The 69,733-nt window shown below is 45.8% G+C and overlaps 5 protein-coding genes, 2 non-coding genes and 9 pseudogenes across 11 annotated transcripts; 3 read left to right on the plus strand and 13 right to left on the minus strand.

Annotated features, from left to right (window-relative positions):
• Positions 1-15,222: 15,222 nt before the first annotated feature.
• On the minus strand, positions 15,223-17,936 carry LOC136470813 (glycerol-3-phosphate 2-O-acyltransferase 6-like). The gene is made up of 2 exons (XM_066468548.1): positions 16,720-17,936; positions 15,223-16,290 (listed from the first exon to the last, which is right to left on the minus strand). The coding sequence occupies exons 1-2, from the start codon at positions 17,359-17,361 to the stop codon at positions 15,370-15,372; spliced, it is 1,563 nt and encodes a 520-aa protein (XP_066324645.1). The 5' UTR covers positions 17,362-17,936; the 3' UTR covers positions 15,223-15,369.
• Positions 17,937-18,768: 832 nt separating this feature from the next.
• Positions 18,769-18,840, plus strand: TRNAM-CAU (transfer RNA methionine (anticodon CAU)). The gene has a single exon. It is a non-coding gene; the product is annotated as a tRNA-Met (tRNA).
• A 132-nt stretch (positions 18,841-18,972) lies between these two features.
• On the minus strand, positions 18,973-24,035 carry LOC136470814 (F-box/kelch-repeat protein SKIP4-like). Of its 2 annotated transcripts, none has more exons than XM_066468551.1 (3): positions 23,932-24,035; positions 20,291-20,786; positions 18,973-20,055 (listed from the first exon to the last, which is right to left on the minus strand). In XM_066468551.1, exons 2-3 carry the CDS (start codon positions 20,731-20,733, stop codon positions 19,458-19,460), a joined length of 1,041 nt encoding a protein of 346 aa, XP_066324648.1. In that variant the 5' UTR covers positions 20,734-20,786; positions 23,932-24,035; the 3' UTR covers positions 18,973-19,457. The 2 variants fall into 2 exon arrangements, with proteins under 2 accessions (XP_066324648.1, XP_066324647.1); XM_066468550.1 differs by having other exon boundaries at positions 23,908-24,017.
• Positions 21,619-21,721, minus strand: LOC136478780 (small nucleolar RNA Z118/Z121/Z120; annotated as a pseudogene).
• LOC136478794 (small nucleolar RNA Z118/Z121/Z120) lies at positions 21,910-22,012 on the minus strand (annotated as a pseudogene).
• On the minus strand, positions 22,133-22,235 carry LOC136478782 (small nucleolar RNA Z118/Z121/Z120; annotated as a pseudogene).
• LOC136478788 (small nucleolar RNA Z118/Z121/Z120) lies at positions 22,420-22,522 on the minus strand (annotated as a pseudogene).
• LOC136478802 (small nucleolar RNA Z118/Z121/Z120) lies at positions 22,702-22,804 on the minus strand (annotated as a pseudogene).
• LOC136478792 (small nucleolar RNA Z118/Z121/Z120) lies at positions 23,145-23,253 on the minus strand. The gene has a single exon (XR_010764487.1). It is a non-coding gene; the product is annotated as a small nucleolar RNA Z118/Z121/Z120 (small nucleolar RNA).
• Positions 23,430-23,530, minus strand: LOC136478777 (small nucleolar RNA Z118/Z121/Z120; annotated as a pseudogene).
• Positions 23,617-23,714, minus strand: LOC136478804 (small nucleolar RNA Z118/Z121/Z120; annotated as a pseudogene).
• A 376-nt stretch (positions 24,036-24,411) lies between the features above and the next one.
• LOC136470815 (RNA-binding NOB1-like protein) lies at positions 24,412-27,650 on the plus strand (annotated as a pseudogene).
• A 508-nt stretch (positions 27,651-28,158) lies between these two features.
• LOC136470816 (transcription factor MYB8-like) lies at positions 28,159-29,495 on the minus strand. Its single transcript, XM_066468552.1, has 3 exons — positions 29,360-29,495; positions 28,947-29,076; positions 28,159-28,732 (listed from the first exon to the last, which is right to left on the minus strand). The coding sequence occupies exons 1-3, from the start codon at positions 29,493-29,495 to the stop codon at positions 28,159-28,161; spliced, it is 840 nt and encodes a 279-aa protein (XP_066324649.1).
• Positions 29,496-38,805: 9,310 nt separating this feature from the next.
• LOC136470817 (WD repeat-containing protein RUP2-like) lies at positions 38,806-41,074 on the minus strand (annotated as a pseudogene).
• A 12,162-nt stretch (positions 41,075-53,236) lies between these two features.
• On the plus strand, positions 53,237-59,244 carry LOC136470818 (uncharacterized). Of its 3 annotated transcripts, none has more exons than XM_066468553.1 (15): positions 53,237-53,601; positions 54,204-54,948; positions 55,031-55,207; positions 55,316-55,439; positions 55,975-56,086; positions 56,241-56,339; positions 56,430-56,729; positions 56,806-56,913; positions 57,215-57,286; positions 57,356-57,442; positions 57,680-57,751; positions 57,848-57,937; positions 58,420-58,527; positions 58,610-58,678; positions 58,855-59,244. In XM_066468553.1, the coding sequence occupies exons 1-15, from the start codon at positions 53,329-53,331 to the stop codon at positions 58,927-58,929; spliced, it is 2,511 nt and encodes an 836-aa protein (XP_066324650.1). In that variant the 5' UTR covers positions 53,237-53,328; the 3' UTR covers positions 58,930-59,244. The 3 variants fall into 3 exon arrangements, with proteins under 3 accessions (XP_066324650.1, XP_066324652.1, XP_066324651.1); XM_066468555.1 differs by having other exon boundaries at positions 55,031-55,099; XM_066468554.1 differs by having other exon boundaries at positions 55,100-55,207.
• Positions 59,245-64,475: 5,231 nt separating this feature from the next.
• Positions 64,476-66,661, minus strand: LOC136475467 (catalase isozyme 3). Of its 2 annotated transcripts, XM_066472941.1 has the most exons (4): positions 66,592-66,661; positions 64,963-66,369; positions 64,782-64,875; positions 64,476-64,748 (listed from the first exon to the last, which is right to left on the minus strand). In XM_066472941.1, the coding sequence occupies exons 1-3, from the start codon at positions 66,604-66,606 to the stop codon at positions 64,816-64,818; spliced, it is 1,482 nt and encodes a 493-aa protein (XP_066329038.1). In that variant the 5' UTR covers positions 66,607-66,661; the 3' UTR covers positions 64,476-64,748; positions 64,782-64,815. The 2 variants fall into 2 exon arrangements, with proteins under 2 accessions (XP_066329038.1, XP_066329037.1); XM_066472940.1 differs by having other exon boundaries at positions 64,476-64,875.
• Positions 66,662-69,733: the final 3,072 nt, after the last annotated feature.

Consider the following 69,733-nt stretch of genomic DNA (forward strand, 5'->3'; position numbering starts at 1 on the left):
TGTTTTTATGAATGAAAGTACTACAACTGTGTCATAATTTACGTATCAATAATTCATCATGCCATGATTAGATATTTATTTCCGCTGTAATTCTGATCACATGGTTCTATTCCGCTGTTCAATTAAATTATTTATAACTCTGATAATATGATTTCATTCCGCTGTTATATTAATAAATGTTATATTCTTATGTATATGTAAAGTGATGTAAGAAATTGTTAAGAAGGATGTAAGCTTTATTCTCTCATTTGTGATCCTGGTGGCAAAAATGTGGATTTTTGGGTTCTCCCCTGGGGTGTGTCCGACTGGAACCGAGTAATCTAGTGTTCTCCCCTGAGTGCTTAGTGTCTAACGGAAGACAAGCACTCCTATGAGGCATTAGATTAGGTGGTTCTACCACAAGAATGAGCCATCTTGTGGTGTGATGTGCATATACATCTCATGAGCATTGATCTTTCCCAAGATTTGTGTCGGTGTAGCAGTGGAAAGATCACCTTGATGAAGCACGATCACTATATGCCCATATTTGTCAATGGGGAGGACACTCAAGATCTTTTTTACAACATCGGATGGTTGCATTTGAGTGAGTCCAAGCCTATTGACTTCCTCTACAAGAATATTCAAGCGTGAATACATTTTATTAGCACATTCTTTAGGAAGCATCTCAAAAGAGTTGAGCTTTTTCATGACAAGATGATAGCGTTCCTCACGCTCACTCTTTGTTCCCTCATGGAGCGCACAAACATCTGACCATAGTGCATGGGCGTCTTTGTGGTTCCTTACCTGGTTAAACACATCTTTGCAAAGGCCTCTAAAGATGGTGTTCTGAGCCTTTGCATTCAATTTCTCGTAATTCACCTCATCGCCTTGTAGGTCTGTAGCATCCTGAGGTTTTGGGAAGCCATGTGAGGCGGCTCTAAGTATTCCAACATCTAGAGCTTCTTAGTACGCCTCTATGCGAATTTTTCAATATGAAAAATCATCCCCCTCAAAGATAGGAAGAGGTCCATCCCCGTGAGACATCTTTCTCTAGGCGGTTAAGCCTGAATACGTGAGCACGAGGCACTGATACCAATTGAAAGGATCAAGATGTCCAAGAGGGGGGGTGAATTGGGCTAATTCTAAATGTCTTGCAATAATTAAATCCTATTATTAGCCCAATTAACCCCTTGTGCCTAGAAAGTGTTTCTAATATTCTATCGCACAAAAAAACTTACAACCTAAGTTCCAATCCTACTCTAGCATGGCAATTCTATGAATGTAAGGACAAGTATTGAATTGCTCAAAGTAAATGCTCAAAGTAAAGAGAGAAAGAGGAACACGGAGATGTTTTGATGAGGTATCGGAGAGTCGTCACTCCCCACTAGTCCTCGTTGGAGCACCCGCAAAAGGGTGTAGCTCCCCCTTGATCCGCGCAAGGATCAAGTGCTCTCTACGGGTTGATTCTTTGACACTCCATCATGGTGAATCACCCACAACTGCTCACAACTTGAGTTGGGTCATCCACAAGCTCCGCCGGATGATCACCAAGCTTCCAATCACCACCAAGCCATCTAGGTGATGGCGATCACCAAGAGTAACAAGCACGGACTCTCACTTGACCACGACAAGCCTAATGAGAAGGGTGGATGCACACTTTGTTACTCTTGATCTCACTAATGAGGACTCTCTTTGGGATTCTCAAATCTCAATCACCTCACTAGGACATTGCTCTTCTTAGCACTCTCAAAGGTGTTTCTCACCTGTTGAAATGAGCAAAACTCCCCCACACACGAATGGAGGAAGTATTTATAACATGGGCTGAAAAACGAACTGTTATGTGCCTCTGCGGGGTGACCGAATGCTCCGGTCATGTTGACCGGACGCGTCGGTTAGTTCACCCTAAATTCCAGTGTTTAAAGTGTGACCGAACGCGTACGGTCGTGATTTCCCCTCTCTGGAACCTTACTGGAGTCGACCGGACGCTGACCCTCAGCGTCCAGTCACTTGACCTCTTAGCGTTTGGTCACTTCCAGACGACTTCACTTTGATCAAATGAACTGACTGGACTCTGCGCCAGTGTCCGGTCACACCGAAGCTAGCGTCCGGTCAGTATTTGACCCTCCATTCACTTCCAACTTTTGAACGTATGTGAATGAAGTTTGCTCCAATGGATCTAAGGGCTTTTTAGGAGCTACCTTGTGCTAGGTTTAGCAAGTGTGCACCACACCTAACCCACTAGACTCACCTAGGTCAAGCTACCCGTCCATACCCCCCTTAATAGTACGGCCAAAGGAAAAACAAAGTCCTAAACTATTCTAGGTGTCTCTTCAAATCCAATCGACACTTAGAACTAGTCCATCCTTAACCTTGTCATCCATCCTTTGAAAACTGAAATGTTTTCCATCGTAGAGGCATGACCACCATGATAACCTAATCGATCTTTATTACCATGACCTAACTTAATTGCCACTGCAAAACACACGTTAGTTATAGTAATCGCGTATTGTCATTAATCACTGAAACCCAACTAGGGGCCTAGATGCTTTCAGATTGTACTATCACCAATCTAGCACCGCCCATGCTTCTTGCCTCCTCCCACTCTCATCATAATTTCTCCATCAAGATCCTCGGTGCTCGGATCAAACTGTGGCCCATGAACCACCCTTGACATCGTTGTGTACTCAGTGACGCGACTGTTGATGCTAGGATCGCTGTACGCCTCGGGCGGGTCCTCCGGGTTGAAGTCGATGTTTGCTGCCGCCTTGCCCTTTTTGGACAAAACCCATGCCTTGAACTAGGAGCAAGGCTGGCCATAATGTGACGATGACTGGGGCAAAAATGCAAAGTGATTAGAAATTATGCAGAATTGAGCATTAGAATAAAGAAATGAATTAGCGTACCCATTTTTCCATGTATTTGTCGAGGCTTAGGTTGCCTTGATGGTGTGATGCACATGGCATCAGCAAACGCCGGTCCTAGCAAGCGTTGTGCGTCTCCACCCACCCGGGCTCCAACTACTTGTCCACCATGTATTCCCAGCACCGGGTATGCTAGGCATACTAGTATAGAGGCACCTACGTCATCAAGTGTATGACATATGAAAAAAATGAAATTAAGCGTAATTAATCTCATAAAAAGTAAGTATTAATGTTCTATATTTACCTTCAAGAATTATTCCCGGGTCAGGTTCATTGTTCTTACCTCTTCTTTTTTAACCTTCATCCCTCTGTATTAAGCATAGTAGTCTATGATGGCCTGGACGCGCGCCTCGTAGTGCATGTCCTTCACGAGCTTCTTGGCGGCTTCTTTAGAGATGGAGGCCGCCTTGGCCTCGTACCCCTCCTGGCATCTGTAGAAGTCCTGCATATAGACGCGATGTATACAGTCATTACTTCAAGAATGTCTAGTGAATGTGATGTATTGAGCAATGTAGTGCGAGGAATACTTACCCACAACTCGCCCTTCACCTGCTCTGCCTTGTTGGGGAATACCTTGCCATCACGATCAGCGACGTCGCGGGCGGCGACGTAGTGGTCCCACGTGTAGGCCGGCTACTGCTCTTCGCCAAACTACACTAAGCCAGGGAAGTGTAGCCTACACAAAAGGCTAAGGATGTCATTGACCTTGTGGTTGTGATCACCCCCACTGACCTTAATCCAACCCCTGCCCAAGTGATTAAGATAAATGATTAGTTTCCATTGTAATTTTCAACATATCAAACAAAAAATTATTGAAAACATCTAAAGTTACTTACTTTTTCCTAGAGGGTCAAATCATTGGGTGTCTCTCAAGAGGTATCGGTCGCCTTGGGAGGGTCGAGGGACCTCGCAACCAGACCTAGGAACTAACTGCCTCCTCCTCCACCTACTCCTACTCCTCCTATACCTCCTCCTCGTCACCAGAGGCGTGCGCGGAAGGTACCTCCTCGTCACCAGAGGCGTGCACGGAAGGTACCTCCTCAGACGACGACGAGGAAGCTATAGGCGGCGGGGGCCTCGCCCCTTTAACCTTCCCTCGACCCCTGCCTTGACCCCTCCCTGAAGCTGACCCTAAACCTACAGCTTTGAATTTTTTGTAAAGTGTCGCGATCTTCCTCGTACCGCCCACCATTGTTCAATCACCTATAATTAAAAAGAGTAAACCAATCAACACAGATAAACAAAACATACTTAGAAAGATATGCAAAATAAACTAAACATACTTAAAAAATAACATGGTATAACAAATAATAAATAAATTAGTATGGCTCATACATGTATTAGAAATAATCATCTTGATCGAGATTAGTTGGATCATAAGTCTCATCATCACTATCACGCGTGTTGATATAATCATCATGATTAGGAATGTCATCATCACTGTCATTGCCTAAATGTAATCGATGAAGTAATTCTAAGTCCTTCACATTCTAAACCTCGTCTCCAGCGTCCTCGTCAGCAACCCTTTCATTGTCTACTTCCATTCCGATCGCTTTGGTTAAGTCTATCTCAAAACTCCCTTCGAGCCCATCTTCTTGGAAGAACTCTTCGTCATATGTGTTGGGGTCTATGTTGTAATCTTCATTGTTTGGTATAGGTAGTTTACCGTGTGGCGATACCTTGTACACAACATCCCAACCCTTAAGACGGTCATCGGTTTGGCACGGGTATGAGAGATAATAAACTTGGGTGGCCTATTGAGTCATAATATAGACATCGTCTCCTGGTAAGACGGATGATTGTCGAATTTTGACTAGCCCAAGATTAGGGATTCGTCTCACTACTGATGGAACAAACCAATGGCATTTGAATATGACTGGATTAAGAGGTTTCCAACCATGAAACATGAGTTCGTATATTTCTTCAATTCTTTCGTAGTACTCGACCCCATCAAAGCCTAGTGTAAAAACTCCGGTATTTGTGGTTCTTCGATTGGGTCGACTCAGCTTGTGGCTTGTTGTGTGAAAGCGATATCCATTCACATCATAACCGGTAAATGACCTGACCCTATAGGCACAGCCATCGGCAACCTGTCTCAACTCGACACTCATAGACGCATCAGTTTGGCCCTGCAAGTTCAAGCAGGGTGGTTCGTTATATTATTCGCATGTACGAGCAACTTGTAATGTCAAAGTAAGTACAAGCTAAATTGGACTGTACCTTCTGTTTGAACCAAGAAATGAAATCAGGCATTCCATTTCCCGCACCCTCTCTGAGAAGGGTCTCAGCTTCCTGCAGGGTAGGTTCCCTTGATTCACGCCAGAATTGACGATGAAATTCCCTGTACCAACGATAAACATGGGAGTTGGACACAGAATAGTGACTACTTGAGAACAAGTTTGTTGAGAACTTACAGCAAGTACGGCTCCACTTCAGATAGGTTGGTCAACACATACAACATGATAGTGCGTCACTCTTCATGTTTCAAGGTCTTGTGAGTCGCACCACTTGCACTTCCGAGTTGCCCTCGGAAAATGCTAAGGCTCGATTCATCTTCACCGGCAATGTAACAAGGGGGTGGATTATGCACGCTAGGAAGGTTGTTAGCATAGTATTTTGTTGTGAAGTTTGACACCTCCTCCAGAATATATGCCTCTGTAATGGATGCTTCAATTTTGCATTTATTTTTACATTTAGTTCGAAGAACCTTTTGATATCTCTCAATTGAATAGCACCAATAGCCCTGCACAGGCCCCCCCATTCGTGCTTCATACGGGAGGTGCAAAATCATATGCTGCATCGGATTGAAGAAGCCGAGTGAAAAAATCTTCTCCAACTTATAGAGCAACATAGGCGTCGTTCTTTCCATTTCTACAACCACGGTATGAGATAACTCCTTGGCACAAAGCTAGCGGAAGAAATTACTCAACTCTGCTAGCACCTGCCAGACATGCTCAGGGACATAGCCTTGAACCATTGCCAGAAGTAGGCACTCAAGCCATATGTGGTAATCATGACTCTTGAGCCCGTTGATTCAAATAGTAGCTAAGTTCACTCTCCTCTTCAGATTCGCTGCATACCCATCAGGGAACATTAATGTTTGGAACCATTTTAGTACCTCCCTCCTTTGGGCCCTCGTCAGGACAAAATTGGCCTTAAGCTTTCTCCACGACTTGTCGGCTCTAGGAGGCGCCATGTCCAGCTTTGGTCTATCGCATAACCTCGCTTGATCCACTCTAGCCTTAACATTATCCTTTGTCTTATCAGGAATGTCCATGATTGTACCAAAAATTGCCTCAGCGATATTCTTTTCAGTGTGCATTAGATTGATGTTATGTGGAAGAAGAAGATCATCAAAATAGGGGAGGTTCCACAAGCATGACTTCTTCGTCCAGGCATGTTGCTCGCCATATCCCACAAAACCACCTTCTTATTTATTGACCTCGAGAGTGTCTAACTGAGCACGAACTATGGCTCCTGTCATTATCTACAGTGCAGGGTCTTTAACTACGACATCTTTCGTAAAATTTTTGATGTCTAGTCTAAATGGATGGTCAGGAGGGAGAAATTGTCGATGTTTGTTGAATGAAGAATACTTGCCACCCTTCGTCAACCAAATGAACTTCAGAGAAGCCTTGCATACTGGGCATGGGAACCTCTCATGAACACACCAGCAGCAGAAAATCCCATATGCCGGCAAGTCATGTAGGGAGTACTGGTACCAAACATGCATTTTTAAGTTTGTCTTTGTAGCTTGGTCGTATGTCCATACCCCTTCCTCCCAAGCACGGATCAAATCATCAATCAGAGGCTCCATGTACACACTCATATTATTCCCCGAGTGTTCTGGAATTATCAACGACAAGAATATATTCTGCCGTTTAAAGAGGACGCCAGGGGGGAGATTGAGGGGGATAACGAACATGGGCCAATAGGTGTACGGGGCAGCCGCCATTCCATAAGGATTGAACCCATCTGTTGCCAGCGCAACACGTACATTACAAGCCTCTAGAGCTTTCTCATGATGAATCACATCAAACCTTGTCCAGGCTTCACCATTGGATGGGTGTACCATCTTCTCAGGATTGTATCGACGTCTGTTTTTGTGCCATGTCATCTGTTTCATGGATTCCTCAGTCATGTAAAGTCGTTGGATCCTCGGTATGAAAGGAAGGTACCATAGGATCTTCACGGGGATTGCGAGCTGCCTATTCTAACCATCACCAGAGTCTACCTCTAGGAACCTAGACGATTCGCACTTCACACAGTACTTTTCTTCCGCATACTCTTTCCTAAATAAGATGCATCCCTTCGGACAAGCATGAATCTGCTCGTATGGCATCTTAAGTGCACGAAGGAGTTTCTATGCCTCATACATGCTCTTTAGCAAGATGTGACCATCTGGGAGCAGGCTGCCAACAACTGTCAGCATAACATCGAAGGCGTCTTGACTCAAGCTAAATTGGGACTTCACGGCCATTAGGCGTGCAGTGGCATCCAACTGAGAAACCTTGGAATGCCCGTGAAGAGGTTGTTGTGCCGCAGACAACATGTCGTAATACGCCTTTGCGGTAGCCTCTAGCTCCTCACTACGGTCTTCATCGAAGTGTGCTTTATGATAGTCATTTAACATGTCTCCTACCCTAGCATCATCATCATATTCCTTGCGTTGTCTCACGACCTCGTCTCTCCCACGATCGGCTTCATCATGGTAGATCCACCTGGTATAGTTTGCCGTAAATCCATTCTTGCAAAGATGTTTACGCATGACCACCTTGGTTTGCCGACGCATGTGTGCACATTTGCTGCAGGGACACCAAGTGACACTAGCTCCTTTAACCCTTGCAAATGCTTGTTCTAAGAAAGCATCGGTCTTGTCAATCCATTCATCGGTCAACGAAGTCTGACTAGAGCGGCCCGTGTACATCCACTCACGGTCATCCATCCTCTAGCATATCAGCGAGTAATATAAAAAATCACGTTGCATCTACACGTTCCTATACTATCTAATAGGTGAAGATAGGTCCTAATCCCATCCGAGAATGTGTAGATGGGGTTAGTTTCCATGCTCTACTCCTATCCGAGACAGAATTTCGGCAACACCTCCCCGTTGTTCTCCAAATACACATCCTGGAAGGGAGATTGTGTATCCGGAGAACAACATGGAGATGCTGCCGAAACTCTATCATGGATCGGAGTAGAGCATGGAAACTAACCGCATCTACACATCCTCGGGCTGTCCAAAAAACGTGGACAATTCGAAATAGATACGGTTATAGATATGCAAAGATCTGCATATTTCCAACCGTATCTCTTTCGAACGGGAGACGCCTAGATAGGTTACGTGATATACGAACATGATACGGAAAGAAGGGTCTTTTATGCCTCACCTTGCTGTCCTGCAAAGTGACGAGTCGAGGACGTTGCAATAGCCTCTTCTGCAATAAAAAGAACATAATAGTGTCAAATCTAAATTTTGGTAGCACCTCCCCTGCACGGGGAGGTTTCCAAAACCTACAACAAATAAAACGGCACAATGTCCGACAACCACATACACTCGGCAACAAACGGCACGATGGCCGACAACCACATACACATCTTATACCTTGCAAAACGACGGCATGTTGTGGGGCGGCGGGAGGGCAAGGCGGAACCAGGCGGCAGGGCGGGGCAGGGAGCGGCGGTAAAAACCTACAAGTTGAAGATAATAGAGAGTCAAATGCATCGAGTCAATAAGTGTATAGCGAGATCATTAAAAGAATGACAATCATTGGCATGGAAATATGCTCAAGTTAATAGTACAACATCACTATTTGCTGAAGTGATGTTGCTTGTATGTGTGTGTCTAGTTTTAAAAATTTGGACACATGGAGATTGCAAGAGCTAGCTAGCATGGTTCTTGTGCCTTATCTCCTAGGCAGCATAGGATGATGCAAACATTATTTCCATTTGAGCTTTTACAGATCCATCAAATCATAGAGACACAGGCATCAATTGTTGCACTGCAATTTTTTGCTTTCAGTGGTAGTTGCAGGCTTGCGGTCTTGCGGCTGTGGGTTAATTTTTTTGCTTAATTGTTCTCTGGATTTTGAAACAATTTTGTTTCTATAAAAAAAACGGTCTTCCCATTTTTAGCATCGCTCCCAAATCCCATACCCATATACTCTCACATGACTACAGGAGTACGTATAGAACACTAAGCTACTGATGTGTCTGGTGGTTCCATTCCTAGGTCGTGCTAGTGAATTTTTCAAAAATAAAAAATCATGCTACTCATAGACTGCTAGTTAAAGTTGTTTTTTTATTTACTACTTTTAAAAGGAGTGCTAGTTAAAGTGATGCTATCTTCTTTGCTTTCCTCACTGTTTCTATCACGCTTAACAAATTGATGCCTAAATTAGCATAGACGCAATGTTTAATGCATGTCTCATGCTGTAGAACATGATTCCTATACTAGCATAGGAACAATGTTTAATGTCACATTTGCACATTTCCATCATTGCTTCTTGCACTATTCGTGAATGCATACAACAACATGCAAGTTTCAGACAACCATTCACTGACAAGAGTCTGAAACTCTGAATAAACAGATTACAAATGTAGTCATTCAGATTCAGGGAACCTAATGTTCTGCCAGATAAAGTTTGCACATTTCCGTCATGATGAGATCAACAAGCTAACAAGAGAAAAGAAAGCACGCACGGCGCTGGGCTGCTTCTCTGTTCCTTGGTCGCCGGAGCAGAGGTGCATGGCAGCACCATGGCCATCTACGGCGCTGCTTGGGATCGAGCTAGGGACTACGACAGACGGAGACAGGAGGCGCAAAACAGAGCGAAGCTCATCGAACTCAGGCAGGCTCTCCTCGGTGCTTGGTTCAGAGCGGAGGGGGAGGCAGCCGAGATGAGGCGGACGGTGACGATGAAGTGTTCCGGCGGGCTCGCGATTTCTCCTAACACGCCGTGATCTTTGTTGGAACCGGTGGTGACCACCGAGTTCACGATCTTGGAGCTGGCTTACAGTCGGCCCGGCTCGTTACGACAAGCCTGCGCTCCCACAGGTCCCAGGTCCACCGGAGCTACAACATATAAGGCCTTGGGCCTTCCCAACCCAAAAGACTAGCCTGATAGGTGGGGGCTTCTTCTCCGCCTTATATGTTGTGCTCCCCCCACCATCGCTACACGATGTGGGACTAAACCCCAACAATCTCCCCCTTAGTCACACATCGGGGTGCCCCCGCCATATGTATGACGCTCGAGATTTTTTATTGGATTTAGCTTTTCTGACCATGGGCTCCGATACCAATTGTTGGAACCAGTGGTGACCACCGAATTCTCGATCTTGGAGCTGGCTTGTAGCCGGCCCGGCTCGTTACGAGCCTACGCTCCCACAGGTCCCAGGTCCACCGAAGCTGACAACATATAAGGCCTTTGGGCCTTCTCAACCCAAAAGACTAGCCTGATAGGTGGGGGTTCTCTCGTCTCATATGTTGTGCTCCCCCACCATCGCTACACGATGTGGGACTAAACCCCAACAATCTCCCCCTTAGTCACACATCGGGGTGTCCCCGCCATATGTAACGCTCAGGGTGTGAATCTTCGGGACGAGGAGAATCCAGTAGAGGCGAATATTGAGCAAGAGATGGACAAACCGCGGAGAATGATGACGGCGAACGGAGCTCGGCAATGGCGTCGCGGAGCTCTGCTCGGGGGAGGGCGGCGGCGGGCTAGGCGGCGGTGAGGTACCGGGGAGGCCGGCCGGGGTCCGGGCCGGCCGGGGCACAGGGCGGGGGCGGCGGGGGCAGCGTGTGTGAGTGCGTGAGTGTGGCGGGCGCGTGTGTGTGTCAGGGGGGTGCGGCTGGTGGTAACATATGAAAGGTATGCCGAGTCCTCCTGATCTGGGCACTCGACAAAGTAAAGATATGTCGAGTGTCCAGATCAGAAGCACTCGGCATTGTTTTTTTTTTCAAGCCGTCTGGTACTGCACAGTGGGGCCGGATCAACAAAGTTGCCGAGTGTCCCCTGTACGACACTCGGCAACTATTCTTTTTGTCGAGTGTCAGGTAGAGAACACTCGACAAAAAAAAATATATTTCATGCTGCACCGTCCTCCTTCATAGCGTGTTCTGCTAAATTTGTTATGGTGGACTTTGAAAGTACCTTGTCAAATTCACTTAACAATGCATATTTGATTTTTCTTTGAATATTATTTAATTATTTCTTGCAGTTACAGCTGAAATTCAATTTATATCAATTAAAATTCTATAATTGCAGTTAATAAATTAAAATTATCAAACGGATCCGAAAACTTCCAAAAAATTGGCATGGACCTATCTATGTTGTCTATTATCTATACAAAAAGTTTTGAAGTCAAACCCCAATTCGACCGTCGCTTTGACTCCAAATCTTACCGGATCATTCTCAACTCCTTGATTCTTCTTCGGAGATTCTTCGGTTTGTAAGCGTCGTACGTGACAAATTGTGCAAAACCTTCTCAATTTTTTTCCACAGTCTCCACGTATGATATCAAAAGATTTTGACAAATCTCGTCATTTTCAGACTTCGTTTGCTTTTTTTAGAATTTAAAAACCATTCGGCCACACGTTCGTGGTCGTGTTTCCTGAACAAAATGTTTGACATTTCTTTTCATTTCCCGGGTATGGCCCCAAAATGGACTCAATAACATGAATATGATTTATCCACTCAATTTATTCCATTATTTGAATCACTTGCAGTTCAAATTTGACTTTAACTAAAAAATTCCTCTAAATGCAATAAATTAATTAAATATAGCAAACAGATCGAGAAATATACCAAATTTTAACATGTAGCACCACATGTTATATGTGGAGAGTAGAAAAAGTTTGAAGGGCAGGAGAGGAAAAAAATATTATTTTGCCGAGTGCCAATAAAAAACACTCGACAACAACATTATTTTGCCGAGTGTCAATAAAAAACACTCGGCAAACCTTGTCTTTGCCGAGTGTCCATTAGAGACACTCGACAAAGTTCTAACGGTAGAGCGGCGCACCCAACGGCCGTCACACGGCCGTTGCACGCCCAGCACACGTGTCTGTACTTCGCCGTGTGTCCGTGTTTGGCGAGTGTTTCGGTGTAGTTTACCGAGTGTTTTTTATTAGGCACTCGACAAAGTTGGGTTTTGTCGAGTGCTATCTGTTTGTCGAGTGTTGAATTAAAAACACTCGATAAATAGGATATTTGCTGAGTGCCCGACGAAATACACTCAGCAAACTCTCAGGCACTCGACAATTATATTGTTTAGGGTAGTGGTTGCAGGACGCATTGAACATCACGCAGGTTTTCCTCTTTTTTCTTGAAGGCGTTTAGCATCAATATTCGTCCGTCAACCAATGTCTCCAATGGTTTAAAAAGACACCAACCCTCGGTCATCTGTATTGAGTATTCCTTGACCCATATGCTCCTCTCGGAATCGGCAAGAAACCATATGTTTTTTTGCACCTGCCCAGGTTGTTTTTGTGGACATCAGTTTGAATTAGGCATAGGGAGCACTTGAGGGCTGCTAGAGCCATCTCCCATCCCACATCCTTGTTGACCGGCGGGGCACTGATGATCGTTGGTTTCCACTCCTCACTTCCGAGGTCGAAAGAGGCTATACATATGTGGGACCTCGTTATCAACGGGCGTCCGGTGTGGGACGGAGAGCGGTGATTCATGAAGTAGAGGACGCCATCAACAACGGCCGTGCAACAGCAGGTAAGGATCTATCGGCGGCTCTGGCCTTTGTCTCCAACAAGTGGCAGTGGGTCCCATGCCAATGCCATCATCATCCCATGGCCATGCCACGGTGGCAACATGGCAGATCTGGACGAAACCGTTCTTCGCTAAACCGTCACGGAGACGTACAACCTTGTATGCACCGGACGGTGTGGCACGACCCAAGCTGTTATAGCATGACCACCTGCATGCATGGACGGTATTAATGTCGTCGCGTCGCCGGCGGCGGCGGCAGCTGTTTTTCCAATTTCCATCGTTATATAACGCTGTAGTTGCAGTTGTCGACGACCCTCCATCGAGCACCATCACCCGGCCAGTCGCCGGATCGATGACCCTTGGTCCACCAAGACGAGGCGGCCGAGGCGCGCGCCGCACATCACCTTCGTGCTCTTGACGTCCTTGACCACCCTGACGACGCTGCCGCCTTCGGCCGGGTCCAACACCCGCAGCTCGAGCGACGGCTCGGGAAGAAACCGCGGCGCACGGGCGGGGCGGAACTCTTGTCGAGCGGGCGCGGCGTCCCGAACACGCCGGCGACGAGGGGAGCGGCGGCGCGGGATGCCTGCGCGGAGGTGAAGGCCGGGGACGAGATGAGGGCGCGCCACGACTTGGACACGCACCGCAACCGGCATAGGGTCTTCACCGGCAGCCTGGCTAGCACGTCGAAGATGATGTCCTCCGGCAGCTGCTGGTGGGGGGAGCTCGAGACCGCCGCCGAGACACCACACCTTCGCCGTCGACGTCGGGATGATCGCCGCCTCCTAGTCCTAGCTTCACGTCGTTCATGGCTTCGGCTTCTTCCTTGTTGCGCTTGTGCCCGGAGAAGAAGAGACATGAACGGAGCAGCCAAAAAGCCTGGGTTTTGGGTTTGGGTTTGCTCATGCACGCATGCCTGTCCAAGATCGTGATTGTCTCTCGTCGATGAATTGCTGCTGCCGGCGGCTTGCCAACAGTACATATATATAAAGTTTTTGTTGTATTATCGGAATTGGAATCGTATGACAGGCGGCAGGACAAACACATCGATCGTATCCTAATCATACACGAATTCGTTCGAGAAAAATTTGGTCAAATTTTATACAATCTTTAATTAACCAATAATTTGGTCAAAAAATTTAAACTGTTGTAAGCAATTTAGTGTGGTTAGATTTGTAAGCAAATAACCAAATACATTATCCACTAATAATCATGCATTTATTTCATTTCAAAAAAAATCATGCATTTATAATCAAATAAGCAGTAGTATAAAACAAATGAATTATCAAAAAATACAACTTGGGAAACCATGCAGTGTTAAATTGTGGGGACGTGCTGCCGCACGTACGACAGGATAGGATTCCGTCGGATGCCCGCTTCTCGTGCGCGCCTTCATAGCTTTCCCCCCATTTGCTAATCCGCCATGCCTGCATGCACATCACGCCATCGTCGCGTCCGTACGACTCGCTCGTAATCCGCCCCGTCCATCTCGATTAGACCCGTCCCATCCGGTCGCCCTGCCCCGTAGTGCCCTCGACCGCCGGCCCCTAGCACGTAGCGTGCCACATCCATCGGCCACCGACTCGCCGCGCCCCATTCCCTATTCCCCGGCGCCCGTGCCGTGCCACCATCACTCCCCCGCGCCCCCTGACTCTCCGAACAACATGAAACATTTGAATGCAACATACTTCTAAAACATATGAAACATCTGGAACATACACTTCCAACATATGTTTGAAAACATATGCAACATCCAGATAGAACACTTACAACTTGCAACATGAAAACACTTGCTGCAACGGAAGACTGGAACATATGAAACCTTTGGAACATACTATTGCAACATATGTGTGAAACATATGCAACATTCAGATCAAAATGCTTGCAACATACATCTGGAACAGATGAAACATTTTGAACAAACTCTTGCAACATGTCTCTAAAACACTTGCAACGTACGCAATACGTGCAACATCCTCGATCTACTTTTGCAATACCCATATTGAACAACTGCAACATACATCTGAAAACATCTAAAACACTTGAAACATATATTTGCAAACATAGGGGAGGGGAGCGCCTGTGCCGGTCAATTCCGCCCATCGGGGTGGGAGCCGGCGGTGAGTGGCAGTGCGCGAGCACCACTAGCATCCAGCACCAGCACCGCACACGAGCACCACCACCACCACCGCCACTAGCACCGGGCTTGGATTGGCCGGGCGAGCGACGCGCGTGGCGGGAGGGGGCGAGAGGCGCACGCGACGGGGCGCGGATGAGCGGTGACGGATGGGGTGCTCGACAACAGCGAGGGGAGTGCGCGTCTACGTCTAGGACGGGGCAGCCACAAGGTGCTACGACAAGGGAGGAGGAAGCAGGAAGGATAAGGATGGGTGATTTTTTTAATAAACTCGCGGGCAGAGCGAGCAGCGGGGTAAAAGTGCATGCAACGAGGCGATGGGCTTACGAAAGCGTCCGACGATTTGTGCTCGCGTCGGACATAAATCACGTAGCATTACCGTAAATTGTGCCTTTAAAATTGGACTTCATTCACTCATCCATTCTTTCTATAGAACATTAAAACAACACAAATACAGAATACTCCAATACACATGGTACTATAAGCCTAACTATACCTTTTGTGCATGAATGTTTTTTTTCTTTTACGTCAGTAGTATACGTACCATATAATGCTGCTCCGATTGAGTCCAGCTAGCTTGTGCCATTATAAATATACAATCTCTTCATACAAACTTCTTGGTGGTGGCCGTGGCAGCATTATCATCGGCGGCGTCCTTTTTAGCCCTGACGGCGACCGTGCCATCGTTGCCGGCGAGCTTCATGTACTTGTCCTTCCTGGTGAGCGTGGTGCACTGGAACCCGAGCTCCTTGGCGATGACCCTCTGCACGTGGTTAGCCACGTCCACGGCGCTCCTCCCGCCGGCGCCGCACGTCTCCTCCGGCCGCAGCGGCGGCAGGAACGTGACGTCGTACCCGGGCCGCGGGTTCATGTAGAAGAAGTACGGGTCCAGCCACTTCCACCCCCTCGCCGTCGATCCGTAGTAGGTCCCCTGCCGCGCCTCCATCGCCACGGGCACGATCCGGTCCGTGAGCTCCGCGAACAGCGCCGAGAACCGCAGCAGGCAGGGCTCCCGGCACGTGGTCCCCTCGGGGCACACCACGACGTCGCCCTCCGCCAGCAGCGCCGCCATGCGCGCCGCGTCGGTGGCCCTGTCCCGCGACAGCGCCACGGCCCGGATCGGCGAGATCCCCGTCGAGAGGCGGCTCGCGCTGTACGTAACGCACGCCACGGGCCGACCCAGCGCCACGGACAGGATGATCGGGTCCAGCGCCGTGCGGTGGTTGCACACCAGCAGCGACCCCGGCGCGCCCGGCGCCGGGGGCGGCGGCGGCGTCCCGCGGACGCGGAGCCGGATCCCCGTCAGGCGGTACGTGTGGCGGACCAGGCGTAGCGGCATCATGAGGTTGAAGAAGACGCGGAACAGCGCCAGCAGGAAGCCCACCGGGAGGTAGGCCAGCGCGAACAGCGCCTGCGCCGGGTCCGGGCGCTGGACGAGGCGGCCGTCGTGGAAGACGGCGCGGGACAGCAGAGTGTCGGCGGCCGCACGCGGCGCGCGCTTGTCCGGAGGCACCATGTAAGCTTCCTGCACACCATAAGTACAGGGCGGATTATTTACAGCAATCAGTCAATTAGTATATTTTTTTTGTTTTTTTAGGAAGCAGTCAAATAAGGTCTAAAATTACCGGACCTTATTTGGGTTCATTTACTACTATACATTTAGTCAAATAAGGTTAGCTTATTCTAAAATTAGAATTTTATCTTTTTTGACCGGGTGCCAAAGATGTGACAGCTGGTGCTACAAGAACAAGTATGGCATTTGTTTGGCTTGATAAGGCAAAGAAGAACAAATCCTAGTGCTTGCTTGCTTACTAAGCCCAAAGTCATAATTTAATCATCAAGCAACAAAATTTAATTTTAATCCACCTGATTGCATCGAAAAGCTTCTCAAATTTTTGTAATAATAAGCAACCAAAAAGCCTGGATAGTTGAAGGCAATTCATTACTCCCGTACCTTGCAGATGGCCATGAAGTCGTGGTCGCTCTCGCGGTCCCCGAGCCCGACGTCGGGCATCTCCCCACCGGCGAAGAGCCTCCGCACGACCTCCGCCTTCCTCTCCCCGACGAGCACGGCCTTGATCCTCCCCGTGAACCTGGTGCTCCCCAACGCGCAGAAGGTCTCGAGCTCGGTCCCGGCGACCTCGGCGCCGAGGAACTCGCGGACGAAGTCCCCCACCATGACGGCGGGGGACGCGGTGACGACGACCCTCCGCCCCTCGCCGCAGCCGCGGAACACGGCCCAGGTGTCGGCGCGCACGCCGGCCGCGTAGTGCCGCGGCAGGACGCCCCGGGCGACGGCCTCGACGTCGCGCACGCGGAGCCCCGCGAACGTGACGAACGCCAGCAGCGCGATGGCCGCCGCCTCGGAGACCAGCGTGTAGAGCGCCAGCAGGAGCGGCGCGACGAGGAGGAGCGCCAGCGCGCGGACGCAGGAGCCGGCCTCGAGTGCTACGAGGAAGTAGTAGGGGAACGCGGAGGAGGATGCTAGCAGCGTGCCGTCCAGGTCCGCGGCGGCGGTACGGCGGACCCGCGCCGACGCGTCGTAGGACGACACCGGAGGGAACCTCGCGCTCGTGACGGGGCGCGGGGGGGCCATGGCGCGGTCCGGTTCGTGGCGCCCCGTGGCGAGGTTGAGGAGGAAGACGATGGCGTGTGGTGTGGTGTGGGCCGGAAAAGGTTGGGACTTGGCAGGCGACGATATGGTTGGTGTCGCGGTGATCGCAGTCGGAGCAGAGAAGAGAGGAGGAATCCGAGCAGGCGTGGAGTTGGGTGGGGGATCGGATTCCGAGTCGAGTTCGCGCACATGAATCAGGCGTTGGTGCCCGGATTGGGGTGGCCTCGAACGGGAACAAGAGACAGTGACAGACAGACCGACTGGCGAGCTGACGAAGAAGAAGAAGAAGAAGAGAAACAGATGGACGGGGAACAACAAATTAGGCGTCGTATCTGTGTCGTCAGACTTGGCAGTGTGCAGGGTCAATCCGGGTTGGTTAGGTTAGCGCTTCTAATTTTGCTGTTGACCAAGCCGACGTGGACTTCATTACTGGGGATTACTGTAGATTTCCCTTAATGGAATGAAGTGGCCAGTGGGTGATGTGCACAGGTACGCTGCCTGCCGACTTGGTGGGTGACCTTCACTTGGATCGATGGCGATGGATCATCTCTAGACGTCAGAGCGGATTATTTATTTTTTTGAGCAAATTGGGCAAGTGCTCTGCCTTTTCATTTAGTAGATAGATAGCAAAAGAACGATCTGTTACATGTACAGAGTTGAATGAGGAATAATATATAAAGGAAAAAAGGAGGAAGGATGACCGAATATGCCGATTCTGCTTCTACACTGACTCCTCTGTCGCCAGCCTAGTGAATGTATGCCATCCTGTGTCGCTGTAAACAAACAACTGCTGATTGTTGAGGGCTTTGTTGTCAAAAACACGCCTGCATCTTTCCTTCCAAAGGTTCCCTGCTGTGTAGACTATTATGATAACAGCTCGTTGCTTGTTGGGTGTGCTATTTGTGCTTCCCTGCACCCGGGACAAAGCTTGTATGTACACGGACTCCAAAGGATTATTTATTCATATATTATCTTTCTTACCAGAAAAGATAGGAGTTATATATCTTTTATATATATCGAAACACACAAAGAGCTGAACAATGTCCTATCCTATCTCCTCTAATGCTAGCTTACGACCACGATGAAAAATGATAAGCGTCACATCACTGTGGGCCCCTGCATGAAACCTGCCTGCCTACCGTACGTGTAGCCGTAGCTTACCAACCAGTTACCAGCCAATCCATAGCAGATTCCGATCTCTTCCCGTTGGTTATGGACGAGCTCACGATCATGAGTCCATGACATGGCAGGTCCTGGTCCGGGCTCATCTCGTTCCCAGCCGGAGACTCCAGTTCCTGGAACTATGGTACACACGTGGACAATTGAGCTGAAACAGGTTCATATGAATCATACATATAAATAAATTGTAGCTGCCACGCTGACACAAAGATCAGAGTGGCGCAGCGGAAGCGTGGTGGGCCCATAACCCACAGGTCCCAGGATCGAAACCTGGCTCTGATATATTTTTGTTATTTTACCTCCGATTTTGGTTTTTTATTTCTTTTCCTCTATACGATTTGATTCTCCGATTTCAATTTGGGTTTCCCTGCACGATTTGATTTTTCTTTTGCTTTATTACACACACCACACATCTCAACCGATATGCTCTTGCAGTCACATCACACCTCATAATCGTAACCTTAACGAACGAACGATATCACCTGCGTATACAAATCATAAGCTACTCTGCGATCGACATCGAAACCTAGTCACAATTTCAACATTACAGCGATAGCAAAACGAAACCCCCATGTGCCAAGAAAGATAAAGCGACGGTCAATGCACATCGCCGCCCACCTCTGCAGAAGTTGGAACACTGAACCAAGATCGATCTCAAATAGAGACATACTATACCAGAACAAGCATCACATTCGCAGGTATCAATCCCATCGGCTATGTTCAGATATCCATCAGGTACGTACAGTACCCAACAAACAGGCTCAAATATTTTTCTTACAGCCTTATTGAATTCACATCACAGTATATATGTGCATGAATCATCCCCACTAGCCAAATGTTCGGCCAACGAGGATAGTCAGTTACAACATACACTCGGCATCAAGCTTAGATGCACACCTTCAGATGGTGATCACCATGCACCTCTCCGGCGTCAAGTCCTCCTCAACCAATGGGCCTACAGAAGTGGTAACCAGGAACCCATCTACTCTCGCCGCTGTGTCCACATCAACTGTGACTATACTCAGCCCTCTTCCAATCACATGAATCTTCCTGCCAATGGCCACAAGCGCGCAAGGGGGTCTTGTGACTTTGTCGGAGAGCCTACCGAGCGTGGCCCACTCCTTGGTGTCCTTCTGCCACCTCATCAGCTTCGTGCCCATCGACTGCTCCAGCATGTACAGTGTTCCATCCACCACAACTGTCGGGCTGGAGCAGCAGAGAGCGATTTCGTTTTCCATGCCTCTCCAGGTGCGGTCCAGCGGGTCGTATATGCCGGCGAAGTACATTCTGTTCCACGCTGCCCGGTGAATGGTCACCAGCTCCTCGTCCAATGCCACGAATTTTACTATGTCAGGGGTGAGCATTGGGTTCTTGTGGGCGCACCACGAGTCTGTGGCCGGGTCATAGATGTCCCATGAATTTGGTGACTTGTCTGTCAAACCATATCCACCAGTTATGTACAGTTTCTCATTAAGCGACGCAGACACAAAATAGCACCTGAAAGTGAAGCAACAAAGCATAAGGAATTGGTCCCCAATTTGCAAAAGATGCTATATATGGTGTTGCTTAAGGAAGAACATGACATGCTATATATAGGTACTGTTATAGGGAAAACATGAGATGCTATATATAGGCACAGATTAAGGGAATACACATGGCATGGTATTTATAACTATATAGGTATGGCTTGAGAGTGAATAAAATATGAGAATGGACATTATCGATTAAGTACCTTGCAGTAGGCATTGGAGCTGCTGCGCTCCAGCGATTTGATGAGGCGTCATAACAATATACTTCATCCGTAGCATCATGTACGTAACTGCAACCACCCAGAAGAAATAGCCTTTTGTCTAAGGCCTCAATGGTAACACCTTTCCTCCCTGAGCATGGGGGTTCAATGATATGCATGATTCTAAAGCACCGACTTGAAGGGTCTGGAGCCAACACATAGCATTTGATGCCTGCCTCCCTACAGATTACGTAGACCCATGACTCGTCCAAGTTATTCCTCTTGCGGCACAAGTGCCATTCTTCACTGCATAACAGTGCTCTCCACCTCTTTGAGACACGCCTGAGAACATTATGATACCGCCTAGGAACTCTTGCCAAGCAAATGAGAGCGATCTCATCCGGAAGTCCATGTATAAGAGGGGTATGACCAGGAGCTGATTCCATGCCTCTATCGAACAGCTTTCCAAAATGCACTACTTTTGTGGCGGTTGATCATCCTGACAAAAGGATTAAGTGTTAAGAAATATGCAGTGCTAGCATAAAAGGTAAATTGAAAACGAAATTCCAATAAGATGACTTCAGCACGAAAGGCCACCATCACATCATTGCAGTAAAACATAGCTGAGAGAAAACCACTTCCAAATATAGTTGACAGCACAAGTTAGAATGTGTAATAACAAGAACATAGAGCTGGGAGCAATTTCTCATCAATAAGAAAGTTCAGTTTAAGCAGTAAAGCTCATGGACAAATACTGTACAAAACTACAAAGTGCAATAACCAACTACAATGGAAAATTTTAGAGAAGTCACAAGATTAGAAAACATGGTTAAAAAGTGAGCAAGCAAACCCAAATAAAGATTCAACTTATATATCAAGACTGCTAGGTATATGAAATAAACAAGGAATCTTCTTAAAGATTAATATCTGAAATAAGCAGGCAATGGTAGCCAAAACTCACGTGGAAGACAATTATTATTTTTTGAGATAAATATAACTGGATTGCACATATAGGAACACAAGGATGCTACAAATGGATAAATGAAACAAACATAGAAGAAAGTGGCAACACAGTATTTTTTTCAGAAAGCAAACAGTGACTGCCTTCCTTATTACTTACAATAAGAATTCTGTCAGCTTGGATGCAATCATAGGTACCATCCACGAGAAATCATCATAGCAAATTATATATAGAAGATGACAACTGTGATTGTAAATAGAAAACAGCAATAAATCTTATAGTAACATTGGGAAAGTTAAGCATGCATTTACATCAATCAGGTTGAACAAAAAGGGTAAACCATCAGTTGGGTTCTTTGGTGATACGTCTGGATTTGCTCAGAAACCATATTCAGTCTCGGTATAATCAGAAGAGGTACACTTAAAAGCTACCCCCTTCAGATACCGTCCTAATAATAGTCATCATGGCAAATATACAGAACAAGCATGATCCAAGAAAGGACACAGAAGAAGACAACCGGCCTAGGAAATCGAATATGGCAATCCTGATGCCATAATAGTGTCATCACTGGGAAAGTGAAGAATGCAGCTACATCAATCAGGTTGATCAAAGAGGGGGCAAATCATTGGCTGGGTAACTGAGTTCTAAAGTGGTATGGCTGGATTTGCTCAGAAACCATATTCAGTTTGGGTATAATCAGAAGGGGTGCACTTAAAAGCCATCCCCTTAAGATACCGTCCTAATAGGAAACATCACGGCAAAACGAGAACAAGCATGACAAAAAAGAGAGCATAAAATAAGAACAAAATTTGGCACACATTTAATTTATGAATCAGGTTGAACAAAAAGGGTAAACCATCAGTTGGGTTCTTTGGTGATGTCTGGATTTGCTCAGAAACCATATTCAGTCTTGGAATAATCAGAAGAGGTACACTTAAAAGCCACCCCCTTCAGATACCGTCCTAATAGTAGTCATCATGGCAAATATACAGAACAAACATGATCCAAGAAAGAACAAAGAAGAAAACTGTCCTAGGAAATTGAATAGGGCAATCCTAATGCCATAATAGTGTCGGCATTGGGAAAGTGAAGAATGTAGCTACAGTCAATCAGGTTGATCAAAGAGGGCAAATCATTGGCTGGGTAACTGAGTTCTACAGTGGCATGGCTGGATTTGCTCAGAAACCATATTCAGTTTTGGTATAATCAGAAGGGGTGCACTTAAAAGTCATCCCCTTAAGATACCGTCCTAATAGGAGTCATCATGGCAAAAAGAGAACAGGCATGACCCGAAAGAGAGCACAAAAGAAGACAAAACTGTGATAAGAAATAGATAAGACAATGACAACTCAATAAACCATGCTGTCACTGGGAAAGCAATGAATGTAATTACATCAATCAGGTTGATCAAAACAGGGTAAATCATTGGTTGGGTCCTTCGACAGTATGGTTGGATTTGCTCAGAAACCATATTCAGTTTTGGTATAATCAGATGGGATGCAATGAAAAATCACCCCCTTCAGATACCGTCCTAATAGGAGTGATCATAGCAATCATCCATAGATAAGCATTACATGTACAATAAATCCGGTGTGGAAAAACATGTACAATAAATCAAAATATTACTAAAAAGCTACAATATCTTTTAAGAGAAGGAATGATCAGACCGGCAAAATAATTTTGCTAAGAAGTCATTCAATTTTATTAGATATAAAGTAAGACAATCCTTGCACTTGCACTAGTTATCAAGGCAAACAATTGCTGTGAAAAATAGCCTCATGTTCACACATTCACAAAAACTAAAAAGATGTAATCAGTTGCAAAACATTTAACCCAAGGAGCACAAAACAAAAGGCAAGGAAAAGCTTTCACAGCACTGCATTGCTGGAATATTTAAGTTTGCTCAGATGTTCAGTCTCAATTTTGGATGTAATCATGCAAGGACCAGCCATTCGAGAGCCACCTTGTTCAGATACCGTCCTTGTACAAGTCATCACCAGCAGCTAGGGATTGCATAAAACTGACACCTAAATAATAAAATCTGAAAGCTTGTATGGTAGGGACTAGAAGGTGCCAAAAGAAACATATGGTTGACATAAAAGAAAGTATAGGATAGCATTTTGATGTAGAGCTCAACTAGGACAATCAGACGATGCTTGCTGATGAATAGAGGACAGCACCTGTTTGCTCAGAATCTCATTCGGTTGTAATCAAAGAAGGGGCACCATTTTAAGAGCCACCGTACTCAGATACCGTCCTTGTAGATGTCATCACGGCAAACAAGTGAACGGGAAAGCATGAAACTCCACGACAGCATTTTTGACCAAACATCAGGGGAACAGGATAAACTACTAGGATTGATTAAAGATACTTGCTCAGACAATTTGTCTCAGATCAGGTATAATCATGCGAGGATAATAGTTGCCTCGCTCAGATACCGTCCTTTGTAAGTCATCACAGCGATTTCCAGCGCAAAAACAAAACGCACAGTAAATCTGCACTTAACTACCTCCTAAAATCAAGGGTTTCCAGTGCAGTACGGCCACTACTTCCATACGCAAAATCAGTTCATAAACGAATACGCCTACCGTGACCAGACAATCGCGGCAATGAACCAAAGAGAATTACACCATCCACCGACAAGGATACGACACAGTACCATAAAACATGAATGAGGAATCACCCGCTGCGCCCAATCTGAAGCGAAGCAGAGAAGCAGGGGCGGGCGGTGGATGAGACAGGTTTAGGCGGGGCCGCGGCAAGAGCAAACCTCGATCTGGATTCTGGTGGCCGGGCCGCAGGTGGGGGCGGAGCCGGCGCCGGCGCTCGGGAAGGGATTAGGGTTCCGGCCGTGGGCGCAACAGAGAGCCGGGCCAGATGCGGAGCCGGAGTGCTGCTGCGAGGGCCGCTCTTCTTTATGCTTGCTGAGGAGGATGGTGATTATTCACTAATCGCCTTTCAATAGTTATATTATTCTAATCCGGTCCGATTATTGCTCTTCCCCTGCCTTGCAGTGCAAAGGTTATCGAATTAGTCGGTAATTAGGGGTACCCGAAACGCAAAGTCGTCAACATATTTATCGCGCCCATCCCGCGGGAATACTGAACTGCAAAAAAGTCCAAGGGGGGCAAACAGAAAAGTGAGCCCCAAACCCTAGACCCCAATGGAAGCGTGGCCGCCTCTCGCCCCCGCGGCGGCCGCCGCCGCCACCCCGACCCGGCTGCCTCCGACGATGCGGCGGCCCCTCCGGCCGGCGCCGGGGCGTGGGGAGCAGCGGCGACGGCGCAGCGGAAGGCCGTGGAGAAGGAGTCGGACGGCGCAGGCGGTGAGCCGCATCGTGGCGAGCTGCGCCAACTCCAGCGGCGTGGCGGTCGCCGTGGTGGACGCCAACGCCGTCATCTCCGGCGGCTCCGCTCTCTCCACCTCCGCGGGGCGCCTTGTCACCGTGCCGGAGGTGCTCGAGGAGGTCCGGGACGCGGCCGCGCGGCAGCGGCTCGGGCTCCTCCCCGTCCCCGTCGAGACCGTTGAGCCTGCACCGGAGTTCGTTAAGAAAGGTCGCTGCTCTAGTCGCACGAATGCATCATGAATCTGAGTTAAATCTCTCTCGCACTAGTGCTCGGGGTCGTTCATTTGTAGTTTTTTTGTTTGATTTGAGAAATTAGTAGTGCATTTTGATGTTGTTCGGTGTTATGGATTGTCTTTTGATTTTTAGGAGAAAAACCTGCCAAGTAAAGTGAATTAGTGCTAAGACTTCTTGATTGAATTAGTAATTTATCGTCCTACATTAATTGCCACTGATATCATTGTTGTTTGCTTTCTTAGTTACTGTGATGATCATAGTAAGAAAGTGTCAACAAGAGATCACATTTAAGCATTAGTCTTTTTATGACAAATATTGGGGGTGTTCAGCTGCAGCCGCTGCCATTCTTGGTCTGAGCACTGTGTATATATGTGAGACTTATTTTTGTATCCTTATTATTGCTTGCAGTTACCAAGTTTGCCAGGGAGACAGGAGACATCCAAACGCTTTCAGATGTTGATATCAAGATTATTGCTTTGGCTTACATGTTAGAAGCTGAGATCCATGGGACTAGCCATTTGCGGGAGCACCCTCCTCCTCTGCGTGAGGTGAATGTCAGAAAGCTATCTGAAGCTCCACTGCCTGGTTGGGGCTCTAATGTGCCTAACCTGAAAGAGTGGGAAGAGTTGGATCAGATGTCTGAAGCTGGTGGAGATATCAATTCTCGAATACTTCCTCTGAAGGATATTGAGAATCAAGATATCCCGATGAGCGAGACCAACAGTGTCTGTGAGGCACAAGAGGATACAGAGCACCAGCCTTCGGAGAAGGATGCACCTGTTGCATGGGAGGAGGATGAGAACAATGTAGGCTGGATGCCTGCTGTTAGCCGCAAGCACCCACAGAAGATATTTGCGGAGGAAGGCAAGGCGTGATGCCCTCAAGGAATCTCGGACAAAGTTTTGAGACAAGTTCTGTTGCTCCATCAATCGATGATGATAAAGTTCTCTCTGAAATAGGTGGATTGAAGCATGGTCTGACTTCATCAGATGGCCTTAATTCTGTCCCTGAGAAAATCAGTGCAAGTTCTGATGGTTTTGATGAACATCAAGCAGAGAATGCACACTGAAATTGCTGGAGAACATTTGCATTCTGACCAGCTAGCTTACGGTGATGATACTGATGCAGTGCACCAAAGAATTGGATAACCTAGATATAAAAGGTGAGGATGAGGGAGGTGATGATGCACATTCCATAGATGAGAGCAGTGAGCAGAGTTGGACCCTGAGGTCCTTATCCGAATCAACTGTAGCATGTGTTACTAGTGATTACGCCATGCAAAATGTCATCCTGCAGATTGGCCTCCGTCTCATAGCACCAGGTGGCATGCAGATACGACAGATGCATAGGTATGTGAATTAACATCTTCAGACCTGTTTGGGTAGTGGGTACAATAGTGCTCTCCAAGCCAATGTTGTATTTTTGGCCCACTAACACATGTATTATTATGCTTCTGTGACAGGTGGGTTTTGAGGTGCCATGCTTGCTATAAGGTGACCCAAGAGGTTGGCAAAATATTTTGCCCGAAGTGTGGCAATGGTGGGACCTTACGGAAGGTTTCAGTAACTGTTGGTGAAAATGGGATCACTATGGCTTCACGGCGCCCACGGGTTACACTTCGAGGCACAAAAGTGAGTGTATTTATGCTGCTTGTCTTTCTAACGGTCTAGACACGTGTTCTGCAACTTCTCTGATCTTGTGTGGTTGTAGTGGAGGGTGGTTCATTACTTGATTGGTTATTTTCTGTATTGCTCTGCTCACACCCTTTTACATGTCTTCCTCGACCGTGTGGTCTATATTTCATGCTTGTAATGTTAATGACGTCAGGAGTACAGTAGTGAGGAACAGTTTCCAAGAAAAAATGGCGAAGAATATTTGGATATTTGCTCTGATATTGGCAGTCACATACCTGGCAATATGGTCTCTTCCTAGACTGTACATTTCTTGTAGTGCGGTGTCTTTAGCAAGGACATTCATGTTTGTTTTGAGATAGCTTTAATTCCTTCATTGCAATTATCTTTGTATTGGTCCACCTGAACTTTTTTACAGAGTCGATTACTCGATTCCTGAGAATGCCAGAGATGTTGTTTGTAACTGTTTACCTGTTTGCTTGCAGTTTTCCCTCCCAATGCCCCAAGGTGGAAGAGATGCCATAACTAAGAACCCCATTCTTCGTGAGGACCAACTTCCTCAGAAGGTTCTTCATCCTAAATCGAAGAAGTCCAGCAAGGTTAGTGCTCTAGCATTTCTTTTTGTGCATATTGAAAAGTGTTATCAGAATAAGGTAATGAGGATACATGCACAACAAACTGTGGACTACTAAATGAACACAACAGAAAAAGTTTATGTTATCCTGTGATATTATATTCTATGTGGTCTATTGTCAAGTATGCATTCCCACGTTTGTTGCTGTTACAAGTTGTTCAGTACCTGTTAAGACTTGTGATGAGGTTCGTTTAGGATCAAAATCTGACTGAGTTTCACTATAGGAGGATGATTTCTTGGGCGTCGACGACATATTTTCGCACAGTGGTGATAAGAAGGCGCAACAGAAACCTCCAGTGAGGAAGGCACTCGCAATGTTCAGTGGGAAAAGAAATCCAAACGACAACCACTTTTCTCGCAAGAAGCACTAAGCTCTCACCTGTCATCTTTTTTATGCATGACTACGGTACCGCAGTCTGTAATCTCAGCATGTAATGATTGAAGCAGAGTAACTTATTTCTTGTTATTGGCGGAGAGTCATCATATAAGCATGTAAGCTATGCAGTTTTGCAGCATCTATGTATGGTTTCCGTGCTACTGTTTCTCCAATGGATTTTGAGTTTTGAGTTTGAATATATTCACATTCACATGAGTTTGGGGTGTAATCCAGCAACAATGAACTGTAGTGATTTCAATTGAGCGTGTACATCTGTGTAACGCCGAGAGCATGAGGTGCTTACACAGGGAAGTTCTGTCAGTTAAAAGCATTCACAGATTAATCCACATTTACAGATTAATCCACATTACACCTTCACAAACGGTTTGTTACGTATTTTTATTATTAAATATTGTAGAAACAAACCAAAGAATTATGTCCAGCCTAGGGTGTGTTCTCTACATCACAATTAATAATTTTCTTACAAAATACAAAAGAAGAAGAAGAGCAACAAATCCAACAAGTATACCGCTGCACTTCATGCTTACACTCATGCACAACACAACACTGATCACATTCATTACACCTCCGACATCGTCATCATCATCATCAGTTCAGAGCTCTTTCAGAAGAGCAGATCATCGTTCGTGGAGCTGAACCCACCATAGATGTCTCCCATATTGAGCAGGTCAAAGTAGCCACTTCCCTGCAATGCCAGCGGCGGCGGCGGCGCTCTGGTGGTGATCCTGGTGCGTTGGCAGCGCGCCGGCGCCGTAGGTGCCGCTCATCTGGTCCCCGAAGGCGCCCCCGCCGTGCCCGTGCGACGGCGTCACGTTGCCGGAGCTCGCCGTGGAGGCGGGCCAGTGCGTGGACACCGAGTAGCTCTCCGGCGCCGCCGGCGCCCAGTCCGAGAACACGAAGCTCCGGGCCTGGTGATCGAACGGCTGCTGGGCGAGAGGCGCCGCCGCCGGGGCCGACAGCGCGTGGCTGCTGCTGATGTTGACGTCGTGGTCGTGCGACGTCGTGGTGCTGCCGCCGCCGCCGCTGCTGTTCTTGACGTGGTGGTGCGGGTGCTGGTGCATGGACATGGACATGGACGACAGCTCGGTGGTGCTCATGGAGGTGAGCTCGGGTGGGCTCTTGGGGCTGGAGTTGGACGACACGCCCTGGGCCTGCATCACCCTCTTCTTCAGGTACGAGTTCCAGTAGTTCTTCACCTCGTTGTCGGTCCTCCCTGGCAGATGCATCGCAATCTGAGACCACCTGATGTATGCACCAATTCATCAGCAACATGAAGTCATGAATATGGTGCGAGATGTTATACTTGCTCTTCTAACAGTTCAAGATTCTTTTTTCTTCTAGCAAGTCCGTTAACTAAAACGCATTTTTCTCTGAGTTTTTCAAAGGCCATGCCCTTCTTAGAAATTAACAGCATAAATTTGCATTACAAAATCATTGGGTTGTGAGAGAATTTTACTTGTTGCCCAGCTTGGCTTGGAGGTTGATGACAACGTCTTCCTCCTCCTGAGAGAACATTCCACGCTTCAACCCGGGCCGCAAGTAGTTGATCCAACGCAGTCGGCAGCTCTTGCCATTTCTCTGGAGACCTTTGAGAAAGCAAGTCCATTCAAAAGAAGAAGAAAAATTAGTCAGACACAACAATGGTAGAATTTGGAGTTGAAAACATGGTGTGAAGCCAAATTCGGACCATCTAATTTGAGGGTCAGAGGCAAATCGGAAAGCTAAGCTGTGCTGATTGCAGATGAGGCTAGCATTGAGCATCAGCAGCAGGCTTTTTCTGCATGCATGAGCTTGTCATGCTCATGCAGCAATGTGCAATTGTCATGGAAGGAGAGGAGAGGAGAAAACAAAGAATAGCAGGCAGCTCACCAGCCTTTGCAGGGACAGCACTCCAGCAGCCGAGGCCATGCTTGAGGATGTAGTCCCTGAGCCTCTGGTCCTCCTCAGGAGACCACAGCCCCTTCCGGTAGTTCATCTTGGGCTTCTCGCAGGACCGGCACCCCATTGTCGCCTGCCGTCTTGTGTTTCTTCTTCTTCTTCTTCTTCAGGCCTGTGCCTCCTCTTCCTCTGAAGATGAGCTGTTGCAGTAGTAGCAGTCCCTCGGCACCATGTGCCCCTTCTGATTTAAAGGGCTGGCACATTTTGCTTCTTGGTTTAGTTTAATTGAGAGGAATTGAGTAGGTGGCTGCGTGCACATGCTTGAGATTATGAGGGGGGAGCTTGGTCAGAGGATGTCACCTCTATCTCGCCATTACTTACACAAGGAAGATTCTCAGAGAGTTTCTGAGTAAACTTCGGTTTCCTTCTAATGATGATATGAATGCTTGCTGGCCCTAGGATCATATACTGTTTTAATTTCATTTAAGCAGCCACAATGCCGCTGTAATTGGTGGTGATATATATAATGGTTACTCCTATTGAAGTAATCTGAACTCAAGTATTGTACACAAGTTCTAAAGAATGTAACTACAAGATTTAACGCTGTTGTTTCAGATGAGTGATTGATCAGGTAATAGCATAATGCTCACTCCAGTTTTTTTTTTTTACTAAAGAACATTGTTATCCAATGATGGGCTATGAAGGTCAGACCATCTCGGCCAATGATGGGCGAGGGGCATTGACATGAGCTGTTCTTGCAATGAACGGACGGACACTAGGATTGGCAATGACAGGGCCTGACTGACTAATCCATCCCTCTTCTGACGGCAATCATTGGGAATGGGAGGAGGCATCTGTGTTAGTTTGATCTCCACCGTCAATTGGGCCCTTGGATCCGCGCCCTCATCGGGGCGCCCAACCGCTCCTTGGTTGGTGGGCCCCCGTCGCACAGCACCATAAAAGAGAGGTGGGGGCCGGGCACAAGCTATGAGGTTGACCTCAGCCGCCGCAACCCGCCTACAGACAAACCCTAACCTGATTTAAAGAGAGGGTGCTACCAGCGACGGGAAGCCGCCACCGACTTCACCGTTGCCTCTGCAGAGCCACCACCATGCCGCGGCACCTCGCATCGCCGTCACTGCACCTCACCTCCAACATCCTCGTCGGTGCTACTGCAACTCCTACACCTACACGAGAGGACTCGGACAGGATTCACTCTAGGTAATAATGAGCAAGTTCATTTCACTTCAGTTAAGTTAATCACTCACGGATTTACACCTAGAGGTCTTAAAGAGTTTAACAATGGTATCAAGAGCCCGGCTAGGGTGTAGATCTAGGTCTTAGGGTAGAAAAGAAGAACAAATTTAAAAGGAGATGAACATGTTTTAAATTTCCCAAATCCTAACCCTAACTCTAGATTAGAGAATGGTGGGATTTTACCTTGCCATCATCGCCGGTCGTCGTCTCGACGCCGCGCGGGAAGCCACCCCGAAACACCGGGGGTGCGAGCAGAAACGGAAGTAACCCTAACCCTAATCCGATGAATGATGGACGGAGGGGATAGGGGCCTACCTGGGGCTCACCTATCGCCATCACCACCGCCGACGTTGCGCGGGAAGCAGCTCCCGGGCCGCCGTCTAGGAGGCCATGCCACCGCGGAGCCTCTGCCTTAGGCTCGGGGGTCAAGGTGCAACCGCAAAGGCCGCTCGGCGGCGGCACACTCAGCCTAGGGCGAGTGTGCGCGCCGGCGAGGGGCCCCGCAGCCGCGCCGCCACCTTCCTTTTCTCCGGCCGCCATGGGTTGTTGTCGCATCGTGGTCATTTTTTACTGCGACGCTAAGGAAGAGAAAGGAAGATGAGGAAGGGGAGCCGGACTTGCTCCGGTGGCTGCCTTCCTCACCGACCCCGACGGCCACCATGGACGCCGCCGCTGACGCCTGTGTGGCGCGCGAGAGAGTGAAGGGAGGGGAGGAAATGTGATTAGGATTTAGGGGAGCGGCGTCGGCAGGTGGTTTTGTTCCGCCGAAACGGCCGGCCAGCCGTCCAATGCAGATGAACGGCCGTGATCGCTCGGGCCGAATTGAGCCTTGGTAGGGAGGTGAATTCCCGGCCCAGGCCCAGGTTGCGGCCTAGGCGCGGGGAGCGCACGAGTTGGGCCTGGACGACGCTGGAGCTGTGCTGGGCCGCGCGCGATGCTGATGACGTGCTGGGTTGCTAGGCTGAGCCGCACACTGCCGCTGCGCTACGGGCCACAGGCCGTTTTTAGTATCAGGCAGAATTGCACAGCAACGTTTTTAATAAGTTTTATTCTTTTTCAGAAGCAATTTTGATTTTGTAGTCTAGTTTTCAATCTCTGCTCAAATTTAAATCAATGGGATAGTTTGTTTAGAGAGTAGATAAGTATACAGTGATGCTTCTGAATAAGAATTATCTTTTAAGAAGATTATTTTTTAAGTTTTCGCTGCAAAGTTTAAAGTTGATTATCTTCTAATTAAATTCGAACCAACAGGAGAATTTAATTTGAAGAGCAGTTATATTTAGTAAATTATGATTATCTTTATCCTCTAATCAAATTTGAACCAACGAAAAAATTTAAATTAGAGGAGTAGTTCATTTTTTGTTTAAGTCAGATTATGGTATTGTCATTTTCTGACAAACGTTGATGATGACAATATTATAATAAGTTTAAATTTGAGGTTTAAATCTCTAATAAATTTCATACCAACATGGTCATTTTTTCAGAGAGTAGATAAGAACCAAGAAATATTTCTGAACTAAAAGAATGTATTTCATTATCAAGTATCCACCGCAATGATGTTGATTATCTTCTAATTAAATTTAAATCAATGGGATAATTTAATTTTGAAGAGTAGTTATATGGATTTCAAGTTAATTTATGAGTTTTATGTATTAATTCTATTTTCTGTCCAACGGTGATGTAGAATTGATGTAGAAGCATATTGTATGTTTTATTTTTAATCGACAAGATCACTCAGCTGCATGCCAATGGGCTACAATGCTGGGGTATGTGAATGAAAAGGCTTGAGTCAAGCCAGTTCAGGACAGTTTTGTTAGTTTACTAATTTTCTAATTAAATTAGAACCAATAGAAAAAATTAATTAGAAAATGAAGTATAAGTGAATGTTTTAGTCGTCATGACTAAGTTTTGTATAGATATATCCTGCATGGCGAGAGAAGTTTGGGTAGCTCTTATGCTATCCTAGTATTGACCATGGCATAATAGAAATGCATCGTCATGGTCAATACTAACCAAAGGATAAGAAAAAAGATGCAAGCGTGACTTGCAGAAGTACTGTTAATGAACGACCTTGTTGAGTTCTTAAAGTGAATTAAGGAAAGTGTACTCCTAAATGGATCAAAAAATAACTTTGTTTATATGACACAATCATATGAATGAAGTAAGTTATAAGTATCTCCTCGTTTACAAGCTTTCTAAATAGTTATTGAAATTATGGCAGTAAAGTTCATGCCATATTTCGAGGGAGAGAATATTAAGATCAATTAAGAAAAATACTCTTCATTAAGAGCAAGATAAAGATCAATTAAGAAAGATACTCTTCATTAAGAGTGAGATAAAAACCGTTGGAGAAGTACAACGGTTACAACAATGATACCCCTAAGCAGAGAAACAGTTAAATTCTTGGACCTTTTAAAGTTCTGACAGGAAAATAGCATAGTCAATCTGAAAGATGTTAAGGTTGTGCTTAAAGCGTTATATGAAATTTTAATGGATTAAATCAAAAATAAAATATTTGAAGATACACTATCTTTAGAAAAGATGGAAATATCTGGGGGAGCATGGCATATAGAGGTATGTAGAGACCTAAGACTTGAAGAGAAACGGGATTGCATGCCCACTTCAGTGATTCAAAAACAATGAATCCCTCAATACATGTTGATGTTGTATGACTTATACAATACCTGTTGTTGGCTTTTCGAAGAAGATGAATAATGTAAACAAGGATCTTGTGATACAAGAGCCTGTAGAATCAATTGCCTCTTGGTAATGAAGAGCAGCAACAACCACATATAAAAGTGTCAGTAGATGAGGCCTCAGAAGGTCTTAAAGAATTAGTAAATCAATTTTCTGATGACTATAAAGTCTATGTTAGTAAAGAAATTCAAATAAAGGGTGATCCCACCTCATTTGAAGAAGCCATGAGAAGCGTTTACTCGTTTAAATAGCAAGAAGCTATGAAAGTTAAAATGAATTCAATGAATACCAACGATGTTTGGGACTTAGAAGTAATTCCTAATGGAGCCAAAACAGTAGGCTATTAATGGGTGTTGGAACACTTAAAGTTTTCAAATCTATTATCCTTGACTATAGGAGCAGGCGTAGGTTTAAGAACTGTTGTTGGAAGCTTCCAACATGGTTTCATATGCTTCTGCTGTTGGAAGCTTGATGAGTGTACAAGTACAAGTAAGAACTTACCCTGACGTAGTTTATGTATCCGAGATATTTTGGCAGAAGTCCAATCCAGATATAGATCACTAGAATGGAGTTGAAAATGTCTTGTAATTTTGCAAAGTATAATAGGCCTCATGCTGAGTAAGAAAGAACAAGTACTCTCAAATAGTTGAGGGTATAAATGTTAAGTCTTGGCGAGATGTGCAGTGAAATTCACATCAGTTGCTAACACTCACAGTTGAAATATTATTGTGGAAAAGTTCCAAAGAAACAGTTGTGGTGTCATCAGTGATGCATACCATAGTATAGCTTGACATGAGACTTAAGGAACAAGCAAAAGAAGGTTAAAGGAATTTGTACCTGAATTTAATAATGGTAGACAACAGCAACAACCATTTAAAGTAAGTTAACTCCTAAGACAACAAGTCAAGTGTGCTGTCAAACACATTGACATTAAGGTATATGTTGTAAAGAAGAAAATCCAGAATCATTTTAAAAGCATTGAGCACATAAGTACTGAGTAAGTACTTACGGATCCGTTTACCAAAGGCTAACCACCCAGTGCGTTCAGAGAACATACAGTCGACATTGGTTTGTGGAAAAGCCTATGATTTCTGGTTACTAAGGACCTAATTGAGTATCTGTTTCAAAACAGAGAGGTGTGTTGTAGCTGTTTAATCTAATGGCAACAGACCGTGATGATGAGGCACGCTCTATGCAATGATCTGTGATGGAATGAGAACAAGATAAAGTAAGTAAGTTAAGTTTAAGGAATAAGGTGAGATCAAGGGGGGAGAATGCTAGTTTGATCTCCACCAATTGGACGCCCAATTGAACCCTTGGATCCGCGCTCTTATCAGGGGCGCTCAACCGCTTCTTGGTTGGTGGGCCCCCGTCGCACAACACCATAAAAGAGAGGTAGGGGCCGAGCACAAGCTATGAGGTTGACCTGAGCCGCCGCAACCCGTCTACAGAGAAACCCTAACCCGATCTAAAGAGAGGATGCTGCCAGCGATGGGAAGCCGCCACCGACTTCACCGTTGCCTCTGCAGAGCCACCACCATGCCATGGCACCTCACATCGCCGTCACTGCACCTCACCTCCAACATCCTCGCCGGTGCTACTGCAACTCCTACACCGACACGAGGGGACTCGGACATGATTCACTCTAGGTGACAATGAGGAAGTTCATTTCACTTCAGTTAAGTTAATCACCCACGGATTTATACCTAGAGGTCTTAAAGAGTTTAACAATCTGAGCTAGAGAAGGCCAAGGATGAACCGGAGAGACATGTATGAGAACAAGAAACGACAGCCTAGCTGGGATCCAGAAGGATTTGCGTTAGTTATTGCAAGGATCAAGACGGTGAAATGAAATGCACCTTTGGTATATGCATAAACAATGATCTCTGACACCATCAGATCAATTGGCAGAATGACTTGTTAGAGCTCCTAATCAGGTCGTTCCTTGTAGCTTCATATAGTAAACATCATAACCCATTGTTCTTTTCCTGATCCTCTTAGCGGGACATCAAGAACTCGGTTACTACTGATAATACAATGCTCAGTTGCAGGATAACTAATGGTTCAAGTCTGACAGCTAAGGCATTATTAAACCATAATGAATTCCTGGTGACTTTGTCCTTTCCTGGCAGTAGTTTTTTTTAGAATCTTAGTTCAGGTACTACTTTTCTCTTCCCTTGTTCTTGCGTTCCTCACTTAGGAAAAAGAAAAGACCTTCTCTACAACGACAGATGAACCAAAGCCAAATCTGCGTCATGATGATGAAGTCTGATGGATCCCGTTTACTGTAGATGTCGCCTTGTTATTTTCTTTGAAAGAAGTATAAACCTCACCTTATTACACTGCTAACTTTCATAATCTAGAAGTTCATGGGGGGGATTTGTCTAGAGTTCAGCTAGATTTTGATGTGGTAGTTATATGCTGTGTGGGATTTACAAGAATCAATATTTACAAATGAAGGTTTCCCATAGGCTGTTCTGTTGCAGAATGCCAGAAATTGTGAAACATCTTCTGAAGGGTAAATAAGAACAGATAACTCCAATTGGAAGCTTTCCTACTGCTACTGCTCATTCAATAAAAAAAAAGAAATATAGTGAAGCAGATCACTGGCGCCAGTAAACAAGTACTGACACAGTGCGCTTAACAAGTGTATCTATCTACCAAACAATTGCAACTTCTCTGAAAGACTGAAAACAAAATGAAGGTAACAACATGCACTCGAGCTCGCTCGCGAGGCACGAGAACCAAAAACAAAGAGGAATGACCTAATGCTTAGCTATAGTTTATCCCATATACAGGAGAGTGGCATATATTAGCAGAATTCGTTATCCCCTTAGAGCAAGTCTAACAATTTAGCCTGCTGCCGGCTGCAAGAGCATGCCATGTCATATACAGTCAGTTATATAGCCAACTCATATTATGGCTTAGCTGTTTGACGGGCTGTAGCATTTAATGATCACAGTACAAGAGTACGTGAAATGGGAAAGAAACGCCAGCTTCTCGCTCGCAGCCGGCTAGAAAAAGACGTTTTCTCCTCGTACGTTGCGCTGCAGTTGGCGAGGAGTTTACCGCCCGCTCCAAATTCTCTCTCTTTACGTGGCTGGTTTTTCGATGACGTGGATCCTCCTCGCCGGCTAAAAGGCGATTATTATACCTGCTCTTAGAAAGACAGAAACTAGAGGTAGCTAATGATGTGACATGAAGGAGGGGGGTCCTATCATGCTTGATATCCCTGTCCTATTTTAATACGCAAGCATGTCCTACAAGAGAGGACAATTCCATGTGATCTGAATGGTGGCGTCTTAATCCCCTCTTTCTTCTTCTCTGCCTGCCTCAGCATCAAACACGGCGATTCGCTTATTAGAAAAATCAATTGCAAAACAACTAGTATTTCTCAGCATTAGCCGACAGCTATAAACTACTAGGAGCTACGCAAAACTATACTTGTTGGCAAATTGACTTGGCGCAGCTGCATGTGGACAAGCACCTAATCGCCATACGAATTCGCATCTTGCACTAAAAAACTAGGACCCAGTGGTTAAACTATCTGCATTGCTCTGAATGGAGGAAGCGATGGAAAGGAATCTTTTGTCTGAAACTCTGAATGAGAGCCCCCCTCAAGTCTGAACTGAACTCTCCACACCCCCAGTTTAACAACTTCACCGGCAGCAAGACTTTTTGTCCTTGTCATATCCATGACCCGTCCATCTTAGAACGTAATGTAAATATGCGAAAGGATGTGATTAGAATCCTCGCCGCCGATTAAAAGAACGCGGAAACGATGGCGATATGCGAAATATGCTGCTGACTAAACAATGTGGCTGGGAACATGCACTGGGCTCATATGTACTTGCAATGATGGGGATGCAAGTCAATGCTTGCTTGCTTGAGAATTAGAATCCACATAGAAGCCGGGGCAGGCGAGATTGGGGGTTTTGATAAGCAGGGCCAGCTCATACGAGGACATACGCGCTGAATAATCAAGGATGCCCTCACTGCAAATTGTCAGTATGTCTTTGCAGGATTAAGTATAGGGAATGCTGAGAAAAGTATGTCATCTTGCTAAGCATGTACACTTAAATAATATAAATCAGGCCGTGTTGTGGCTTTTGAGTGGAGGGCTGAGTGGACATTTGTGCTCAAATACGAATCATGGTCGTTTTATGCTTGCATGATGAAGAACAAGATGTGACGTTTTTTGTTGTGGTCTTGTGTTGGTAAAAAAAACATTTTAACTCCCCTCAAGGGAGAACTGGAGAAGAGGAAAACTTTTTTTTTAAAAAAAACATGGCAGGAGCACTGCCTCTCAATGAAGAGGAAAACTTTCCAAGTGTGTCTTGAGGGAATGAGGGGTATATGTTGGATCGGAGCTGTTCTCCATTGCATGCCAAGCAAGCTAGCAAAGAAAAGCTTATCCAGGTGTGTGCAAATGCATTATCCATTGATGCCGGCCAGTGCCCAAAGGCCAAAGTGGAGGAGATGAGGCCATCCATGTATGAGCAGACTTGCAAGTACTGAAGCCAGCAGCAGTGTGCAACGCAGATCACATAAGCCTAGCTGTTATATATGCTATATGCTAGCCTTTTGAGTCTATACATGCGAGAAGAAAGGGATTATGGCATAATGACTGTTATTAGTATTCTATAACCACACGAGTGCTCCGGTTCTGCGTCAGCCATGACCATCTTCTGGGATCAGTAGGAGATAACAAACGTAGTTCTCCAAGTCTGACGAACTTGAGTACATGTACATCAAAGGAGCTAGCCATGGCAGAACAACAGTCACCTAGTGAGTACGTACAAAGCAAGACAGGAGACTGAGTTCAACAGTCACCTACTGCAAGTTCTGAACTTCTGATGCAGTTATACGTTGACCTCGCAGATGGTATGGTTCTGGAGCAATTTGGATGGTTTGAAGGAATTCTGGAGGAATTTGTTTGAGAAAAACACCGTTCCGGATGAAAAAAGAAGCGGATCAAGCTGGGTTCCAGGGCACGCGAACGGGGCCTAATGCTTGTGGCGTACGCGCACTGTACACACATTCTCCACTTTTGTGTTGGGAGACAGGCCCAGGCGTAACAATGCTAAGCACTCCTAAATACAAAACCCATCTAGCTGATGTATTGCAGTATTTGGGGAAGAAATGGATTTGTGAGGCAGCAGTAGCAGGCTGACACAATAGTGAAGCTGTAATGAGGCCCATGGAGCACAACACCATCATATTTTTTTTGGAAGAGTTGCGGCAAAAGGTATGGAAGGTCCATTGCAATTGAAGGAGAAAACATGTAGTACTGCATTGTTGCAGCACAAGTGCAGTGCATGCATGTGCAATAAAAAAACAGAGGACAGGACGACGACATACATGCAGTTTGTGCAGAGGCATGTGAGTTGTGGAGTGAGTGAGCTCGTTGGGTAAATAAAGAAATGACTGTGCCAGTAATCGTGGATTTCTTATTATTACATTGCTTAAAAAATAGATCAGTACATTGTCAGGGATTGCATCATCATCACCAAGAAAAAAAAAGGAAAAAAGAATCATGATCAACATCATCAGTCTCTCATCTTCTGTCCTCCTCCCTTTTAATTTCTCCCCTCCCCTCACTTAATTTCAGTCTAAACATGTACTTTAATTGCCCTTTGTTGCTGTTGTTGTTGAACTCTTGTTTTTCTTTGTCTGAAAGAAAAAGGAAAGGAAAGGAAATAAAAACAAACAATAAAAGGGGAACAAGTAATAAAAGCATGACAAGGAAGGGAGGAAGGAAATGGATGCTTCTTCCTCCGCCTCAATGCCTCATCACAGTTAGAGGAGGCGCCCATGGGCGACATCATCCCCCGCCGCCTCCCTCCGCCGTCGGCACGTGAACACCTTGAGCACGCCGTCGGAGCCGCCGGCGACCAGCGCACCGCCGTTGAGATCGTCGTCGGTGTGGCTGCCCTGCCGCCACGCCACCGCGCTGACGAACCCACCACCAGTATCCACTTGTTCGGGGCCGGTGGTGACTGGGCCGTGGGCCCCTCCGTGTCCGTGAGACGCGAAGAAGGGGTGCACCCAGATGGGCTTGGCCCACCTGAGGTCGTAGACGAAGACGTGGTTGGACTCGGAGCCGCTGGCCACCAGCCCCGCCCCGCGCCACACGCCCATCCCCACGAAGCTCCGCGCGCTCGCGTGGCCGCTGTACGACCGCACCTCCCGCGCCCCAGCCACCTCCACCCCCGCCTCCGCCGCCGACGCGCCGCCCCACTCCCACAGCCGGTGGGTCCCGTCGGCCGCCGACGTCACCACCCGCCGCGCCGGCCCCGGACCCGCCCACCGCACGTACGTCACCGCGCGGGCGTGGCCGTCCATCCGCGCGACGGCGCCGCGGCCCAGCGCGCGGACGTCGTACACGACGGCGCGGCTGTCCGCGGAGCCGACGGCCAGGTGGGGCGCCCCCGAGGGGTCGAACTCCACGCACAGCACGGCGCCGCCGGCGCGCGCCGTGGCCAGGCCGCCCTGAGGGCGCGCGCGGGTCCCACACGTGCGCCGTGCGGTCGTCCGACCCGGACGCCGCCATGGCCGCGCCCGGGGCGTAGTCCAGGACCACACGCGGCGGCCCGCGTGCTCGTCGCGCTCCCACGACGCCACGCCGCGCTCCACGTCGTACTCCGTCACCACGCCGTCGTAGTCGCCGCACCCCACCACGGACGACGACGCGGCACCGCCCGGGCGCCACCGCACGCTGCTCAGCTTCGCCGGCGCGCAGATGCACGCCGCGGGGCCAGCAGCTCGGGCGCCGCCGCTGCCGGCGCTATCCAGCAGCAGCATGGAGGCCACGTCGTACATCCGGATCTTCCGGGCGATGCCGCCGGTGGCGAGGAGGCGGCCGGTGGGGTCGAAGTCGACGCTGCCGATGGCGTCGGACGCACCCGGCAGGGCGGTGGTCGGCACGGTGGCCGCCAGCCGGAACTCCCATTCGCAGCGCGGCGGCGACAGCTCGGCGTCCTTGTCGTCGTGGGCTTGATCAGCTTCACTGCTACTGGGAGGAAACGGAATAGCAATGCCGGCGGCTACCTCTTGGTGGTGGTGGTGCAGGTTTTGGGATTCCTCTTCCGGCAGGCGGTGCTCTTGTGCGGCGGCGCTGCTGGAAGAAGAGGCCGGAGAAGAGGGGTTGCTCATGGACTAGCTAGAGCTCCTCATAGCCGCCGGGCATTGCAGGCTGCTGGGGAGCTGGAGCTGGACTGCATGTGTTTATCTACTAGCTAGCTCTGCTGCTTCCTCCTCGTCATGGCTCTGTGCTTGTGCTAAATTAAACTGCTACTATCTACTAGCTGGATCCTGCATGAGAAAGTTTGGATTTTTCTTGGTTTTGGTTTGGTGCCTCTTGTTTGTTTTGGGACAAGACCGTGCCTGCTAATCCTTGCCTTAATTAGTCCAGTACTAGGCTTGCTCCCTACCCTAGCGGCCAAGCTTAGAGAGAGAGACGAAGAGAGATGTGGTGGTGTGGGTAGCCACACGGGAGGTAGGCAGCCAATGGGAGGAGGAGGATCCGAGAGGTTTTGGGAGGTTGGATGGTTTATGTGGTTGGAGGTGTGGGTCATGTCGTGGCTGCAAATGCAAATAGTGGCAAGGAAACCAAGTGGAGGAGGAATCAAGAGCTACAGCTAGCCTACCGTACGTAGCTGTTTAGTTATTAGTTAGGTTAGCCAGCAGGCACAAGAGTTATTAAGAACATATGTGTGTTCCGACTAATCCCGGTCATTTCGTTGATATATTGGTAGAAGTACTCGGTCTTGTTTGAATGTTTACTCTTTTACTGGATCTAGCAAGAGTTTTGGGGTGCGTTTGGCAAGGATATAGATTCGTGTAGATATGTTTTAGACCCAATTTCTGTCAAGAAACGTTTCAAATGAATAAATCAGAATCACTTCGTAAGATTGTTTGGCTGGTAGGCTAGCTTCGATTCACAAAAAAATTGTTTTTTTATAAAAACATTTAGAAAATTTCGGACCCTTTAGTGGACAAAGAACAACTTAAATACAACTCACTTTTCTTGTACTTAAAAAGGATTAGCTGGAAAAAAAAAACAGTCGCTAATGAAAGGAGAGGTAGAAATAGAATCGGTAGAAACCACGATGTTGCAGTTTTGAAAACTACCGAAGGAAAAGAGAATCGTTTTGGCTCCAAATCCCACGTCCGTGGCACCGTTTTGGAACCGATTCAAGTGAGAAACGGCTGATTCACCTATCCAAACGCATCCAGCTTATTCGCTCGTATACGGTCGTGGATTATAAGCTGGCCGGAACAATATTTTTCTCTCACACCAAACCAACCAGCAGTAAATAACCCACGATCGTTTATGACGAAACGAACAGACTGCTTATTCTTGATAAATGTTTAACCATGCATCCAATGTAGTTAGTTACATAGAATCAATGATTTAAATCATGGGATATACCTTTTAGCGGAGACCTATATATGCTCAATCACTAGAATACTACGTACTATATTTAGTACAACGATGTTGTTGCGGGAGCTGCTATTGCCTACTATTTAGAACACTATAGAGATCGAATAGATAATTCACCTTTAATTACTATATATATGTTTACAAAAAAAATTCACGCTATTACAGGAAAATAGAAATTCTATAGCTCCAGTAATAAATAATAATCTACCTATAAGGATACAAGAAAAAATGGTATAATTAGCAAGAAACACAAAGTAATAAAAACCAAGAAAAAACATACAAATTTACAAACGCTAGTTTGAAACAATAAGAAACTGTGAGGAAAAACAAATGCAATGCGCACATCACGAAGCAAGACCAGATGGTTCACATAAAATCCGACAAATTTTGCCGCAAAAATTAAATATGTCGACAGACATGTAGCTGCATCTTTATTTTTTTTTATTTCGTGATAATGGAGTGGTCTTCAAAAGATCTATCTATCATTGGCTAGGTATATGGTTTTTATTTAATATGAAAAGGAGGGCAATACAAACTTTTCAAAATAAAAGGAACACGCGGTTACACAGTGTTTTTAGCCGGTTGCACAGTGCTTTATTCAATTTATTAATTTATCTGGCCTGAAAACCTCATGATCTAATTCTTGCATGTGCGTGTAACTTCTAGCGGAATACGAGAAGACGAAGGTGAAAAATAAAGTATGTAGGAGTAGCAGCTTTCTTATATAGCTCAAAATCTAGCTTATTAATTACAAATCTCTAGTAAATTAATAGTATTTATTTCTATGTTCAAGATATCCACACGTAGGGCATTTATTAGATTACTTTTTAGATATGAGATCCGAATCCGTCCAAGTGTTTTTGGCGGTGACACACACACTATTGACAGGTACGTACGGCCAAATGGACGTATGGACGACTAATCCTTTTCCGATTCGTACCAACCTTTACTTTCAGCTTGCTAGCTACGTAGTAGCATACGTACCCCCCTCCTTTTGGCTTTGTGAGCGACACAAGTCACTTTAAGAATTTGCAGAACTGATCGATCTAGGACTTTATTAGATGCTGCTTAATAAAGGGAAAAATTCAACTATCAAAATGCTATTTCTAGCTCCTTTACTTTAATTAACTTGATTCCGGGTATCATCCGGTCCGAGTGGATCTTAACGCACTGCATATGCTGATGTGGCACTATGGGGCCCACTTGTCATGTCCTTCTCTCCCTTCTCTTTCTTGTCCTTTATCTCTCTCCTTCTCTCTCGTAACCGCCGCCGCGCTGGCTGGGCAAGGAGATGGCGGCGCGTGCGGCGGCGGCCTGGACGTCGCGCGGCGCGAGGGAGGCCGGGCGCGGGAGGTCGCGCTCGAGGTCCGGGAAGTTGAGCACAGCGCGCGCCCTTGATGCTGAGTGCGGCGACGTCGTGCGCGTGCCTCCATCTCCAGGCTCGGGAAGCTGGAGCCACCGTCGTCTCGCGAGCGAGGGAACTTGCCGTCGACGGCAGCGTCAGAGCAGGAGGCCCAGCGTTCTAGGCTCCTTGCCGCGGCGTTGCTGGCCTGCTTCCGCGGCGCGGCGGTGTCCGGCAACCCGGCATCGGCTGCGGCGTTCCTCGTACGCGGCAACCCGGCGCCTCGGCCTTCCTCGTACGCAGCGGCGCTCCGCTGCGACGCGCAGGCCCGGAGGTGGTGGCCACCGCGGCGACCGCGTACACGGAGCGGACTGCCACGGACAAGATTCGCGCCGCGGACGCAGCAGTTGTCGCCGAACCTGTCCGCGCCCGAACCCCTCCGCGCCGCCCCTCCACGAGGCAGTGGCGCCGTACGAGGCTGCGTTCCACGACCTCCAGCGCTAGCTCGCGGCCCGCTTCAACAAAATGGCAGGTGCTAGGTGCACCATGGACGGGCGTTCACGGGGCACCTCGCTTACCTGATGCTAGCTGGAGGTGAGAAAGCTGACCGGCACGCTCGGCTTACCGCGAGGCGCCCGGCTGCCGGGACCGGGTGGACGCGGACCAGCACGCTCGACCAGCCGGGACCGGGCGGACGCGGACCAGCACGACGGCTGCAGCCACCGACGCGCCCCTCCCGGCCACGTTCCTCTGCCACCTCCTCCATGCCGCGGTCACCGGGATGTGCAGACGCCGTCACATTCGCGCCGGCTGCTTGGGCTCCTCGGGCCGCCGACGAGCCAGCCGTGGAGCACAGCCACTCCGGCTCCGCGTCCGCCGCAGGGCCTTCGACGCGCGCGACTGCCGAGGGCATCGCCCACGCGACTGCGAGCAGCCGGCGCGCGTGGCCGGCCCTCCTCCAGCCACCCTAGACACGCGCGCGATCGCTTTTTTCCCGATGGCTTCCTCTGTTCGTTGCGGTGCTCTGTCCGTGCCCCCATGGCCGCCGCGACCGCACCCTCGCCGGCCGGCCATCGGTCATCGGGGCACGGACAGAGGACCGCGACGAACGGAGCAACGCATTGGGGAAGAAAGCGACGAGAAAAAAAATAAAATAGAAATACATATTCTACCTTATATGTGGGTCCCACATATAAGGGCCACGTCATGCACAATCAGCATGCCACGTCAACATCCAGAGTGGGTTTGGACCCGTTTGCATCTGAATGACACCCGAAACAAGTTCATGGACCCAGAAATGATATTTTCAAAGTAGAGGGACATAGATGACATCCTGTGCCAAGATGAGGGACCGGCCATGAATTTTGCTCCTTAATAAATTATTTAATGAATATTAGGTCCATTTCATAGTTTTTTTCTCAAATTGTTTTCTCCGGAGACAGGAGAATCCCTACCAAGCAAACTGAAAAATTGTTTGATAAGAGAAATAGAAGAAATCATTGTAAGCTTGGGGTTGATCTCAAATATCAAAATTGAGAATTATTGCGGACTCAGATAACATCATCATATAAGTTTAGGGATTGCTCCTGAATTTTTAACCTATATCCAGCATGAGTAAGCTATAGAAGGCTTACTCTTTCTTTCCAAATTGTAGTTCACTTTAGCCTTTTGTTTTAAGTCAAACTTATCTGACTTTGACCAAGTTTCTAGAGAAGTGTATTAAACATCTATATTTTGAAACAAATAAACTAGTATCAAGATTCAAGACATAGTTAATAATGAAACTAATGTGATACTTATAGATGCTGATGCATTCTCTATAAACCTGGTCTAAAGTTAGAAAGGTCAAAGCTAAAATCTCATTTAGCACAATCCAGTTCACTAGTGGAGCCGTTTTTTTTTTCCAACTCCACAACCAGCTCTACACATGGAGCTCCTTAAACATGCTCTCACATAATCCCACACAGGGCCCAGAGTGAATGGGAGCTAGGAGAAGCTACTATTTTTAGCTTCATGTTTTAAAGAGCTCATCAAGTGGAGTTGTTCCATTTTACCCAACTTAGCACAAAATAGCTCCAAACATCCCCTGGAGTTGATGGGGGACCTGTGTCAATTGAACTACAATTTAGTATGGAAAAGGTATCAATTAAGGCTTGATGATGATTCCTAGATGGGCCTGCGTTTTGTAGCTCATGATAAATAAGATGCATGATCTAGATGGGAAGGTGGACACAATTCAGTTACGCTACTTGAGCAATCTCCCCTCACGTGTAGGCTCCATCGGGGTCTTAGAGAGGGATCAATAATTATTTTAATTTAATTTATTCAATTGTGCTCGGTAATAATCAATTCTTGCCGTGATACATATATATATATACTATGTTGAGTTATATGCATGAACCGTTGACTAGTTAAACCACAAAAATACTAAAGTAATAGAAAAATGTGTGGGCAAATTCTCTTTGTACTTTTGACACCCAAAATTGTAAGTTCCCATTGGAGAGTTGATCGAGAGGTGTACCACATGCATTGATCTCGCACACGTAAGCCGCCTGAAATTAACCGACGAAGTGGATAAGAGGAGATGTGATCGAAGGAACAAGTGGGCCAGTACCGTGGCCCACACTCACAGGCGACAGTAGTACTAGTTATCTTGAAGGAGAGAATTGAAAAGCTGTGTGCAAGAGATTCGATGATGAGATCGGTCGAAGGGATTATTGTTGGATTATTGCATGGACCGGAGGTCGACGACGTCGATTATAATTGCATGGATCGATCTCGCAACCTAGGTAATTAGCTTTAACTCGATTCACTGTGTATAAATATATGATATTTCATGTTAATTTATTTATTGTTACAAGTAAACTTCATGTTCCGGCACTACGCACTAGCTACATGTACGTCAGTACGTGAAGACGGTGAGTCATGGGGCCGTACAACACACGGTGAATATAGTTGAGTAGGGCCTCGTTTAGATGCTGAAAAAATTTCAACCTGATGAATAGTACCACTTTCGTCTTATTTGACAAATATTGTCCAATCGTGGACCAACTAGGCTCAAAAGATCCATCTCGTGATTTCCAACTAAACTGTGTAATTAGTTATTTTTTTTTACCTACATTTAATACTCCATGCAAGCGGCTAAAAATTGATGTGATGGAGAGAGAGAGTGAAAAAACTTGGAATTTTGGTGGCATCTAAACAAGGCGTAGGAGTATACTCCATCAGTACATGTACATGGGTCAATCTCTGGAGTCGGAACCACCATATTGGCCGTACATTTGTGGATCCTGTTCGTTTGAACTTATCAGACATAATACAGTGTTTTTTCTCTCACAATAAATCAGCTTCAGCCGATTTATCAGCCGTAGAAACTATCAGCCTAACAGCTATTGAAAGGCTTTGCCAGTCGGCCGGAAGCTAGATCATATATATACAACACCTTGAAATAAAAGAGAGATTGATTGTGTTAATGTAATTAATAGACCAGTAATAAAGACAGATAATACTCCTAGTATCGGAGAGAGAGAGAGAGAGAAAAGGGGGAGCAAGATCAATATCCTGATAAGACTGCAAATGAATATACTCCTACTCGTATAGTGGATGGATGAAACTGAATCATCGTCATACTGCTGATGCTATGGCTAGACACAGGCATTATCTGTAACAGTTCCTACAAATGAAACGTTTATGCCTTTATGCTCCTACAGCAACCATAGTCACCAGTGCCCTCTTTTGGATGCACTGAATTCGCGGGTTGATTTAGGCCTACTTGTGCTAAAATTTATTATGAGAGAAAAATATTATATAAATTCTATCTAAAACCAACCAATAAACAAGCTGAATCTGTACGGTTGATTGCAGCTGCCTGCTGCTGAAATAAAGTTGTTCCTTGTCAAAAAAAAAAAAAATCATCATATCACCAGAGACAGGCAGAGAGGGGTGCAGGTCTCTGGGCAGGGCTGCGGTTACGTGTGCTCACGTACGCCTCTCATGCATGCACCCCGTCCAATGCGCGCGCCACCTCCCTCCCTCCCCGCCGGATCTCGATGTGGATGGGATCCGCTGCGCCCACAGACTCTGTGGCCTTTCTAGCTCCATCCACTCCATCTCCGTCTCCGTGCATGCCATTGTCCTCTCCTCTCCTCCCCCACCGAATAACAATGGAAGCTAAAGGTCATTGATCGATCGATGATGGCGCCGCGCGCTAGCTCCTCGGAATTAAGCATCCGACGTACGGTCCCCTTCTGCTTTTCTTTATTATTTGAGGAATATGATATTTCTCTCTTTTATTTCTTTTCATTTCAAAACTCGTGCTGATTAATTTGGACACCGGCCAATGTATACAAGATGCATGCATGCATGTGTGGAACAAAAAACAAGTTTAATCTACTTTGTTTTCTTTTATTATTTAGGAGAAAGTCCTACACGTATATACGTAATCGCTTCCTCTCTGATGGTCATGCAACAATGCAAGACAAACAACTAGTAATAATAACATGCATGCAAAGCATTGTCGCAAAAATTAAAGTCTCTGCTGAGATAAGCACGTACTCTCTCCCCGTTCTAAATCCGTAAATCCTAAGTTGGTTTAATTAGTTTTCTCCTAAGTGTGTGGTACTGCCAATGGTCGTGGTACGTACCACGCGTTGGAATAAAGCATTCAACGGTCCCTTTCTTCTCTTTATTAGCAGAGATAAGATATCTACTCTGTCTTTTTTTTCTTTTGAATTCACGCTGATTTAATTTGAACACCAATATGCAAGATTAATTTATGCATTTGTTGGAAAAAAAAACAAGTTAGTAATTCTGGTTTTCAAGCCCTACCTTCCTGCTACCCGGTATAACAACTACCTAGTACTCGATCCATCTCTTCCAAATTGTAAATTGTTTAGCTTTTCTAGCTATATATATATTTTTACTATGTGTCTAAGACATAGGGTATATCTAGCTAGGTGCATAGCAAAGACTATCTACCCAAGAAAACCAAAACAACTTACAATTTAAAACAAACGGAGTAACATTAATTAAATACTTCGTCGAATCCGTCAGATCCTTAGCTCATTCTAGGTGAGCTTTTGTCCAGAGGTGTATGGTGGATACACAGATCCACCCACGCATCATATCCCTTGCATCGACAAATCGGGGCGAAGTCGTCCATTTTGGATATGTCGCCTAAGGGTCCGTGATCCGTCGCCATCGAATAGCTAGGTAGACCATAGCATGAAGGGACTCGCCTTGAGGATGAGGGATACCGAGAGTCCAATAGAGATCTAGAGAGAGAGAGGAGAGGCGCCATGGGTGAAGAATAATTAATGAGATGGAGCGCAGCAGGTGAGCGGAGTGGGAGAATAAAATCATCTACTCCTACTTTATATTGGTCATGGCTACACACGTTGGTCCTTTTAATTGGTCCTCTAGCCTGTTTTCAAATGTGGACCACATAAACATTGGCTCTAAAAAACATATTTACAAAGATGGTTATTTATAAAGTCTGTCTCTGAAAATGAGCCTATCTTTATAGACGAGTCCTTTCAGATTTCTGCCTCTCTAAATAAAGTGAGTTGTCACTAAAAATCAATTTTATAGTAGTGACTGCGGTCAAAGCCTCCGTAAGCATCCATGACTCATGTGCTAGCTTTTCCATGTATGCCATGAGTTTTGAAGATAACAGTACGTAGTCGATAGTAAGACATAGGCAACAATATAATTAATGTAAATGAAAGAAAGAAAAAAGATATCGAACGCAGCGGAGAGACGACTTAGACTACAATATGTGTATTACCTGGCTCTATTTTTCTCCCTTGTTGCTGCGCACGCGCCCCAAAGTGGACCACATAAACCAATGGCGCGTTCTTTGTTCCAATAAAGTTGGATTGAAGTATTGAACAGGTTATTTGCGCCACATCCCTTTGCTAAAGGTTTATTTATATTTTGCATGCTGGTGCCCACAAACAAGATGTTCGGTTGGCATAAATCGGCTCGCTGGTTGCTTTTTTTTTTTCCAGGTGGAGCAGTATTTTTTTCTCAAAAAAAACCAGCATGAACAGTGCTTTTTTTTTTAGTCCAGCCGAACAAGCAGAAAATTGAACGAGATCGATCAGCAACGTATTTTAGGTACATGCATGAACGCGATATACCTCTACTTTGTTTTTTGTTTTTTTTTAAAACATACTTTTTAACGTTCAGAATAGTAGTGCAGCTAGCTATAGCGCCCGTCTAGCCTGCACTACTGTTCTTTAGCTCTTCCCAACGGCCATCATTCAACTAAACTATCAGAGAGAATAAAAAAAAAACAACCAGTATGAGGAACATCTAAAGCCTATTTGGCATGACTCCTGCCGGGAGAGAAAAAAAAGCCACAAATTATATAGCTCCGGTTTCTATATATATAAAAAATAGCTCTAGCTTTTCTCATGTACCAAAAAAACAGCTCATCCTCCTGAGACATTTGGTACGGCTTCTTCGACGACTTCTCTGCCGAAGCTACTACTAGAGCCAAGAGCGAGAGCCAAGCCAATACAACACATGCCCATCTTGCTCCACGGAACTAAACTATATATATGAGAATACAAATAAAGTCATTTGAGTCGGACGAAGTAGGAATTAACAATTAAGTATTTTGATGGTGTTTGATTCCATTTCGTCTATTATAATATATATTAATCGTACACTGGGGTCAGTAGCATTAAAACGTTGTGCCACCACAATATTAAAAGGTACAATAGTGCAGTAACTATCTTATCAAGACTTCTTTAAAACGCAGGAATTTTAAACAACTGATGAATTAATTTTACATAAATTAGTTTATTTTGATAGAAAAAACACATGGAACATGGAAAAAAAATCCACATTCCAAAAGAGACGAAGGACCACCAATTGAGACGAGGGTAAGGTACTAAGGTGATGCTCCCCTTTGCACACATTCCGATAATTCAAGGAACCAACCTTTCTAACCGACTAATTTTCAACTTTCTACTCAAACATACAAACACTTCATCACGGGTTTTCCTGTGACCGTGTTTGAGCACATTTCTGGGCTGTTTGGAACCCTTCGTTAGGGAGGAATTGGAATCTTATTATTAGATTAGAATATTTGGCTTGAAATTTAATATTCTACGACTTTCCCAAGCCCGCAAATAAGCCTATCTCAAATTCATAGGGTGGGAGATAGAAATTGATTCTATAGATCACCATGTTATATTTCTACTATGCAACTTATAGCATGCTCTTCAACTCACTTCTCTACAGTAGAAATGCAACATATATATATATAAATATCTCCCTTATATGACTACCAATAGTATACAAATATATTCCATATACAACCATATCAACTTAATTAATATGTACCTAAATTATAATTATTAAAATGAATACACCCATCCTGGAGAAGCCAGTACGGCGTCAGCGGTTACACCACTGTATGACCGACCACCATGAACGACTATAATGGATTTAAAAAAAAACAAAAACAAATTAGTTAATGATTGGCCAGTATCGCAACACGTGTCATGCAGCTGGGTAGATGTGTGTATGTAGCCGCGGTGAGAGAAATGAGAAGAAATGTGTCTCCGTGAGCCGCATGCCCAATTAATTGAATAGTTTGACAATAATAAATCCAGCTGAAAAGTCTACATAAATAAAGCTAAGGAACGAAACGCGTACACATAATACATAACTAATTAGAGAAAACGATTTATGGAGCTAGCTAGGTAAAGCTAGCCAAGGAGAAATCGCCTTGTTGAACACGCCGATGCATGTGGATGGATCGACGAGTCGCCGACGTGTTAGCTGTGGTTGTACGTCAGGTTCAGGACTCGAGGTCAAAGTCGAACCTGCTTATTGTGACATGGATCTCGGTGTTGACCTGTTGGTCTCTCGATACGTATGTTACTCCTCCTATTGACTATTGTTGATATAACCTTAGGTCTTAGCATAAATATGTGATTTAACATATACTTAGAAGATCTTAATCTTGGTGTAAGCATCACTATCTTAACCTGATACGGATCTTAATTAGGTGCTTAGGGTTTAGCCAAAATTATGTTATCCCTCCATTACAAATTGTACTCCCTCCACATAAGACGGTACAATTATGGGATCCGTGCCACTTAAGCTAACTCAAGTTTGACCATGTTTATAGTAAATAATATTATCATATATGTATCTAAATAAATTTATTATGATAATATATAATATAAATATCTTTTTAAAATAAATTTAGTCAAAGATCGAACTGTTTGACTCCTCGAAAAACGAGAATTGTATTCTTTTGTGGACGGAAGGAATAAAAGCCATTCTAGCTTTCGTAGACGCATAGTTTTAATTATGTATCTAGACATAATGTATATTTAGGTGCGTAGCAAAAGTTATATACTATGTCTCTAGAAAATTCAGAATGACCTACAATTTTGAACGAATATAGTAGATGCCATCTGTCACCTTTATAAGAGTTGCAGCAGTCGATGTGGTTGCTATAGGAATGTAGGCGCTTAATCTTCACCGATTTATTAGGATTTTGTCGCGCATGGTCGATGAAGAGCTAAGTGGATAGAAAAAACCTTCTAGACATGGAGACATGCTCGCAGCCCTTGCATCATCCAATAGATCGGTCAGATAATTCAATCTATGTTTATTTTTTCTTCTGCTACCTCTATTCTAAATTATAAGTCATTCTAAAAATCTTGGAGAGTCAAAACATCTTAAGTTTAATCAAAATTATAGAAAGAATCACAAAGATTTATGACATTAAATTCGTATACATTAAATTCGTATACTATCTTGTGTGACTAACAAATAGGGAGGACTTTCGTCAAACGTGTTTTCGTGTGCGCGCTCGCGTCGTAATCAGCCCGCTCCCCTATGCGGCTGCGCCCACGTCTCCGGAGTCCGTAGGTCCGTAGCTCCCCTGATTGCCCCGGGTCTCCCGTAACTGAACGAGATATCCAATAGGAGTATCTCTCTCTACTTGTCCTCTACGCCAGCCTATATACCCATCCGATGGAGCACGGTACATGCAAACTTGCAGATACACTAAGGGCACATTCGTTTTGGAGGGAAGGGAGTGTCGGAACCGATCTGGACCGGAACGTAGCTGTATTTTATATGGCCAACCATCGCCGGGAAACGTTCTGACCGGAAATCAGCCTAAACGAACGGGCCTTAACGGGTCCTATTGAACAGAGAGAGACAAGAATAACCACCTAGATAAAAGAATAACTAAAGAAAAAAAAGGCCTAAACAGATTTTTAAATCGGAGGCCTGGATGGATTTGAAATAGATTAGGGTTCTCACAGCAAAATTCTTTATTAGCGTTCTATTATTTTCTAAAAAAAATGATCAAATCCATCACGATAGGTGGTTGTAAAAATTCATGATCCGGTACAACGCACGGACATATATCTAGTGAAAATATAATTAATAAAAAATCTAATATTACTTAGTTGGCATCATTAATGTTATTATTTTATCATATAAATCTGGTCAACCTTGAAATAGTTTGACTCTCCAATTTTTTTGAAATGACTTATAATTTGAGACGGATGAAGTACGTTATTAAAAGTAACATAATGAAACTCTACACTAAGCCCTTGTTTAGTTCCTCCCAGAACTTTACACCCTATTCCATCAAATGTTTGAACATATGCATGAAGTATTAAATATAGACTAAAAATAACTAATTGCACAGATTGCGATTACTTTACGAGACGAATCTTTTAAGCCTAATTAGTACATGGTTTGACAATGTGGTGCTACAGTAACACATATGCTAATAACGGATTAATTAAGCTTAATAAATTTGTCTCGCGGTTTACTGACGGATTCTGTAATTTGTTTTCTTATTAGTATCCAAACACCCCATACGACACTCTCATGGCTGACACCCCAAAACTTTTACGTCCTGGACGTAAACAAGGCCTAAGAACGACCAAACAAATTTGACATTCCTAGTTTTTTTTAGCAAAATTTCACATTCCTAGGTGGAGAAACTCAAACAAAGAGGCCCTAAGCCCGCGTACAATGTGGCCTCTAGCCCACATGCCACCGTGCTACTCTTGCTACTTGTGAACACGTACTCGCAGGTCCCCGCCTTCACTTACACACTTCTCGATACGTTATCTTGCCTCGGCAGTCGGCACTGCCGCCGTGACATCTGCGTCCTGTGAGCTCCTCCTCGCCACTCCTCGACGGCTCGACTGCTCTGGCCGGCCGGCCATGGAGGCCTACGCGGGTGCCGCGCCCGCGGCCGGCGTGTTCGCGGGCTACGGCACCGCAGCCACGCGCCCCTTCATCCTCCGCCTCCGCCGCCACCGCCGCGTCGGCGGCGGGTCTCCGCATTCCAGCGCGGGGCGAGTGCGCCTCGTCCCGGCGCCGCCGCCGCACGCCGCCGGGGACGCGGGGGACCTGCCCCCTCTCGACAAGTGGGACATTATGGAGCTGGGTTTCGGCAGGTTCCTCGGGGAGGACCCCAAGCTTACCGTCGCGAAGGTCCGCCCCGTTTCTTGCTTCAGATTATCTCGTGGCTGTAGCTAGATAATATGATGATCAGCGTAAAAATGTTGTCTTGCTCACTATTTGAATGGAAGTTTAGGCGTGCTTTGGGGTTCGATTTCATTTCACATTGCTCTATTGCTAATCATATTAAAAGGATCGGTGCTAGTACTATCGTTCATAGCAGCAACTGTGTTCACTTTGACAGTTTAAGTTAGCCGCTTCGGTTACTGTTTCAGTTGTAGGCAATCCAATAAAGAATACTGTGACATGCGTGGTAAAATTTTCATATACCTGACCTGTATAGATTGGTCCTACTGGGTTAGTTAAATTTCTCAAACACAATCCAGCTAATTTTGTAACAACATAAACCTTTTTTTTGGCTTCTCAGTAGTATGGCTTTTGAAAAGAATGACGACTCCAAACAATAAAAAGGTAGATTACAGGTGCATGATGAAATTTGAATTCCATCGGAAACAAAGGAGTTGTTCCTAATTAGCTTCTGTTTACATGATGCTATCTGCTTTGCTAGTGTGTACCGAAAGCATGGTTACTATCACTTCATTTGACTTGCATATTTTATGGGATGACTCTTTCAGATTCTTCTTAAGAAGTCAGATCCGGATGCCTCATCCCTCGATGTAGAGAAACTAATTGCCACAAAAAAGGACAAGCTAGATGATATTCTGAGGGAGTGCATGGAAGCTAATAAGAAGGACCAGGGTTTTAACACATCAAAAAGTGGATCCCCTGTGAATACGACACGTCCAACAACAAGCAAGCCGACCGAAGGCAAAAGTTCTTTGAATATTTTCAGGCCTGTTATGGGCAAACCTATCCAAGACGGGCCTCCGTTGACTTTGCTTCGACCAGCAGGAAGCAAACTGAAGCAAGATGAGCCTTCTCTGGCTCCGTTGCGACCAGTTGGAAGCAAAGCAAATGAAGATGCACCTTCATTGATCTTGTCGCGGCCAATTGGGAGCAAACCAAAGGTACGGGGCACTCCAATACAAGATAGTTGGCCCAGTAAAGAGAGTTTAGCTGCTGCAACAGAGTTCAGTGAGGTGGGGAGCATCTCAAGAACAAGCGAGGTGGATGTCACCTTGCGGAAACCCACCGTGTATCAGAGTGAGGATGATGATTTGAAGCCGAAGCTTAAAATCAAGCCAAATATTAACCTAAAAATGAGGAAAGATATGAACGAGGACTTAACGAACATTTCTCTCCTTCAAAAGCCAGATGTTGCAAAAGATACTTCTAATCCAGAGCAGGACAATGCCTCTGCTAGCCCTGCCACAGTTTCTGCTACAGAGGATAACAGCGAACTTGAGCCAGAATCAAATGGTGAGGTACAATGCCCCCAAACAGTTAGCCAAATGTTAAACAGTTCTTTTGAAGCTGATGATGCATATGTTCCAAATTTCAGGTCTTGATGAAAAATTAGTAACTGAAAATGTTCATGAATCATCTGGGCTTGATGACGATTCTACTGCAGGTAAGGAAGGCATGAAGGGCGGGCCTGGTGCAAGCGGTAGAGTCTTATCGCCTGTGACCGGAAGGTCCCGGGTTCGAGTCGCGGTCTCCTCGCATTGCACAGGCGAGGGTAAGGCTTGCCACTAACACCCTTCCCCAGACCCCGCACAGAGCGGGAGCTCTTTGCACTGGGTACGCCTTTTTTTTATTATGCTAATATTGTGTTGGTGTTTTCAAGGACTACAGCCATCAGGTCAAACTTTCATTCAAGAAACAAGTACTTCTGCTGGACCAGCAGATAACCAATCAGCTACCAGCAACAATTTCTCTATGCAGGCTTTCTTGCAAGGAAAACCTAAAAGGTTCTTACTTCAGGAACTATGCAGTTATATTTTTAGCACATAACTTTTATCACTAGATATCTGGATCCTTATTTGAAGATCACATGGAAAATATTGCTGAAATGGTTGAAAAGCAAAGATTTGTACCGTGGTTATGAAAATTCTACTTCACGCCTGTATTTTCTCATCATGATATTCACTTACTTTTTCTAATTTTGTAAAGTTATCTAGTACACATGTGTCTTGCTATTGCTGTGCTAATGCCCTGAAACCTTCTTGTTTAAATAACTTTTACTCTTTTAGGAACATGAAATGCTCCTTACCATGTTCCGTGCACATTTAATTGCTTACTCCACACTCATGTACTTGTGATTGCATGTAGGTGATTATGACATGTACACATCTACCATTTTGGTAACATATTAGGAACATCATGTGGCTGGAATAATTGAGCATTCCTTTGTTCCCTGCTTTTATGCTTTTCAAAATAATTGTGTCATTAAGGTTTCATGCATGTTATTATCTTACAACTAACATGGCGTTTATTACTTTGTAGAGAAAACCAATCTGCTGAAATATTGCCATCTGAAGTAGATGGAAAGATGAATGCTACTGATAATAAAAATTATGTTGATGATGGGGGAAATGTCTTACCATCAAAACTGGAGGTAACTTCCTAATATTTGAGCTAGCTTCTAAAGGTTTTGCACAACAACAACACTTCTTAGAGTGTGGATATAGCTTCAATGGCATTAGGTGTTCTCCTTATAGGGCTGTACTTGACCTTCATATTGATATTAAGTTACTGAGTCACTAATGCAGGACATCACAGAGAGTGACTGGACAAGGTTAGAGCATTACTCAAGTACTGGAGAAAAGGTTGAGGTGGAGCTTATAAATTGCAGTGCAAAGGGATTTGTCGTAAGTTTTTAGTTAGCTTTCGTATATTTTCTTATTTTATGAAACTATAGCACTGTTCTTTTCTGAGCCCTGTTATGTTTTCCTTGCCAGGTGTCACTTGACTCTCTGATAGGTTTCTTACCATACCGTAATCTTGCTACAAAGTGGAAATTCTTAGCCTTTGAGACTTGGTTAAGAAGGAAGGGTTGCGATCCTTCCTTGTACAAGCAGAGTTTGGGATTAGAGGATAGCTTTGAGGTTAATGACAGGAACATAGAACCAGAATCTAGCTCAGTTTTCAAAATAGCTGGTGAGGATCAAGAATCTCTGTCATCTAAGCCGAGGTTTGAAGATCTTATTCGAGCATACAACCAAGAAAAATCCAAGTTTTTATCTTCATTTATTGGTCAAGTATGCATCTGAATTTAGTGTCCTATCATTTTTTGTGCATTGATATTATTGTAGTTAGCGTGCTGTTGTTTCGCAGAGACTCCGAGTATCAGTTGTCCTGGCTGACAGAAATTCCAAGCGGATATTTTTCTCTATGAAGCCAAAAGAGAGTGAAGAATTTATCCAGAAAAAGAAAAACCTGATGGTACTTTCCTTGTTTATATGCTCCTGACTTTTATGGATATATTTATGCCATCAAACTTGAAAAATCGTCAACAAAAACGTCGAATTATCTATCTAGTTGCAAAGCACTGATATACAAGAGCAAGTAGGAGGGGGAATCAAGATGTCTTGTATTTGAATATTTGACTCTTTCTTTCTGCATCACGAGTTCATGACTGGAAACCGCAACATTTTTGTAGTCCCACTCACAGCTGAAACGGAAAGACACTTTCTCTATTACCCTAATTGGTTTGCATACTATTCACTACTTCCTTATTCTGCAGGCTAGGCTCAACGTAGGAGATATTGTTCAGTGCACTATCAAGAGATTTGTTTACTTCGGGATATTTGTTGAGGTAGATCCAGTTCCTGCTAGTGCCTTATTATTTTCATCAAATATTATCATCTGACTATTTCTTTCAAAGGTTGAAGGTGTTCCTGCATTGATTCAGCAGTGGGAAGTGTCGTGGGATGACACCTTAGATCCAGCAGTTTCTTACAAAATTGGTCAGGTAATTCTCGCAGTTTGCTGTTGTGATCCTCCCTGTATTTATCATCTTCCTTTTTTATCTGTTGGCCTTTCAGAACAATATCTTACCTTTTTTATATGAGTATGTCGATGAAATGTGAGATAAAAACTCATAGGTTTTGTCACCTTTATCTGATTTTATCTTTTGTCTTTGTTTTGTTTAATACTGCTAAAATGTTCATAGTGCTATAGTTTCTGAGAATTGTTTTTCCGTTTTCAGGTTGTGGATGCTAAAGTTATTCAACTGGACTACAATAATAGCCGTATATTTTTGTCACTTAAAGATGTAAAGGTACTGGAGCATTCCTTTGATCCACATTTGTGAGTATGTTAATTGGTGGTTTCAATTATTCCTTTGTTAATTCTTGCACTGAACTCCGATATGCAGCCAAATCCATCCATAGGTGCTTTGGAAGCAGTGATTGGTGAGGATTTATCACTTGGTGGAGCTCTTGAACCTGTGCAGGCAGATTTCGAGGTTTGCATTAAATTATGACCTACAATAGTGTAGCATGTACAATGAGGACCAAGCATTCCTCCTTTCCTGTATGGGCTCATGTTACTCCGCCACTTGCGTCAGCTTGTGGTCTGTAGTTTCTTGTGTGCACAGATGGGTTTGTGTCGCGGTGCAGACATTCCTGTGTCATAGAGTCCATGGAAAACTTGGACTGCTCAATCTGAATTACCAATGGTTTTTTAAGCTTGGGAGCTTCCCACATATGATCCAGCTCCTTTTCTTTGGTTGCCTTCATTCTAAGCTACATTTTTTATATCAATGGCCATGTCTTGAGTTTAAGAATGCCTGGCCTCGATAACCCGTGCCCTGAAATGGTTTATGAAGTTTATGGTCTTTTTGCCGTTTTGCTCTCATCTCTTTTATGTCTTCTGGTGTCTTTGGACGATTCCATTTATGCCATAACATTCTTGTAACCCTTGGATCCATGATTGAATAATTTGTAGTGGCCTGAGGTTGATGCCCTTATGGAAGAGCTGCAGAAAATAGAGGGTGTAAGAGATTTCTATAAAGGACGATTCTTCCAAAGCCCAGGGTTAGCTCCGACATTTCAGGTAAGATGTGCACCTTGGTTCCTGGAGCTACCACTCCCCTGAAAGCTTTTGTTTTTTCTAAACAAAAATGATTTCTTGGCAGGTTTACATGGCACCTGTGGTTGGTCCGAAATACAAGCTCCTGGCACGGTATGGAAACAATGTTCAAGAGGTAAGGACTTGAACCTCAGACAGTGAGTGGTTCAAATTAAACGAGATGTCCAACTCCCAGTAGATTAGAGACAGTAGGCTTTTAATAGTTAGTATTTTGTGTGGAACTAGATTGAAAACGTACTATAGCTGGCCACATGGTGACATAATATATATATACTATGTGCTGTTGTGCAGGTGATGGTGGAGACAACACTTGGGAAAGAAGAGTTGAAAGAGGCAATTTTGATGTGCACTAATCGGGTTATCTGAATAGCTAGGATCTCCATTGCTCCTTCATATATAGCATATATCATAGGATCTCCATGACGCCTATGTTTGACGCATAGAATATTTGGATGTATTTTGTTTTCGCTTTCCTCCTTTTCCAGGGAGGGGTCCAAGTATAAGCATAGGTCTGTACAGAAAATCCTGTGAAACCTGATAGTGCATGCCATGGTCTCTTTTGGGCTCCTGCGCCAGAACAGAGCACGCTCTTGGGCAATGCATCCATGCATGGACGAGGTGGGTTCACCAGCTGTCTTGTCCCAGTCACATATGAGTATATCTGGTTAAAGTTTCTGCGAAGAGATTGGCAAACTAGCTGGATTGGAACAGCATAAGGATTATATCTGATTAAAAGTCACTGATAAAGCAGAGAAGAGGCTTAATTTTGTTGCATGCCTGCAGATTTCTTTTTATTTCGGAATGGTGACAAAATTTGCGATTCATTTTGTTGTCAACAACCACGTTTTCATCGTGTCTCCATTTGAAGTTTCGTATGTTTAAAACCGACCAAGATGTTTACTTGGAATTGGAGTGTACACTGACCATAACCTGCAATGGTACGGCTGTACCAAATTAGAGGCAATGTAGTTGTACCATATTTGGGATAATGTGCAAGAGGAAAGTACTTTCAAGCTCAATGACGAAATCATACAGTAGACTATAACAAGTTCTTTTATGAAAGGAGTAATATATATTCCAGGGTTATTTTTCTGCGTGCTGCACCCTTCAATCTTTACAACCTTTCCTTTGTAGAGAATAAAATACGAAACTATTCTTTAAATCCCTGCAATAACACGACCAGAATCACGTGGTTATTAGCGAGAACTAAGCCATACTCCCTCCATTTAAAATTTTAAGCAAGGTTCTAAATAGCGGGCTATAGCGTTTTCAATAGGCTGCTGGTAAGAATTTGCATATTTTTCTGCTATCACAGCTAAGGCCGCTATATACGTTGTTGAGAGCCACTAAATAGGATAGCGTTAGGGCTGCTACAGCGGTTTTAGTGATGATGAAGATTTGTGAAGAGGATGAGTTGAGGAGAATTGAGTCTCGAACTTGCTAAGGGCTCGTTCGTTTCGGTTGAAACCCGGGCAGGAACGATTCCGGTTGCCTAAAGCTTATTCAAATTAGGTAACCAATCCGGCCTGGAATATTTCCTGGGATCCGTTCCCCTTCAAACGAACGTGGCCTAAATAGGGTAGCGTTAGGGCTGCTATAGTATAGCGGTTTTAGTGATGAGAAGATCTGTGAAGAGGATGAGTTGAGGAGAATTGAGTCTTAAACTTTTGCTTCTCTTGTGAGCTATGTGTGCTTTTGTAGGGTGTTTCAGACTTTCTGTTTTTGTTTGTGATTGAGGTTGGGACCTTAGATGCACTTTGTATTTTGCTATGAGCTTAACCTATGATGTCCTCTTAATGTCTCTTGTGAGCTTAACGAATGATCTTATGGGTTCATTTACCCTTTGTTTATATTCATCTAGCTATTTATGATATGGACAAGTGTTTGGGTAAGAATGTTAGGCATATGTTAAAAAAAAAACTACTAATATCCACAAGTTGTTAGGTTATATAGGCTATTTTTTTTTAGAAACCATTAGACTGCTAAGAGCAGACGCAATGTTACTGGGGTTTCAAACATCTTGTTACTGACATAGAGCACTGATGCTGGAACTTGCTATTTCTTGCAATGGTAGCATATATGCGTAAAACACGTGGGGCCTAATCCCAGCAGCTTTTTAGTTGCACGGCCACACTCATCCAACTGAATAATATTCTAGCCACTCAGCACCGATGCTTCAACATTCCTCGATGCCAGATTTTTCTAACTAAGCATTGTAACCTGCAATTGGAAAATCGATGCTCCGACTCTCTCTCTTATCCGAGCAACGCTTTTTACAACACTGCGGTTGCTCTTACCAGCCGCTATAGTGGTCTAAGCTTTTCTAGGAGCGCTTCGCTAAAGGTCACGGTGTGTTAAGCCTGTCTTTTTCAGCTTTTTTTTTTCAGTCAAAATAATATTTTACTCTCACAACAAATCAGTCAAAATAGTGTTTCGATTTATTTTTTTAGCGAAGCGAACGAGGCCTAGATTTTAAGTCATTGTGAGTTTGTGACTTTTTTTTATGTATATACGTTTCGTCTTGACATATACGCTATGTCCAGATACACAATAAAGTTATCTATGTAAAGTAAATTATGTATATAGAAAAGTCAATCACGACTAGAGAAATTATTGTAATGTAAAACGGATGGAGTACATGGCAACCACAACGTATGCAAGGCATGAATGAGTTTGGTCACTTTGCGCGGCTGCAAACATTATGATTGTGATTTATGAACAACGGCGATGGCAGTAGCGAGGGTTCAGTTCAGCTTCCTGGTTCCAGCAGATGCAGATTGCAGAGCAGCAAGCAGCCAATCCAGTCCACGGCTTGAAACCGTCGTCGCACAGATCCATCGGGTCGGACGGACGGGCCGCGCCATCACTGCCGCCGCCGCCGACGCCGCCTACAGACCTGGCCCCGAGCCATGTGCAGCAGCTTGGTGCGGTGGATCTTGCGGAACTTGCGGCGGAAGGCAGGGCCGGCGATGAGGCGGCCCCACCTCTTGCAGACGAGGGCGGCGTTGACGAGGCTCGCGGGGTCGTCGGGCGGGAGGCGGATGAGGAACTCCTCGACCAGCTCGTCCATGAGCGCCGCCGCCGGCGGCATCTCGACTGGTGTGGTGGCTGGTGGGGGACAAGCGATCTGAGCTGGGCTTCGCCACTTCATATGCATATATGGACACAGATGGGCATGTAGCCCGGAGTACGACGAGTTTAGGCCCGAGATGGGCCATGACTCTGTCGCGAGATTTTTCTTATACTCCCACAAAAAAAATTTGTCATCTAGTTTTAGACTAAGTCAAACTTTTGTAAGTTTCATTAAGTTTATAAAAAAAATATCAAGGCTTGTCTTTTTACGCATCACAAGTATTAGTAACTTTTTTTTATGTATAATTGGTCGAAGTTTAGATGAGTTGATTTCTCGAAAAGTGATAATGACATTTCTTTTTTGGGTTAGAGAGAGTATTATACTCGAAATTCAATGTTTTGACGCAGCAGAAGCCCTGTCACATGGATACCTAAAAAAAGGAAAAATAGGAATTTGCATTTTTATTCATGACCCTCCCCACTTTCACTACCCCTCAACCACCGCTCACGGATAGTGGCGATCTTGCCATCGAGCCACTCCACCTACCACTCTTTAACCCCGCCATTCATTAACCAAGGCAACTCCTCGTCCATACGACGATTCTTCTTATTGTCCACACTCCTTCAACTCCCAATTGTCGGCTCCCTCACCAACCGTCGTCCATCACCACTATTAGGAGCCTGCCAGTCATACAAAGCTCGAACTCCCAACCCCCAACCCCTCCAACCCTAAGCCTAGGGCTTCTTCATCAATCCTAAATAAACCATCATGCCTCTAATCTAAGAGGAGAGAGAGAGACTGTGTGTTCTCATATCTGAAATGAAGAACATCTTTGCTAGGCGAGGTTAATACATTATCGATTGGGCCCCACTATGTGGGTGGAAGGCCAAGTGTGTGGCTAACCACGATTAAGTATTTACATATATATCTTTAGCAACCATTATTTCTACAAACGAACAAAACATGACTTGCACCATACCATTCATACTTAAACTGCTTGGGCCTCAAAGGATAAGAAATTGACACATAAGGGTCAGTTACATGGTTCTTCCTCTTAATGGCTCCAGCTCTAGATCTATTTGCTCCCCACCAAAAAAACCACTCTTCATTAGTTGCACCAACTCGACGACGCAAATGGGCGCGAGCGGAGAGGCGTGACACAGGGATCACAAAGGGCAAGATGGGGTAGGGTAGAGGCCGGCATGAACGCAGGATCCACACACAGAAGCTGGGGCGGAGGAGGGCTTCGATGACGCCACCGCCACGGTCGCCTCTGCTTATCATTTCGTCGCATGGAGGATGGAGCAAATGCTGTCGATGAGGTCCAGGCCTAGCGACAACCTCGCCTCCTTTGTGAACGTCGGTGACATGACAGAAAAGCAGAGAGGGGCGTAGGTGGAGATCGAGGGGCGTAGTGGTTTTTTTTTCGCTCCCCCACATAGCAGAAGCACGGTGAGCTGCTCCGCTCAATTCTTTCGTGGAGTGGGCGGCAAAATCACTGTTTGGCAACATTCCTTGGCTTCTCTCACGCAGAGCAGAGCGAAAAGGAGCACTGCTAAACAGTCTCTAAACTGGAAAGAACGTTGTCAAACAAGTGACACAGATGTACAACTTGTTCGCTTATTGGTTTCAGCCAAGGCTTATCAGTCAGCTAATAATGTTTTTCTCTCACAACAAAACAGCACCAACCGGGCTTATCAGGACAGAAAACAACCAGCGAACAGCCCGGTAAAACACGATGATTATTATCAGTTAACAGCAAGCCATGTCGTGGGCAGATTTATAGGTTTATTATTACTGCCATACACGGAGTATATCACTGATATTGTTATTATTATCATCAATACCTCTAATTGCACCGATTTTTTACCGTCTTGAGGGAGGGAGTAATAATGCAATTATATAATGTTGCTTTAATTTAATAACTCGATACACATTCAGTTTCAGCTAGCAGGGTACATGCTGTAATGATAAAAAACAGAGCCATTTCGCTTGGCTTGCATTGCTACAGACGAATCCGGACACGCGTACACGGGCTATAGTTGGGCTAAGGATGATATGCATCGATCTGATGCACATGCGCAGTTTTGTCGTCGTCTACTAGCTGTGACATGTACGTATGTCTCATGCTCATGCTGCTCTTCGTCGCCCTGGCGCTTTTTCACCGAAAACCGAACACCGAACCAAACCGAATCGAATCGAAATCGAACCAAACAGTCGGTAGTTCGGTTTTTTCGGTTCGGCTTCGGTTTTTAGTTTTAGAAACATCGGTTCGGTGTTCGGTTCCTATGTAAAACCGAACTGTAAACCGAGAACACCAAACATTCGTCAACTCTTGCCTCTCAGCAGCTAAGCAGCCCGTGTCCCTCTTCCCGTCCTCAATAGCCCACCTCGGCCCAATTAGCAGGCCCACTCGGCCACTCCACCAGACCACCGCTTTGGCCCCGCCCCCACGCGAGATGACGCGACGAGACAGACACCCGAGCAGGCGAGCGGCCTTGAGCGGACTTGCCCCAAACCCTACCGGGAGAGCGGCGGCGACGCGACGGCCACGCGAGGGGGAAGCGACATGGATGGCTGGGTGTGACTCGCCGACGAGCGCCCAACTGGAGCACCGAGCTGCGCGGGCGCTGCAGCGGCTTCGAGCGCCCAGTGCCGAAGCGGGCGTGCAGCGGCTACGAGCCCCCTTTGCCGGAGCTGGCGAGCGACGCAACGAGCAGGGAGAGGAGCTGCACGGCCGCGGCGGCAGGAGCGACTTCGAGTGAGATCAGCGAGGAGCGGAGCAGGTCAGCAGGAAGACTTCGGTCATCTCGGTTTAAACCGAAAAGCCGAATTAGGAAACTGAAACCGAACTCGTCAGTTTTGCATTTTTGAAATAATCAATCGAGTGTTCATCGCTGGAAACCGAAGTTTACTAAAACCGAACAAACCAAACCGAATTTTCGGTTTAAACCGAATGCCCAGTCCTGGCTCTTCGCTTATTTCTTGACCTGACGACGATGACAAGGAAAGGAAAGACGAACGGCGGTGGACGATTAGTACTACTGAAGAACAACTCGGACACGCCTCGCTCAACCACACTAGCTAGCTTATTCACCTCACTACTAGCAGCAGCAGCAGCAGCAGCAGCAGCAGCAGTAGCAGTAGCAGCCAGCAGCTCTCCGATCCATCGCCATCACTCACATGTTTGGCTTCATGTTGAGCCGGGTGGCAATCTTCATCCCCAGCGATGCGTCGCACTGCATGCATAGTAAATAAATACAATTAGTAACTAACAATCATCATTCAACATGCATGTATACTGCAGTAATATGTCGATGTTTTACCTTGGAGAGGAGGTCGATCCAGATGGACCTGAGCTCCTGGCTGACCTTGGGGTGCCCCAGCGAGTCCGCGAACCTTCTGACGAACCTCTCCTGCCGGTCGGCGTCCCAAGACCGGTACCTCTCCCCAGGCTGCTTGAAATCATTCGGCTTCCGTATCCTAGCCTTCTCCCTCTTCCCCACCACCGGCCTCGCCGGGACGGGCACCGGCGGCGCCTGCCGGAGCGGCGCGTGCCTGGACGGGTAGTAATCCACCTCCTCATCCCGGTGCATGAAGTTCATGGCGCCATCGTAGTGGTTGTTATGGTGCGCGCATCGCGGCGCGTTGACGGGGAGCATCAGGTAGTTGGGGCCCAGCCTGTAGCGCTGCGTGTCGGCGTACGCGAACACCCGGCACTGCAACATCTTGTCGTCGGAGTAGTAGATGCCCGGCACCACCAGCCCCGGGCCGAACGCCAGCTGCTCGTTCTCGTTGAAGAAGTTGTCCACGTTCTTGTCCAGCACCAGCCGTCCGACAGGCTGGAGTGGGAGGAGATCCTCCGGCCATGTCTTGGTGTCGTCCAGCGGGTCGAAGTCGTACTGCTCCTCCGTGTCCGGGTCCATCACCTGCACGAACAGCTTCCACTCCGGGAAGCTCCCGGCGGCGATGGAGTCGTACAGGTCCTGCGTCGCGTGGCTGTGGTTCTTCCCGCCCACCAGCGCCGCTTCCTCGTCGGTGAGGATGCTCCGGACCCCGCACGTCGGCTTCCAGTGGAACTTCACGTAGTGCGCCTTCCCGGCGGCGTTGACGAAGGTGTAGGTGTTCACGCCGAACCCTTCCATGTGGCGGTAGTCCGTCGGCACGCCGACGTCGTCGAAGAGGAAGAAGAAGGTGTGGAGGCTCTCGGGGAGGTGGGAGAGGAAGTCGAACACCCGCCAGTACTCCTGCACGTGCGACTTCGGGTTGGGCTTGAACGCGTGGATCACGTCGGGGAACTTGATCCCGTCGCGGATGAAGAAGACCGGGAAGTTGTTCCCCAGCAGGTCCCAGTTGCCCTCCCGCGTGTAGAACTTCACGGCGAACCCGCGCGGGTCGCGGATCGTCTCCGGCGAGCCCCGCTCGTGGATCACCGTCGAGAAGCGGACGATGACGGGGGTCCGGACGCCCGGGGCGCGGAGGAAGTCGGCGCAGGTCAGCGACGTCACGTCGTGGGTGCACTCGAAGAAGCCCTTGGCGGAGGCGCCGCGCGCGTGGACGACGCGCTCCGGGATCCGCTCGCGCGCGAAGTGCGCCACCTTCTCGATCAGGTGGTAGTCCTCCAGCAGGATCGGGCCGCGCGGGCCCACCGTCAGCGCCTCGTTGTCGTTCCACACCGGCGCTCCCGCGTTCGTCGTCGTCACCGTCGTGTCGTGGCTGCTCGACGGACGGAACTGCAGGTGCATGAACACAAAGGCATCATGGCATGCAACCATCATACTGACATTAATTACTGTATATACTCAAAACTGTATCCATGCGTGTATGTATGATTTATATATAAGTTTATAAAAACCAACAAAGTAGCTTAGATAGCTGTTAGCAATCAATATCTAGCGATTCTGAAATAAAAGATGGATGGTTGGAGGAGATAGGAAGAAGAAGCTTGAGCTCACCTTGGTGGGATCCATTGTGATTCAGCTAGTGAAGTGTGCAGCGTTGGACAGTGGAGGAGTGTGGCTGCTCTCCAAATCTTTTGCTGCTTAAATAGCGGCGAGGTGAGGGGTAGCGTCACCGCCCGGTGCGCTCGCCGGCACTAGTGACCACCCACTGCCATGTGGGCCCGGCCGGAAGCGCCCCGATAAGACAGGGATGAGGTGGCAGGGGCCCACCTCGTGTGGAAACTTTGGGTATTGCTGATGCCTAGCTGGGTACACGATAGGTGCACTGCATTTGCATTTCTTGATCTGAGGTGGCCCGGGGAAATCTCAAGGAGATAAGAGGATCGGCATGCATCGCTGTCGTCGTCGAGGCGAGCTGGCTCGGCTCGTTCCGGCTCATAACAAACTAGCTCAGCTCGACTTATTATTCTAACGAGCCAGAAAGTCAGCTCGACTTGGTTCGACTCGTTAAAAGCTTGAGCTAGGTCGTTAAGCTCGTGAGCCAGGTATAAAAAATACACAAAATATAATATTTACATTTATTCAAAAGTTTAAGAATAATAATAATATAAAAGAAATATATCTAGACCAGTTACCAGTCAATTTATAGGGTCTAGATTAGTTACCAGTCAATTGTAAAGTACAAGACAAGAAGTAATACAAAAACCAATATAAGTTTTGATACTTTTTTTTTCTGGAAGCTTGGCTTGTTTAGCTCGTGAGCTGGCTCAAATTTGCTCGTTGTAGCTAACGAGCTAAAATCTTGGCTCGGCTCGGCTCGTTATCATAATGAGCCGAGCCGAGCCGAGTCGAGCCAGCCACAAGCCGAGCGAGCTAACGAGCTTTGAATTTTTTATCCAGCCTTAGTCGTCGTAGTGTGCGTTCGGCTGGCTGGCCGACGCACGCACAAAATCACTGTTCACATGAACAGTGATTTCGCCTGAACATTGCTCCCTCCACAATCAGCCGGAACAGTATTTTTGCTTATTTTTCAGTTCTGCCGAACAGCCTAGACTCGTAGTACGTGATGATATGATAATCCCACTCCCAACAACATGGCTAATCTTGACTAGTATATGGGGATGGGGTTATTAGCGTACATGATTAGTCTCTCAAAAGCTCATTAGTGCGTTAATGAGTCACCACTAATGTATAGTGTGTGGTTGATTGCCTCTTATTAGGAAAAAAACACATATATATTTATGTAATTTAAGCTTGGCTCTGTACATGAAAAGCAACGCACAACATTATTGACACGAGTAAATGTGACCGAAAATCGTATGGATTTCCTACAACCAAACAAGATCCCTGTCATGCTTGCCTCAAAGGAGATAGTAATACCAAACATGTGAAGACGCACACATCCCTGTCATGCTGGCTGGCCAGAACTTCAACCAGGCCTAAGGCAGCCAAGCTACCAATCACGTCCTATACGAATGTTGCTTCTATCCTCTGACTTGTCTCTTACATTGCTTAATTAGCTTGGCATCATGATTCTCTTGTCTAAATGTAAAGGGCTATAATATCCATCAAGATTAATTAATAGTCTCTTCAAATCAAATGTAAAACTGAATTAGTTTTACTTTATTCAATGTAAGCATATCTTACACATGCCAACATGTATATAAGTTTGCCAATAACTTATTACATACCTTGTGCAACATATATATAGGCTAGATTTAATTTTGGGTTATCAAGTCCAGTTGGATCATGGGACATTATCCTAGAGGTGATTTTTACGTTGTGGTGAAGACGCAAAGGCTTTAACTACTTAGGCGGGGTGGGCCTAGACAACCGGTGATGGGCAATATTAGTGAGAGACACATCACTATATGTATAAGAGAAAAATGGTAGGCGACGCGCATTATTGTCCATCAATTTTGATTAAAATAGAAGTGATAGGTATGCATCAATTTCCAGTGTGTCTTCATTAATTACTTAACATCCGTAGTGGTAGGCAAAATGTGTACTTTTGAGGTTTAAAATTAACCCGTCGTCATCACCTTTTGTGGCCTAGTGATATTTTTCAAACTAAAGAGGTATTGAAAGCGCCAACAGCAAGATATATAGGGTCTGATTAATTATTTGCATTAGTTTTAGTCTACATTAAACCTTACGTAGCATAACCCAAGCTAGCATAAATGTATGTAGTATCTTGTTGTTTGATAGTCCTACATAAGCAATGCCATGTTTGAGGAAATCGTGTTTTTATTGTTTACATTTTGTTGAATGTAGTCATCTCCATGTTCTACTTGAGATCTCATGTTTCTAGTATAGGTATGTGGAGTGAGAATTAATATTTCATTTTTGTGTGTCTAATGGCGGCTTGTGCAAATCCGCATTGTCTAATACAACCAAATCTAACGTATTAGCCAATACTACTACATACATTAATGGACTTGCTTTGAGCATTATGCGAGCTTGCATAAGAACCTAAGCGGACAACCGAACGTAAACAGACCGCACATCATAAACCCTGAATATAAATAAACTTAATACAGATAACCAATTAGACCCATGGATGGTGCATCGGAGAAGACGTTATGTTGTTATCAGAATGCTCAGCGACACGTCAAAAGTGATGCGGTCGCGTTTTGGTTTCTACCCGCTCATCATCACAATAATCCATGGAGACAAGACATCAGTGCCACCCCTGATTAAGAAATTATAGTATATAGCCGTACGACCCAATTAAGGGCTCGATCGATCGGTCACAAAATCGATCATGAACAAGGACGTTGCACTAGCTAGCGAGCTAGTAGTAGCTCTCTAAAATTTGTGGTGTGCTGTCACTTGCATCGTGCTTGCCACACCGACCACTAGCTGCTAGTACAAGCCGTCGTTTTTTTGTGAGAGCGTCGATGAGCTAGGGCATCGTCATAAACATACATGTGTGGCTGCAAATCACAAGGTGTACTGACCAAGGTAGACTACATCACGTGGCCATGTTTGCTTTCCATTTTTAATGTCCTTTCCCTAGGAGATTACACTCGATACTCCATCAACAACAGTACTACTGTGTGATGCATATGCTTATACACACTGTTTCCATGTGCGAAGGGAGCGAGTTAGTCTGCTTGCCTAGCTAGTCTAAATCTTTTCTTTATCAATGTCGTAATCGGCAGCTAGCTCTCCTGCTCGGTTCATTTTTTTAATA

This window comes from Miscanthus floridulus, chromosome 8 (genome assembly GCF_019320115.1).
Source record: "Miscanthus floridulus cultivar M001 chromosome 8, ASM1932011v1, whole genome shotgun sequence".
Taxonomy (NCBI): Eukaryota; Viridiplantae; Streptophyta; class Magnoliopsida; order Poales; family Poaceae; genus Miscanthus; species Miscanthus floridulus.

Bases quoted from the DNA above. Each gene is read 5' to 3' on its own strand.
- LOC136470813 (XM_066468548.1), bottom strand. From the start codon at position 17,361: ATGGCCCCCCCGCGCCCCGTCACGAGCGCGAGGTTCCCTCCGGTGTCG. The intron at 16,291-16,719 runs GTACGGGAGTAA...TATGGTGTGCAG, and splicing joins ACTTCATGGCCATCTGCAAG to GAAGCTTACATGGTGCCTCC.
- LOC136470814 (XM_066468551.1), bottom strand. From the start codon at position 20,733: ATGGAATCAGCTCCTGGTCATACCCCTCTTATACATGGACTTCCGGAT. The intron at 20,056-20,290 runs GTACTTAATCGA...CTTCACTTTCAG, and splicing joins GCTCCAATGCCTACTGCAAG to GTGCTATTTTGTGTCTGCGT.
- LOC136470816 (XM_066468552.1), bottom strand. From the start codon at position 29,495: ATGGGGTGCCGGTCCTGCGAGAAGCCCAAGATGAACTACCGGAAGGGG. The intron at 29,077-29,359 runs GTGAGCTGCCTG...GCTTTCTCAAAG, and splicing joins TGCTGTCCCTGCAAAGGCTG to GTCTCCAGAGAAATGGCAAG. The intron at 28,733-28,946 runs GTAAAATTCTCT...TGCATACATCAG, and splicing joins CAAGCCAAGCTGGGCAACAA to GTGGTCTCAGATTGCGATGC.
- LOC136470818 (XM_066468553.1), top strand. From the start codon at position 53,329: ATGGAGGCCTACGCGGGTGCCGCGCCCGCGGCCGGCGTGTTCGCGGGC. The intron at 53,602-54,203 runs GTCCGCCCCGTT...TGACTCTTTCAG, and splicing joins CCAAGCTTACCGTCGCGAAG to ATTCTTCTTAAGAAGTCAGA. The intron at 54,949-55,030 runs GTGAGGTACAAT...TCCAAATTTCAG, and splicing joins ACTTGAGCCAGAATCAAATG to GTCTTGATGAAAAATTAGTA.
- LOC136475467 (XM_066472941.1), bottom strand. The intron at 64,876-64,962 runs GTAAAACATCGA...CTATGCATGCAG, and splicing joins GGATCGACCTCCTCTCCAAG to TGCGACGCATCGCTGGGGAT.